This window comes from Miscanthus floridulus, chromosome 7 (genome assembly GCF_019320115.1).
Source record: "Miscanthus floridulus cultivar M001 chromosome 7, ASM1932011v1, whole genome shotgun sequence".
NCBI lineage: Eukaryota > Viridiplantae > Streptophyta > Magnoliopsida > Poales > Poaceae > Miscanthus > Miscanthus floridulus.
In genome coordinates, this window is record NC_089586.1 from 133,747,897 (window position 1) to 133,817,564 (window position 69,668).

Sequence of the window (69,668 nt, forward strand, 5' to 3'; positions counted from 1 at the left end):
AGAATTGGGTAGGTGGCTTGCAACCCCAAGTATAGTGCTAGCGTAAAATACGCTTCGCCATCTTATTGACTAATCATTTGTCTTAGTGTTGTTGTAGAAATTCTTAATAGGCTATTCACCCCCCCTCTAACCATTAGGACCTTTCAGACATGGTCATGCCAACGACGAGGAGGCAACGGTAGAGGTGCGGCTTAGGTGCGCACGACAAGGAGGGGTTCTAGGTGGGGCTAGTGGTGCAGCTAATTCGACTCAAGACATTGAGGAGGGGGCTCGCCACGGTGAGGGAGGTGATGGGTCTTAACGGCGTGGTGGCGGGGCAAAGCTCCAAATTGGAGCTTGACCTTGCACGGTTCAAGTCTAGGTGGGGGCGGGCGGCGAGAGGACATGAGATCGCAAGCGCAGGCACATGGAATTATTTATGGGGGATGGCTTCTCGCATGTAGGCGGGCTGGCGTAGCACGGCGGTGGTGGCAAAGAAGAGGACAGGGGAGGGGCAGGAGACGGTGGGGACGTAGTCAAGGCTTGGCCTGTGCTTGCTTGGCAGGACACGGTTGACGTGACCAGAGCGACCACGACCGGCACTAGCCGACGACACGCGCTCAAGGTTGGCTTGGCCTATGCACCGCAGTGCCATAAATGGCATGGCGATGGCGGTTCGGCCTCGTGCGTGCAGCATCCAGGTGGGCCAGTGGCGTAGCGTAGCGCAGCGATGCGATGGCAGCGGTAGCGGCGTTGTTGTGGCGCAGCACAAAGGGTAGCAGCAACACGTGGCAACGGCAGCAGGCGGGGGCAACGCGACGTGGCAAGTCGGGCAGCCACGGCTCCATGCGGCGGCAGCTCGAGGTGGCCAGTGATGTGGCTAGAGCACTGGCAGCTCGGGCAGGCCAGTGCGCGGCCACACATGTGCTTGTGCGCACCGAGTGCCACGACATCAAGGCCGCTCGGCATGGTGATCACGTCCAGCCAGAAAAACAGCTTGAGAACACGCTGTGCACGGATTTTAAAGCATTCAAAACAACTACACAGTTGATCCAATCTCCAAACCACCTTCACTACTCTAAAAAGGGCACCTTAGGCTATCAACAAGAGCTAAAGAATGACACCACTCCTAAACTCAATTTTTACCGAATAAATTACCAAACATAGCTTTGTCAATCTATTTTCAGACTTAAGAAATTGACTGTCTTGAGTTGGATTTGATTCAAATTCGATTTCCAAGCTATTAGAAATGTTAGCTAGCGTTATTACCTTGTTAAAACAAAAGTTGCACTATCTTCTACAAAATGTGTACTTCAAACTTTATTAAGGTATCACATATATGTTTTATAGTGTTTTTGTTCAATAAAAATTAGTTAACATATCTACTTGCTAACTTTATAAATCATGAATTAACTTTTCGTTTTACGTTTTTACGACTCGTTTAAGTTACAATGCTTTACCTATCCATCACACCACATGCAATATCACATAAATATAATGCTCATGACATATTTTAGCAAGTGATTCACTGTCTAACACCGAGGGTATTACATAGCCACGCTTCTCGGCCACGCCACATGGCCTGCGCATCATCTCACTCGCCGTCTCGCCTGCATGCTACCACCATCGGACCCACTCCATAGCCACAGGACCCACCATAAGCCTAACTCGTGTTCTAAATTTTTGATGTGGGTAGGGTGAGGGGGGAGATATAAGGATAAATGGCAACTTCATATTTTCCCCTTCTTTTCCATGGGTTTTGCTTTTTTTTTTAAATCGTTTAGTCGCTCTCAACCTTGTCATCCAGGAGTTCATGGAAAGTGGTGGGAGCATAGCTCGCCATTCCTACGAATTCGGATGTGAGAGGGGGCGGCGCCAGCTTTCTTCGGAGCCCCGAAGCGCATGCGTCCACGGGGGACGCGATGCTGTAGGGGAACCGGTCGTACGGTGTTTGTGGTGCGGACAATACAGTCCCTTCGGATAATCGGCGGGAGATAGTAAATAAAGAGTAAATAATAGTATGCATATTAATCACAGCGGGGATTGAGCAGAGAGTTTGCTTGGAATGAAGCGCAGGCACCTCGTCGTTGATGTCGTCATGCATCCTGGAGCCGATGGAGGGCGCCCCTCCGACGGGAGCTGGAACAAGTGCCTCCTCGCGGAGGTGTAGTACGCCGAGCCAATCGGCGATGAAGTCCAAACTTCCAAAGAGGAAGGCCTGGAATGGCTCGGAGACTGGTGGAACCCACATCCCAACTGGTGGGAGTGCAGGAAACTCTAGTGAACCAAAGCGAGTCGTATCGCCTGAGTCCGCCATGGCAAAGGTGGTGAAAAAGTGGGTCATCCGATGACCAAAAAGTGTTGAACGTACAGCGTCTTCCCCACGGACAGCGCCAACTGTCGGTGCAGAAAGTGACCAACAAGTAAATATTTGTAGTTTTGCCGTACGTTGTGATCGGAGGTGGCCTAGCACTCAATGATACAGGGTTTATACTGGTTGAGGCAACATGCCCTATGTCCAGTTTGAGTTGGTCGGTGACTTTTTTCCTGAGCCTATATGCTCGAAGTTTGCAGTGGGGTTACAAATGACAAGGAGAAAGATGGGGGTATAAAATGTCTGGTCGGCTCTGGTCGGAAGGGCTAGGAGCAATAGGAGCTCCGCTATGAGCTAAGTGTTTAAGCGTGTGCTTGAGGTCTAAACCTGGCGGTTCTGTGGTTGTGAGCTAGTGAACTTCATCGATCTAATGAATCTGGAAGCGCTTGAATCGACCTGGATTAACTGAGTTTCTTGGGATATAGCGCATCCCCTTTTATAGATGAAGGGGATGGCTTTACAAGTGAGAGGGAGAGAGTACGTATGCTTCTAAACCTTGTTGCCCACACCGGTTAGTATAGGATGATGGTAGGCGCCCACACTACTGTTGGATGTTGGATGCATGTGGGAGGTTGCGTCGTATTGTTCGCGTATGGCATATGTCGGTACCTGCTATACTGTTGATGCCTAGAGGCATGTGAGGAGTTTCACCATGTTCACTCGGTACAGTAAATGCCGGCGCCCATAACACTGTCGATGCCTAGAGGCATGTGGGGGGCCTTACTGTATGGGAGTTAATGGCGCCCACAATACTATAGGGAAAATGTCGGCGCCTACAACACTGTTTGTGTCATGGAGGTTACAGAGTACTATTTCTGTAGGTGTACAGGGTACGGTGCCTGGTATCGTGGTTTGACTTGTGCGCCTTGCCTTGCTTTCCTCATTTGTTCCCTGGTCCTTTCCGAGCGAGCGTCCCAAATCGGTTGGTCCCAGTCGGCTCTGGTTGCGCCAGTTGGAGAAGAGCAGTGAGCAGGGGTTTTTGCATACTCTAGTCGGAGATGTGGGGTCAGTGTTGGAGGTAGTACTTTGGCCAGGCCTTCTGGTCGAAGAGGCCGTCTAGAGGCGGGCTAGTGACCGAAGTAAGCGCTCTGGTCGGAGAGGTGGGCCAGAGTCGAAATACGGGTGCCGCTCCTCCTTGGCCAGACCTTCCGGTTGGTGATTGGAGCGCCCTTCTGGCCTATTGTTCAGATACTTGGGCTGGCCCGCGAGTTGCACGGTGTCTGCTTGGGCAGAGCCTCTGTTGGGAAGCCAGTCCGCAAGGGACCCTAGGTTTATGAACCCGATAGGAGGAAAGCCTTCCAGCCGGCTAGATAGCCAGCTTCTATTGATGCTTTAACTAGGTAGTGAGGTTCTCCTATTTAGGTAGAGAAGATTATTAGAGGTGGGTGCCTTAACTAGCCAGCTTCTATTGATGCTTTAATAGAGGAGGGCATCCTAAACTGCCCACCTCTATTAATCAAGAGTTAACAGAGGTAGCTAGCTCAAGGCATCTATCTCTGTGAAGGCAAGTGTGGGGGTATGCCCCCCGGTATCCTCATGACAAGACATGGGCCGCACCATCATAGGTGGCCAGTCCCACAAGATCAAGGCGTGCACGGCGCTGCTCGGCGTGCACCGCAAGACATTGTATAGTACCAAATAGGATACTTTACTTGTAACCCTGCCCCTCTAGACTATATAAGGAGAGGCAGGGGTCCCCTAGCAGATATGATCCATCAAGATCTATCTACTACATCTCAATACAATACACCAAAGATACAGGACGTAGGGTATTACGTCGATCAGACGGCCCGAACCTATCTAAATCGTTGTCTCTGTGCCTTGTGTCACCATCTGGTTCCTAATTACGCGTACCTCCACCGACAAATCTACCATCGTAGGATACCCCTCGGTGAAATGCCGAGCATATTTTGTCGACAGTTAGCGCACCAGGTAGGGGTGTGCGCTTGATCCATGGCGAGCCAGATGGACCTCAAATCAACAGCACGTTCTCGTCATCAATCTCGTGGAGATCCATGCCGGTCCACGACGATGATTCATCGCTGGCTACGCCAGCCCCCACGACAGTAGATCTGATCTCGGAACCACCTCTGAGGTCGTCTTCACCAACAACTCACCGCCTACTAGCTGCTCGCCATCAATGCCGACCAGATATCGTCATACACCGCCGACCAGACGCTCCATCCAAAGCTAAGTCATGCTTTAATATTTTCCTAAATATTCTCCAATCTCCGTATATCGCCATGATGTTTCTTCGAGCTATTTTCTCCATATTTGCTCTCCAAACGATTTTCCAAACCCCCAAACACTCCTGTTGATGCTCGGATGCCTCCAGAGACGGCCCTGTCTCCGGCTTCTCTCTACACGTGCACGAGCGTCTGCCCTCTATGTTATGGGTGGTCGGCAGCGGCTCCTTGGTCACGCATGTTCCTCCTACACGTGCACAAGCTCTGCGCTCGATGTTATGGACTATGGGCTAGCTAGGGCTGGAGACTCAGCTACACACTAACTGTTCGGGCGGTTTATATTAAACATAAATATATTTTCACGCCAACTGATCGCCGAACTGCATATGTCGTTTCATCACCATTGCTGATTTTTCTCTAGAGTTCATTTATTTTTACATCATGTACTACCCGCTCTACATGTTTGTATTGCAGGATCATCATCCAGGTGATCGGATCACCTGGTGCTCGGGCTTCTCCACTGATCAACTGGTTGGACCACTCGATTCATGGACTCCATCGCCGACCAGTTGATCGGACTGTTCGCCAGTCGCTTCTACTTAATGCTCACTTTGCTGCCCACCAGTTGACCAGACTGTTCGTCGCTCGTGCTTCATCGCTAGCTACGCCGGTTACTCCCCAGCACTCGGATTCTTCGTGCTCGAGGACTAAGTGGGCACACTTCACCGCACGGACGTCGTCAGCTACGTCGGTGCTCGGACCTCGCCACCTATGCCCAGGACTCCTCGGTGCTTGGACCTCGCCGCCTACGCCGAGGACTCCTTGGCGCTCGGACATCGCCAGCTTCGCCGGGGACTCCTCGGTGCTCGGACATCGCCGCCTATGCCGGGGACTTCTCCCTCCTCGGTGCTCGGACATGGCTAGCGATGCTGGGGACTCCTTGCTCCTCAGTGCTCGGTCATCGCCAGCGACGTCGGGGACTCCTTGCTCCTCGGTGCTCGGTCATCGCCAGCGACACCGGGGACTCCTCGCTCCTTGGTGCTCGAACATCACCGCCTACACCGGGGACTCCTCGCTCCTTGGTGCTCAGTCATCACCAGCGACGCCGAGAACTCCTCGTTCCTTGGTGCTCGGTCATCGCCAGCGATGCTGGGGACTCCTCGCTCCTCGGTGCTTGGTCATCGCCAGCGACGCCGGGGACTCCTCACTCCTTGGTTCTTGGATCTCACCGCCTACGCCGAGGACTCCTTGGCGCTCAGACATCGCCAGCTTCATCGGGGACTCCTCGGTGCTCGGACATCGCCGCCTACGCCGGGGACTCCTCCCTCCTTGGTGCTCGGACATCGCTAGCGACGCTGGGGACTCCTCGCTCTTTGGTGCTCGGTCATCGCCAGGGACGCCGAGGACTCCTCACTCCTCGGTGCTCGGACATCGCCGCCTACACTGGGGACTCCTCGCTCCTTGGTGCTCGGTCATCGCCAGCGACGCCGGGGACTCCTCGCTCCTCGGTGCTCGGTCATCGCCAGCGACACCGAGGACTCCTCGCTCCTCGGTGCTCGGACATCGCCGCCTACGCCGAGGACTCCTCGCTCCTCGATGCTCGGTCATCGCCAGCGACGCCAGGGACTCCTTATTCCTCGGTGCTCGGACATCGCCAGCGACGCCGAGGACTCCTCGCTCCTTGGTGCTCGGACATCACCGCCTACGCCGGGGACTCCTCGCTTCTCGGTGCTCGAACATCGCCAGCGACGCCGGGGACTCCTCGCTCCTCGGTGCTCGGTCATCGCCAGTGACGCCGGGGACTCCTCGGTGCTCCCTTGGTGGCCGGATCTTGCTATGTCTCGTCGATGTGCTATCAAGCTGCTCCATGCTGTTCGGATCAGGGTGCTGATTTTGGGCAGCACGTCTGGGGTCTTGATACGCGCATGTCAGACAACGTCGGCAAGCTTTCAGACTTCTTTGACCCTGCTACAAGATTCATTCTTCATCTTCCAGCAGGCTCGGGGACTAAGTGGGCACACTTCACCTTGTGGTGAATGTGCTTGTTCTCATCTCGAGGCTACGCCCGGGGACTGGTTGTCTGCTCGGCTGGTCTTCTACTTTCTGACCCTGGCACCATGCGACTACGTCACCTACTGTCAGGCTCGGGGACTAGCTGTGGGGGTATGCCCCCCGGTATCCTCATGACAAGACATGGGCCACACCATCGTAGGTGGCCCAGCCCACAAGATCAAGGCGTGCACGGCGCTGCTCGGCGTGCACCGCAAGACATTGTATAGTACCAAATATGATACTTTACTTGTAACCCTGCCCCTCCAGACTATATAAGGAGAGGTAGGGGTCCCCTAGCGGATACGATCCATCAAGATCTATCTACTACATCTTAATACAATACACCAAAGACGTAGGACATAGGGTATTACGTCGATCAGACGGCCCGAACCTGTCTAAATCGCTGTCTCTGCGCCTTGTGTCACCATCTGGTTCCTGATTACGCGCACCTCCACCGACAAATCTACCATCGCGGGATACCCCTCGGTGGACTGCCGAGCATATTTTGTCGACAGCAAGCCTTTCCTGTAGGCGCTCCTCTCATTAATAGAGACAATGTCTATTTGTGTTCGCCTCTGTTATAATCCAAAGTCTTATCTCCTAAAATAAAATTTGTAGTAGTGTCCTCTAGCCGTGGTGCCTCCTCCCGCATGCTGGCCAAGTGGCCAGTCCTTGGCCACACTCGGACACCCCTCATCCAGGCGATGCCCAATGGCGGACACAACCATTAGCGGCCAAGACTAGTTGTGGCCTACCAGAAGGGGATAGGAGCGGTTAGGTGGTGGCAAGGACAGCAGGTGGAGGCGGGCGGCGAGGCGTCTACATGGCGGGGAGGCGGCACTGAGGACAACTAGGAGAGGGGACATGGCTGGCACGGGGAGGTGGCGCTGAGGTGGGCGGGGAGGCAGGCGAGCGGTGATGCGCGAAAGAGAAAAGATGAGAGAGAAGGAGAAACAGAGAGAGAAAGAACGCCGAGTGTGCCAGCTTGTTAGACCTCGGTGCCAAGACCCACGGTGCCGAGATCTACAACCCGAGCTCGGCGCCAAGATCTACCATACCAATCTCGGCGCTAAGATCTACAACGCCGAGCTCGGCGCCAAGATCCGTGTCGACGCCACACAGGCAGCCACGCCTACAGGGGCCTCGATCCTCAGCGCCATGGCCCACGGCGAAGAGACGTGTTACCTCGGCGCCGTGGGTCACGGTGCCGACTCCCTGGGTCCAAAAACGCCACGGCGCCGACTCCTTGGGTCCAAAAACGGAAATAAGACGCCCAAGGGTCTAAATATGAAAAGTTTGCAAAAAAAAAGGCTAAGATAAAAAAAATAGCACATTTTTCTTACTGCTCTAGTTTGTTCCATGTCATTTACCACCGCTTTGGTGGTCTATAATATGCATTATGAGGATTCTCTTACAGTGGTGTCGTGTAATTCTCTTTTTCTCTTGAGGAAACACTTGCTACGGTATGTTCTGATAATAAAATTTCGGGTCCGCTGGCGTTATCATTGCCAAACCGGTAGTGACATTATCATTATTGGTCGGTGACATATTCAGCAGTTGTACATTGAAGCCACGAACCAGCAGGGGTCGATTCCAAATCAACTGGCAGCGTTGCTTGTTTTGTAGTATATATATAGGCTACTCAAAAAGAAAATCTGAATCCACTAAGAAATAGTAAAACATTTAAAACTTCATTGAGAAATAACTTTTACATTAATTACACGACACCACTATAAGAGAATCCTCATAATGCATATTATAGACCACCAAAGCGGTGGTAAATGACATGAAACAAACTAGAGCAGTAAGAAAAATGTGCTATTTTTTTTTTATCTTAGCCTTTTTTTTTTTGCAAACTTTTCATATTTAGACTCCTGGGCGTCTTATTTCCGTTTTTGGACCCAAGGCGAGTTAATGTTTATTTAGCACATATATCGCCAAAGACCAGAGAGTCTCGTCTCGCGTACAAAGTACAGTACTAGACAGAATTAAAGCTCACTGAAAAACAAAGGAAGCACGCGATGAAATCGAAAGAATAAAGAAAACAAAAACAGAGCAGATTCCATGGAGCTGAGTTCACATGTCCTGCTCCTGCTGGGTGAGAGTGAGAGTGAGACCCAGATACTCCGCCGTGAGAGGCTTGAAGATGCCGTCGGACTCCAGCGCCGCCGCCAGCTGTGGCCATATGTAGGCGCTGACGAGCCAGGAGCCGTCGCCTCCGGGCCGCGCCATGACAGATAGGAAAGACGCGCAAAACCTCACGGAATCTGCGGAGACGACGGGCATCGCCATCGTAGCCTGGCCGAAGCCGAAATCGGCGTCGTGCGGGAACGTGGTCATCACCGATTGGTTCAGCGTCGGGGCGCCGACGCCGATGAGGGTCGCCTCCATCAGTCCTTCTGCCTTGTGCACCTCCACCAAGTCCACCATCTCCTGTACCAACTCGTCGTAGTCCACAGACGTGATGGCGTCCCGCACCATGGCCGCCACCTCCGCCAGCGGCTTCCGCGTCACCTCCACCGCGGGCGCGTCGCCCAGGGTATAGGTCGTTACGTTCCCCAGGTAGTTGGGCATCACCGCGGCGAGCTTAGGTGCCGTGAGCCGCCGCCGCGCGCTCACCCACCACCCCATGCGGCAATGCTCCTTGGGCGCGCTGCGGGGCGACGCGGCCACGACATCGGCCAGCGCCTTCCACAGGTACGCGGACAGCGCCTCGACGCGAGTCGGCCGCCGCTTGGCCCCCGTGGTGCTCGCCGCCTTGTCGCGCAGCGCGGCGATGTCACTCGCCTCAACGTAGTAGAGGCGGTCCACCAAGCTAGCATCTGCCGTCAGGGCGTTGGGCAGGCGCCGCTCGTCGTACGTCGTGAAGATGGCCGCGACGGAGTCGCGGTACCACGGCGGGCTGCGGGGCCGGAACACCCAGCGGTCATGGTTGAGTGGCCCCCCGTCGATCTCTCCGGTTCGCACGAGCCGGGACCACGTATTGACGATCGTGGCGCCCACGTGGCCGTCGCCGACGAGGTGGTTTATCCACCACATGACAGAGAAGCCCCCGCATGCAAAGGACAGCACCTGCACCGACAGGAGGACGTCCTTGGGGAACGGGAGCACCATCTTCTTCAGGGAGTCCTTGGCTGAGCCGTAGTTCAGGCTCCCCAGGGCGACGCCGACCTCACCGACCACAAGCTCTGCGCCTTGGTTGTGGCAGTGGAGCTCGGGGAGGCCCGAGCTTGGGTTGGTGACGAGGCGCCCGGCGAATGGGTACAGGTAGTTGAGCAAGGACGGCAAGAGGGCCTCGAACAAGGTGGGGATGCGGGGGCTGAAGCCGCCGCCGCCGCCGGCGTTGGGGTAGACGCACAGCGTGCCGATTTGTGAGTCGCTGACGTAGAGGTCGAGATTGGAGAGGGACAAAACATGCGGCTGGATGGAAGCGTCCGAGGCCTTCACCAGCCGGCGGCTAACCACGCGGATGCTCATCGGGTCCTTAGCTGCCGTGGTAGCCATAGTTATGCCGCTACGACGACCTAGCTACAAGAAACAAGTGCATTGCGTTGGCCATCTCCAGCAACGTATATTTATAGGGCGTCTCTCCTCCTTGTTCAGACGGCTCTATCAATAATTTTTTTTTTTAAATGGTATTCACCAACCACCCGTCTCTAAAATTATATTTTTAGAGACTGTTATTGTTTTTAGCCGCCTTTAAAATTGTCTTTTTATTTTTAGAGACAGCTGGGAACAGAACCGCCTCTAGAAAGATAGTTTGTGGAGGTAATTAGCTAGGCTTTTCAACCGTCTCTAGAAACAGAGGCATTTCTAGAGGCGGCGAGCATCCCATCGTCACTACAAATCGATTTCTAGAGACAGTCATAAATATGACCCACCTCTAAGAAAAGATGTAGCAAAAAAATCATAACTTTTTCGTATTAAGTCGGACAAAGACAAACCTTATATAAAAGTAGTACAGCTCAAAGAGATTTAACAACTTTGTTGCTAAAGACTTTTCATTTAAAATTGTTTAGGGACCCAAATTTTGATTTAAGTTCTTATATTTTTATTTAAAAAATCAAATGACATTGGATGGAGAGACATCCTAAACCAATGTTGTGGTGCTCGACTAGATCTAAACTTTGCAGTTCAAACACCTTTTATTTAAAATTGTTTAAGGCCGAAATAATGCATCCAGAATTCGTAAAAAGCAAATACTATAGGATTGCATCCTATATTTAGTCACAACTGACTATGTTATACGGTCGGGACTGCAACTCCGGAGGTGGGTCACGGGTGTTTGGATCCCCTGGACTAAACTTTAATCCCTGTTACATCAGATGTTTGGATACTAATTAGGAGTATTAAATATAGACTAATTGCATAAGCCGTGGCTAATTCGTGAGACGAATCTATTAAGCCTAACTAATACATGAATAGTGAATGTGATGCTACAGTAAATATATGTTAGTCATGGATTAATTAGACTTAATAAATTCGTCTCATGAATTAGTCACGGCTTATGCAATTAGTTTTATAATTATCTCATGTTTAGTCCTCCTAATTGATATCCAAACATTCGATGTGATAGGGACTAATTTTTAGTCCCTGGATCAAACACCCCTCGGAGGAAGAATGTGCTACACGAGTTCGGCTTCTTCTTAAGTCTATTCTTGGGGCCATCCTTCCCTGGTGAGCTCTGTGTAAGGCAACCCGAGGCAACAGATGAGTCTCTGTGCAAGCACGGGTACTCAGGCCAGTGTAGCCGGATACAATGTCAAAACGGCTCTACAAAACCATCTAGGTCATTTAAACAATATTAGATGCTCTAATAACTATAATATTAGATTTTATAGTTGATGCGTTATATAGTCAACCCTTGATATGTTAAGGGGGACTTTTTTCTACTGTTTGCTGACTCACTGCCATGTCAACACTCATATAATATGCCATGTCAATGAAACCGCTTTCAAAAACACCTTCAAAACCGCCTCAGGAGTTATGTAGATGGTTTCTAGTAGTTTAAGAGGTGTTATTTAGATGGTTTTTTTCCATAGGTGAGAAGGTGAAATAGACAACTATCAATACTTATAAGGGTCAAATATACTTTTTTTATCTAGATATGTGTATTATGAATGTAGTTTTACACATATCTTCGTAAAAGGCACAATAGTGTAAAGAAAACCAAAAACGGACTACATGAACAATATCACATTTTTTTATAAAAAAAGTGGTGCTCCAACACATTTTTTTTAAAATCATACGGTACAACGCAGACGCTCATAACACGCACGCACACTCACCCCTATAAACATGTACGCAAACCCTAGCCGATATTGGCTATTTGGGCATTTCCTTTCTTTCTGGGCCTAATTTAGGGTGTGTTTGGTTGAGCTGTGGCTGTGGGAAAAAGCTGCTGTGGGCTATGAGCTGTAGAAAAGCTGAAAGTTGTTTGGTTAAACAAGTATAAAATATACCTTCTATCTTTATCTCTCTTGAAACAACTATGAAAAAACTTTTTATGCCACCAATTTCGAAAAGCAGAAAGCCAAAAGCCAAAAGCAGGGTCAAACCAGCTTTCAAAAATGTACTACGGAAAAGCAGCTGCTTCTGAAAAAGCAGCCTGAAAAAACAGCCCCTTTGATTGAGCTTTTAACTTTTTGAGCTAAAAGCCAAAGCTAAAAGCTCAATCAAACGCACCCTTAGTACTGGTAAGTAGTTCCATAGAAGTTAGCCCACGAAAAAGAGAGGCCCAATTAACAACAACCCAGCGGGGTGGGTTGCTACCACCAGCCAACTCCTCCCCGTTCGGCCATTCCATTCCCCATATTCCGCCGCATCACAATCTCACGTGTCCGTCGCCGGCGATGGACCGGCAGCCGCCCACCGCCTTGCTCTCGCCGCTGGAGTGGGAGCAGCTCTTCGACGATTTCGCTTCCTCCTCGAACCCCTCTCGCCGCGACCGATGGCTCCACCTCCCGCTCCTGGACCTCGCTGTCTCCTCGCTGCTCCGCCGCGACCTCCCCTCCCACCTCAAGCCCCTCCTCCTCTCCCTAGTCGACGACCACCTGCTCCCGTCCTCCCCGAGCAGCCTCCCCGCCCTCCTCGCCTCCCTCCTCTCCTTCCCGCCGGACCACCCGCTCCGTGACCACCTCCTCGTCACCGTCGTCTCCGCCTTCGCCTCCGCCCTCTCCGCGCCCGTCTCCAGGGACCACGAGGCCCCGCACCTCGCCGCCCTCGTCGACGCACTCCTCGCCGCCGCCAACCGCCCCAACCACGCGCCCGACCGCGCCGCCCGCGCGCTCGCCTGCGACGCTCTGCGAGCCCTCGACGCCGCGCTACCGGGTCTCCTCGCCGAGGCCCTCGGGCACCTCTACGCGCTCGCCGCCGCGGAACGCTCCCCAGCCGCGCAGTCCTACCTCCTCCTGCTCGCCTCCGCCGCGCGCCACTCCGTGCGCCTCGGGAGGCTCGCCTCCGGCGCCTCCATCCTGGCGGTAGCCGGCCCGCCCACCCCCTTCGCCGTGCCCGCTCACCTGCTCTCGCCTCTCGCCGCCCCTGGCGGGTCCGTGGCGCCGCCCTCGGACGTGAACGTCAGGGACATACGGAAGGTGCTCGCTCTGCTCATGGACCGGCCGCAGGTGCTCACGCCCGCAGCGGCCATGGAGATGATGGCCATCCTAGCCGAGGTCGCGTCGGCTGTGCTCCAGTGGGCGCCAGCGATTGCAGCGCACATCAAGGTGCAGTTCGGGGGGATGGTGCATTCGTCCAGCCCCATGCTGCTACACTCGCTGCTCACGCTCTTCGTCCAGTTCCCAGATGCCTTTGGGGCTGAGGATGAGCGCACAATGGCGCACCGCCTGGCTTTGGCTGCCCGTGAGGTGCACCGTCCACTTGCAGTGCGATTGCTGGCTTTGCATTGGCTACTCGGCTCTGGCAGGTTCAGAAATCTGGTGCCTGGTCTCGCCCGATGGTTTTACCCTGCCGTGTTCGATCCCCTCGCGCTCAAGGCCAAGAAACTGGATTGTCTAGCTTATGTTGCTGCTGGTGTTGATGGGGAGAAGGTTGCAGCAGCAGACAGAGCGAGTGACCAAGCAACTGGGCTACTTGACGATGGCTTGGTTTGCGTCTCCGCCTTCAGGTGGCTCCTAGCATGGAGTACTGAAACTGGTGTGGCATTCCGAGCGCTGCACAGTGTCTTGGTTGGTGCTGCTCCTCACAGCACTGACGGCACACGCTGCTCCGGGGCTGGTGAGCTCCTGAATTCTACTTTCTTCCACCATTTACAGGTAGAAATTTGTTGAGATAGATAACAATAGGCACGTCCATCAGACATGCAAGACAACAAGTTCAATTATGGTTCAAACCAATTTAGCAAGTCTTTCTGTTGTCACTATGTATGCAGGCTATCTTGGTTGATATGGCATCAGAGCATCAGGGTTTAGTCCCAGTGATTGCTGATTTCACCAACCGTCTGCTAGCATGCAACTCACATCGGTGGGCTGGGGAGCGATTGCTCCAGACACTTGACGAGCGTCTGCTTCCAAGGCTTGAGCCAGGCTACCAGCTTGCGTCATACTACCCTATTTTTTAGAAGATTGCACAGAATGAGACGGTGCCTCAGCACCGCCTAATAGAATTGCTCACCAAGCAGATGGTTTCTCTCACCAAGAAGCATGGACCAGACACAGAGCTGAAGTCATGGTCTCAGGGAAGCAAAGTTGTGGGCATTTGTCGTGTCATGTTGAAGCACCATCACAGCTCTCATATTTTCCTCCCCTTTTCGCACCTTCTTGTGCTTACTATCGAGTCCTTCCCAGATCTGGAGGTCCGGGACCATGCCAGGTAGAGTTTAAGTTATCACCTGATTTGTGTTATCTGTTATTGGATTGTCTTCTCATCACTTTAAATGATCCATCCAGGATTTGCTTGCGGATGTTATCTTGTGTTCCTGGGAAGAAACTGAGGCATATCATGGGAGTTGGAGAACAACCTTCAGGTATCACACCTTCTCATCCTGGTTCCTTGTATGACATCCCATCACCGCGTGCTGCTCAAGATCTTAAGAGCATGCCTGATCTGGCATCTTACATTCATCTTGAAAGGGTTGTGCCTCTAATTGTGAAGCAATCGTGGGCCCTCACATTGCCTAATTTCAGTGTCCAGAACAGACCATCTGGTTCCATTCTAAGTATACAGGACGTCAGCTCTGCTCCCTCAGAGCAAGAAAATCCAACAGGACCTACAATTGAGAGAATTGGCTATAGACAAGAAACCTTACGTGTGATGGACTCTAAAGGCGCTGCAACAATGCAGATTCTCAGAAGGTATTTCGCGTGCATTCCAGACTACCTACACTCATCTGGTTTCAAGATACGAATACAGTGCACTTTTAGATTTGACTCAGAGCCATTTAATGATGCATGGGGGTTAGATTTGCCAGTTTCAGGTTCTGATGGGCCTGATGAGCTGCCTGCCCTTTATGCAGTGACGATTACATTTTCATCAAGTGCACATTTTGGGAAAATTCCATCAGGCCATATTCCTTTCATTCTAGGGGAACCTCCAGGTTCTGGTATGGACATCGTCCCCATTGATAATCAGAACAGGGAAGAATCCAGTTACTGTGCTTCAGTGATGATAGAACTGGAACCTCAAGAGCCTTCACCTGGCCTTATTGATGTTTCAGTTGAAGCAAACACTGAGAACTGCCAAGTTTTATCAGGGTCCCTTAAACCCATTACAGTTGGTATTGAGGACATGTTTCTAAAGGCCAGCGTACCACCTGATACTCCAAGAGAGGGTGTGGCTATGTACTACCAGGATCTGTTTCATGCTTTATGGGAGGCCTGTGATAGCTCTACTAACACAGGTCGAGAAACTTTCCCTTTGAGTGGAGGGAAAGGGTCAGCTGCCATTAACGGAACTCGGTCTGTTAAACTTTTGGAGGTAACTCCAAAGGTTTTGATTGGAGCTGTTGAAAGATATCTGGCTTCCTTTGTTGTCAGTGTTTCTGGAGGTTCACTTGTAACCATTCTGAGAGGAAACGGAGTCATTAAGAATGTCATGTGGGAAGAAAATGTCCCAGATGCCAGTGTAGGTGCTGATGCACTGGTTCCGTACTCACCGGACAACAATCTCCAGCTTCAGCTCATAGATGACGACGAGATTGGGGTTGGTGCTGAGAGGTATGGCCATGAAAGCAAGAGAGATATGGGAATCATGCGGGTCATGATATTCCTACCACCCAGGTATCACCTCCTGTTTCTGATGGAGGTAGGCCGTGCCTCAACATTGGTCAGGATAAGGACCGATCATTGGCCATGCCTTGCATACGTCGACGAATACTTGGAAGCATTGATTTCTTAGAGGATTTATGTGGGCAATGGTGTGCAGTTTTGTACCAATGTTGTTCAGTTTTGTACCTTATGTAACACTACAGAGTGAACATTGAGAGTTTGGGGGCTTATGCTTTTTGAGGCCTTTTTTCTCTTTACCATTGAGGTTGGAGCGGCATTCTTTTTTCTTTGGATTCTGAGTTGGGAGCTGTAAGCCTGTAACTTCCGGGAGAGAGCAGTTTTGTTCACTGGTATCATCAAGAATACATATTTATATACGCAGAAATTAAGTCCTCATTGCATGTTTTGACTGCAATTTGTTCCTTTTTTTCCCTAGCTGTACTGCTGAGGTGATGTGAAGTAGGGGGCTTTCATTGTGCTGTATTTGTCGAATATATCATCTTATAACAAATTTCTGGAAAAAGCTAAGAAAAACATTCAGTGGCCGGAGTCACGTATGCTTGATTCATTTGCTTGGTGTGCCGCAGAAGGTACAGTCTGCAACTGTATTATAATTTATAAGCATACGAAAGCATTGCATTCTCTGCCTCTCTGGTAACAAATGCACATTCAAGAAATGAGCATCATGCACACTATTATCTGGAAACATGGCATCAACATTCAGCCTCCTGGAATCCTTATTTGATTACTGACTGAAGTAAGATGCTCCAAGGCTCCTAGCTTGTGTAGTTTGCTAGGAGGGACTCCATGGCTGCATTCTTGGCCTGCACATCTTTGTACTTGATTCGATAGCCATGCCCTGTGAACAAGTCAATTCCAGTACACAATTTAATAAAAAAAAGCAAATGGATAAACAACATAGAATAGATAAAAGTATAATGAAGTAGAAATGGGTTACAAATCCAATTGAAATTTGCTAACTTATATTCCATCTCAGGGATATATTTGGAGGAGTGCGTACCAGGTAAAAGCCACTCGAACTCTACCTCCAATAGTTTCCTGATGCTTTCCAGCTGAAGGCTCACTGCAAGTTTATTGTACAACACACAGACATAATATTAATAATCAGATTTCCAAGCTAATGGTATAACACATTCATCGGTATCACTGGTTAGATATGAAAACTAGCAGGAAGGGATCAACACTTCTACCTGACTGCTTGCTGTACATCAGAAAGAGATTCAGGTCGTCTGATTCTTCTGAGTTTGCAACATGGTCTCCAGTGAACAGCACCTTTAGCGGTTTGCAATACAAGCAGACCGAACCCTAGAAAAATGTTTGACTTGATTATCAAACTAGATGCAATCGAGGTAATGAGCAAGGTGCTAAATCTGTGTCGCTAAAAATGGATTGTTACTGATTGCGTTTAGATTCAAGTCTATTAAGTTGAATTTCTTACTGGGGTATGGCCTGGTGTATGGATAAGTTCAAAATCTGTTCCTATGTTCCATGGCCCATTTCCTTCAAGTTTCCACTCAACATCTGCAGTAGTCTTCTCCACCTGCATCAGAATGGTTACTGCGGTGGACATGTTTGAAAGAGCAGAGTTCACTGGGAGGCAGGAATAAATGGAACCTACATTATCAATGCGATGAATGCTTGCTAACTATTCCAATGTTGTAACTTTGTTTCTTTTGGAAATTTCCTCCATTTGAAGCACTATGGATTATCTAGACCACTAATCAGTTCTTCAATAAGATATATGAATATCGAATGCTTTAATAGTGCCCAAACTGCAATGCTTATCATGTATTAATTAAAGTAGAAGCAGATGTATTGAAGTAGAAGCATAATACGTAGGCAGCGTGTGCTTTTGTCACTCTTCAGGATGAGGCCTTGCTAATCAATATATATGAGAGCAGAGTCCCAAAATGGATACGAATAACGTACATGGGGTTTGCAATTAAAATTTATCAGGAATTTTGCTATTCTATCATGTCAAATAGAAGGATATAGCGAGAGATGCAGTTCTTACATCTCCTGAATGAATTATTCTTTTACATTTTAGCTGCTCAGTCCACTTCCTGTGATCCGCCACATCATCACTGTACAGTGGTAATTAGTGAGATCCCTTGAGTTTCCAATAGAAGATGACAACTACATGAAGAAAGAACACAATTGTGTATGGTTGAGGTCCAAGCATACATGTGGGTCAAAAACATGTAGCGCGCTCCACCAAGCTTTTCAATATTGTTGGCCAGCTTTGGAGTATACCTTGGGCTAAAAGAAAAATAAAAGATATATATTAAAGCATCTGTATGACTGTATCACAGAATTCTGCTTCTGAAGTACATCATCAAGGGAAATTAAAAGCATAAAACTTTGTGCCCAAGGTGAACTCTGCCAGGAACATAGCCCTTTTTGAGTCTAATAAAAGACTTGTGCAACTTTCTTCTTTTCTTTATTGTCTACTCAGATCATCACAGCGGTCTTTTAGGCAATGGCATGGTATACAAGGTGAACCTTTGATTACCAATTTGTACAAAAACGTATTATTTCAAATAGAAAGAGTTATATATTATTATGAAATTACTTTTACTGATGGATATAGTAGCATCAACCTTACATTGGGAAACTATTTGATTTGGATTCCTAGCTACTGGCTGGAGACCCATCTATTACCTGTCAATCAGTATGTTTCCTTGTGGATGAATTACCAGGTACGATGTTGCCCCATATGAGTCTTCAGAATTGTACCCACAGAGATAAACGCCCTGAACATTAAATGTTGGTGATGTGATTGCATAGTATACCAGAATGAAGATTTCATAAATATTGGCAGAACTGTAACTACATCTTAGATTCTTATATAATACATATATAGACAAAAAGGAACAAGATTTCAACCATAGCTATACATATACACGGACTGAGAAAGGCCATAAGGAAAAGGAGACAGTGAAAGAATGCATACTGGGAGTAGTTTGTCGTCGATTGGAAGAGGAAACATGTTTTGCACTTTAAGCATGTCTTTTGGAGTTTTTTCAGTGTGAATTGAGGATGTTGGACAGGAGAGCAGCGCCTGGAAATGACACAAAAAATTTAACTCTGTGAAAGATAGTGGTGTTGCAGCTGCTATCACAAAGCATTCAGAGTTTAATAACAACAACAAAAGAAGAAGAAGAACGCATTCAGAGTTGGCCCAGCTGCAGCAGTACACAAGCTACATAAAGGCAGCTAGGATATATGGGGGGAGCAGAGAGACACACAAACACAGGCACACATGCAGGGCCTTGGTCCTCTCCTCCTCGGAGTTAGGCTGCGCAGCTACGGCGGCCTTGCCATCCACCCTCTTGAACACCTCCTGCATGCCGGCACACGATGGTAGTGTTAGCCATAGCCAAGCGACTGAAGCTGAAGGATGTGATACAAGGATGGGATGGGAGGAAGCAGCTTACCGGCGCCATCCATCGGCAGGTCTGGCAGTCGATGCAACGGTGGTCTGCGCGGCGCCGCCGAGGGGATGAAACCGTGAAAAGGCAAACACCGCGCAGCAGTCAGGCAAAGCTCTTGTTGTTGGAGGAAAAGAAGAGAAGCTGTATCTTGCTCTGCTCACCGACGAAGAAATCGCCGGCCACGTTCTGCGGCCGTCGCCGGCGGTCCAGCGCCGCAGGGGAGGCGGCAGCGCGAAACGGCAGGATACATCTTCGGGGACGCGGCCGCGCGGTGGGCGTGGAGAAGTAGGAGTACACGGCGGCGCCAAGGCTCATCAACGCCATGTGTGTGTCAGTGTGTGCGTGTGTGTGTGTGTGAGAGAGAGAGAGAGAGAGACGGTGTCCGAATTGAAGTGACGAAGTCGGAGTTCTCTTGCTGTGGACTGTGGTCAAAACTGCACAGGACAGGACGGGGAGACACAGAGTGCGTATCTGACCTTTTTTTTTTACCTCAGTCCACGTGTATCCGTGTGGATTAAATAAAGTTAAAAAAAGCTAATTTTTACTCCAACCCACTTGAACATACGTAGATTAATTTGAGTGCAAGCGCATCCAAATAAGTCCTCCGGGGTTTCTAGTAGTCACTGTATACACAAGCGAGACTTGGTGCAGAAGCACCAAGACAGAGAAAAACACCACACAGCGTCATCATCCTGCCGTAACTGGCTGAAACTGGAATCTTGGCTGGTCTGAAACTTGACTGAAACTGGCTGAAAAATACTGTTCTGGTTGAATTGTTGTGAGAGAAAAACACTGTTCCGGCTGAAAAAAGAAGCCGAACAAGCCGAATATGGGGTAAGCCGAACAGGGCTACATCCACAATCATGCACGAACATGCACCGTTGATCTTAAGATCTTAAGAGCATGCCTGATCTGGCATCTTATTGCATTCATCTTGAAAGGGTTGTACCTCTGACTGTGAAGCAATCGTGGGCCCTCGCAATGCCTAATTAATTTCAGCGTCCAGAGCAGACTATCTGGTTCCATTCTAAGTATATTCATACAGGACGTCAGCTCTGCTCCCCTCGGAGCAAGAAAATCCAACAGGACCTACAATTGAGGGAATTGGCTATACACAAGAAAAGCTATCGTGTGATGGATTCTAAAAGGCATTGCAAATTCTCATAAGGTACTTGGCGTGCATTCCAGACTACCTACACTCATCTGGTCGGGCATTTTTAGATTTGACTCAGAGCCATTTAACGATGCGTGGGGGTTAGTTACATTTGCCAGTTTCAGGTTCTGATAGGGATGATGAATTGCTTGCCCTTTACGCAGTGACAATTACATTTTCATCAAGTGCAACTGTTTGGGAAAATTCCATCATGCCAGGGGAACCTCCAGGTTTTGGTATGACATCGTCCCCATAGATAGATAATGAGAACAGGGAAGAATCCAGTTACTGTGCTTCAGCGATGATAGAACTGGAATCTCAAGAGCCTTCACCTGGCCCTATTGATGATTCAGTTGCAGCAACCACAGAGAACTGCCAAGTCTTATCAGGGTCCCACAAACCCACCACAGTTGGCATTGAGGACATGTTTCTGAAGGCCAGCGTACCACCACCTGATACTCCAAGAGAGGATTTCTGTGGCCAATGGTGTCCAGTTTTGTACCTTAACTGAGAGTTTTGGGGATTATGTTGTTTGAGGACTTTTGTTTCTCATTACTATTGAGGTTGGATTCTGTGTTGAGAGCCATAAGCCTGTAACTTGACGGAGAGAGTAGTTTTCTTCACTGGTATCATCAAGAATACACAATTATACGCAGAAATTAAGTCCCCATTGCAGGTTTTGTCTGCAATTTGTTCTCTCTTTTTTTCTAGCTCTACTGATGAGGTGATGTGAAGTAGGGGCGTTCATTTTTGTTGTATTTGTAAAACACATCATCTTGGTAAACACACATCAACTTATAGCATATGCTTGGTGTGCAAAATTTCTTATAACAAATCCTAGGATCTTGCAAATTTTCTGGAATAAGCTGAGAAACGTTCAGTGGGCCAAGTTACATATGCTTGGTGTGCAGCACTAGGTACAATCTGCAGCTGTATTATAAACATACGAAAGCATTGCATTCTCTGCTAACAAATGCTCATTCAAGACCTGAGCATCATGAACACTATTCTCTGGAAATAGTAGCATCAACATTCAGCCTCCTGGAATCCTTATTTGTCAGCACTGACTGAAGTAAGATGCTCCTAGGCTCCTAGGTATATCTCTTTAATTTCTAACAGAAGGTGAGAAGTACATGAAGAAGTAACTCAATCGTGAAGTCCAAACATACATGTGGGTCAAAAACATGTAGCGCGCTCCACCAAGCTTTTCAATATTGTTCGCCAGTTTTTGAGTATACCTTGGGCTAAAAGAAAATAAAAGATATATATTAAAGAATCTGAATCACATAATTATGTTTCCGAATTGCATAATCACCAATCCGAAATTGAAAGGGCTATACATTATGGAATTACTTTCACGATTGAGAATCTAGTACATAATTTGGATTCCTAGCTATTGGCTGGAGACCCATGTAGTACCTGTCAATCAGTATGTTTCCTTGTGGGTGAATTACCAGGTACGATGCTGCCCCAAATGAGTCTTGAGAATTGTATCGTCCATCCCAAAGCACTTCAGGCGCAACTTCGACTCGTTGGTGCTGCTTGTTTCCTGGATCTGGATGGTCTGGAAGGAGCGGAATCGACGTACTTTTGAGAGTATCACGAAGACGCCGTCTCAGCTGGTCGCGCTCATTCTGGAGGAAGCTGACGCCTGGATCGCTGCGGGCTTCCGCTGCCTTGCGTCGCTGACTGCTCTTGCTACTTAGTGGTCGCGGCTTCCCCTTCTCTTGTCGTGCAATTAGTTTCCTCAGTTAGTACACCTCTTAGCACCACCGTTGAAGCCGGTGATTTGTGTAAGTGTTCCTCCGGTCCGCTAACTATGGCACATCGCCGTGGGTAGCACTGGCTGTACTTTGTTCCCACTCCTCTTAATGAAGCACGTTCCATTGCACGCTTTCGAAAAAAAAAAAGAATTGTATCCGCAGAGATAAGCGCCCTAAACATTACATGTTGGCGACGTGATTGCATAGTATACCAGACTGAAGATTTCATAAACATTGGCAAATAGCTGTACTCTAACTACATCTTATATTCTTAATACTTGTATTAGACAAAAAGATGAGGATTTGCACCATGCAATAAGAAAAAGGAAACTGTGAAAAACATGCATACTGGGAGTAGTTTGTCGTCGATTGGTAGAGGAAACATGTTTTGCACTTGGAGGATGTCTTTTGGAGGTTTCTCTGTGTGAATTGAGGATGTTGGACAGGAGAGCAGTGCCTGGACATCACCAAAAAAAAATGAAAAATAGTGGTGTTGCAGCTGCAATCCATATATATAACATATAAGTGTGTGTTATAACCAACACCAAGCCTTGAGAGTTGGATGGGAAGAGCAGAGAACGAGAGAGAGACACACACACACACCTGCAGGGCCTTGGTCCTCTCCTCCTCGGTACTGGGCTGTGTCGCTACGGCGGCCTTGCCATCCACCCTCTTGAACACCTCCTGCATACATGCCGGCACGCCTCACGCCATGAATGATGGTTAGCCAAGCGAGCGATTGAAGGTGAAGGATGGGAGAAAGCTGCCTGCGTACCGGCGCCATCCATCGGCAGGTCTGGCAGTCGATGCAGCGCTGGTCTGCGAAAACGCAAGGCAAAGAGCGCGAGTCAGTCAGGCAAAGGCAAAGCTCTTGTGTTGTTGTTGGAGGGGAGCAGCTACATAGAGAGCTCTGCTCACCGACGACGAAGTCGCCGGCCACGTTCTGCGGCCGGCGCCGGCGGTCAAGCACTGCACCTGCACCAGCACCAGCACCAGAGGACGCGGTGGCGCGAAACGTTAGGACACGTCTTCCTCTTCGGGGGCGCGGCAGCACGGTTGGCGTGGCCAAGGAGTACGCGGCGGCACCAAGGGAGGCTCATCAGTGGTGCCATGTGTGTGTGTGTGTGTGTGTCAAGTGTGATGAAACTCGGACTTCTCTTGCTGTGCTTAAAACTGCACGGGAGAGGGAGACACTGTGTATTATTATTTACTAATCAGGGTAGTCGATTTATAAGCAGCTTCAACCAAGACTTGGGGAACAGGCACAAAGACACGGTCATAAAACACGACACCATCAGCTTCCTACAGCCACAATCGTGGATGGCCATGGTCAGACTTGGTTGCAAATTTGAATGGAAATTTGTACAAGATCACTCTGCATCCTTTTCCTTTCCAACGCACAGGACACAAGAGATTAGAGAATAGTACTCCCCTAATGGGCATCCTTTTCCTTTCCATCGCACAGCAGGACACAAGAGAATAGTACTCCGTCCCCTAATGTGCTAGACAAGACAATAAGAGAGAAGGGGGGCAAAAGCCACGAAAATCCCATGTATGCACAAGCAACGCTGCTGCAAAATCATCAGCCGCGCCGGGCCGGCTCCTTCATTGTCTACTCTGCAGGAGTGCTTGCACCTTTAGCTCCCCCGCTTTCCTCAGCGACCTGTACTGCAGCCGTATGCTTTCTCCGCTATCAACTGCCTTCACAAGGTACCTGCAGGTCCCCGGACGGCTTCTGCCACTAAGCAAAACTTCTAACCCAAGCCAAAAAAAAAAACAAACAAACAATGCTGAACGAGTGAACCAGCAGCGAACGCTTACCAGCCATTCAGGCACTGTGATGTCACCACCGCCTCCTTCCCAACGAATTTATCAGGCGTCCTTTTATTTCCCTGCACGCACAGTAAAAGAGGAAGAGAGTCCACCTCTCAGAAAATTGTTCTCCACTACCCCCATTTCTTGATAGTAACTGTCGCCAAAGAATGCATTTCCACGTACCATGATCACGACTCTCTCACCCACCACAAACGGGTACTGCACCCCCTTGAACGCTCTAGGGCTTTCAGCATCTAACCCCAGCTCAATACTGTCCTGTTAGATGCTCAAAGACAAAAATTATCTCAAAACCATACAACAATATTACTTATACAACGGAGGCATGCTCCAAGAATTATGCACCTTGCTACTTCCACTTCGCCTTTGGGCGTCCATATGCTCAGTCACTTCTTTCCGGCGCTTTCGAAGAGCAGCATTATGAAAGAGCCTCCTATCGTCTTCCATCTTCACCACTGTAGCTACCGCTCTTAGAGCTGTACAACATTCAATACTGACAACTGTAAGTGAGCAAACGGAATGATACTGATACCACATTCATGTTACAAAATAAGCATGGAGACATACCAAGGTTAGGAAATAAGGAGGCCTCATCAACTTCTCCGTTGCAAATGCTGCACCTTGCCTGATTAGATAAAAAGTTAAAAAAATGGTATGCAGTCTCAGTTGCATGTTAGCTCCTACCAAAAATACTTCCTGGATTACTAACTCATTATCAATTTCTTATGAAAAATGTGGCTTCTGAATTCTGATCGTAATGACTCAGTTGTACTGTATTCCAGAACATTTTTTTGGTGCTTATAAGGGATTGACCTACTAACTACTAAGTTGCAGATACAGCAGACTGGGCTATATAAAACCATAATCAGACAAATCAAAGATTTGGGGTAACGGTTAATTTCAATGGTACCTAAAAGAACAACACCTAAAGTAAAGCATAGAACTTTATTCTTGATGTCATACACAGATTTACAAACAAACCGAATTTTGAGAAATGGTAAAAATGGAATACAAAGTCTCAGAATATACCATTTCAAGAACTTTCTTCAGCATGAGGCCACCAAACGAGTGCCCACATGAGAGAACCATAGCATCTTCAAGAAAAGCCCCACTGAAAATAAAAATATTATTCCGTCACTAGATGGCTATATTCATCATTTGTAAGCTAAGTGATTAAATGATGTGTCACAATCTGGATTTTGCAGCTGTATGCTTTCAGCAAGTTTCTTTTGATCCAGCATGTCTAAAGGTATATCTCTTCTTTACTTGTTATGTTAAGATAAGAAACATATAACAGCAGACATAAAAGGATCCATGCAGAAAAGCAGAAACTATATGCATGGCATTGATCTTGGGATGAAGTGTTACATTCAACAAGGAAGAGCTTACGACAAAGGGTCTGATAGTACACTTCTGAGCGATGGTTCATTAACAAAGTTTCCCTGTGATTCCTGCATCCCAAGTTAGCAAAGTATAAGCAACTTCAGAGTTTCAAGGCTTCTGATGAAATAAGCTCTGAAATACACACAACACCCATCTAGTTTTCAATAAAGCACTTTACTACTCTTATTAAAGAGAGTCAAGAGGTGTACTGGCTCTCATCATCTCATGCATTACTGTAACTGAATGTACAATAAGATCACATGCATGTGATGAAATTTATGCAACTTTAGATGTATACTCACAGGTGGTGCTTCCAAGTGATGGTAAACATTCTCTTCAGCACGCAAATCATCCATAAACTGGTTTGCAGATATGGGCCGGTGGATCTGCGGTATGCAATGCCCAGCAGCTGAAATTGGAGAGCAGTCCAATATAGCATTGGCACGAGGCATCAGCCTAAACATGAGTGATGCCCTGGAAGATAACAGAGAAAGAAAATAAATGATATGCCAGCGGAAAACTTTAATCCTTCTAGCAGCCCACAACTCTCACCTGTTTCCATTATTAGTGATCCTGTACTGAGAATTTAGCTGTAGACCAGCAGTAACATGACTCAAGGCTCTTCCAGTCAAAAGCAATAGGACATCAGGGCTTGAGCCTGCATCTGCTGGGTACCAATGACCATTTGGGTTGCAAACCTGCAAAACAAGATAAACAGTAGGAATTAAAAGATGAAAACGCACTAGTGACAAGGCATAGTGACAAAGTCAGTCAAATACAAACCAGGGAAGAAAACACTAACTGACTAAACAGGAGGAGGATACAGAACAGTTGTGCATTTCACCAAAAGTAATACTAGAACCAGGCACAAAATTTGTTATTTGCGCCATTCGGGATAAAGATTACAAAAGAGTTACATGATGAGCAACTTCACACCTCAATTCCTGGATGGTCAGAAGCAACCAGTGTAACAAAACCTCTATCAACTTCAGCCATTGATGACCTGAGGCCCACCATAGGTGCTTGGCTGCTTTGGGGGTGTCCATGAGAAAATGACACCATCAATTCTGAAGCTGAAACCTCATCAAGAGGCAATGGGTTGTCATCGAGCAAATGGCTGAAAGCACTGGAAATCAAAGAAGAACGATTAGCTGGTAGAAAAAAAGAAATGTGAACAAGAAGGCGTTACCGAAACAAAATAAACTAAAAAGAAAGGGCAAGTGCATTACTCTGAACGTAAACGAAGGTTCCGTGCTATTGCACAGAGAGCAGCACGGGCAGCCTTACCCAAACATCTGAAAGCATCAGCCATGCAAGCAGGTGACAACTCTCCATCATCCAGAGCCCTGTTATAGAGTAGATTAAAGCAAAGGTATTGCAGACAGGATAAATGCAAACCAAAAAATGATGAAGATGGCATTGATAAGGGCATATGGTGAATCAATAAGTGAACATATTTTGTTTGGAAAACAAAAAACTATGTTACACATAAAACTGAGATTTTGTTGAGAGATATAGCTATCTCATAACAAGTGCACAGAAGGTACTATGCAGTAAGCAATAGTTGGGTACAACTGGGATGCCTTGTGTAATTATATACAGGAAGCTGGTTGGATATGAAGCACACACAACAACATGTGAACACATTTCAGATAGTGACATTGCCGAAATTCTTTACGGATGATTCACAAGCATGTGCTTCTAGCAGTAATATATAGGGTACAGCACACAGTTCCAACAGACATCTCACATCTCAGTGTGCTATCAGCATACTAACTCCATTCAAGTTAAAGGCACCGGAGCATTCCCACATTGCGCAGTGTGATACTACTTATTACAGCATCTAGAAGTCCTGCTGCTACTACTACTACTAGAATTTTATAGTAAAATCGCAAAGTAATAGGTGCAACGGGAAAGCAGCTGCTCTCCATCCAGTGAAGTGAGGTGACAGAACAGAATGAGCAGAATCGTATTGAGATTGGCTGCGCGTACCTCCCGGCGCGGTAGACATAGAGGCCGGGGCGGACGCGGAAGAAGCCACGGGCGGACTCGAGGGCGCAGCGGACGACAGCGGCGTCCGCTGCAGGGAGCTCGACGGCGGCGGCGCCGTGGCGCGTGAGGGAAGCGGCGACGGCGTGGACTGCGCGCGCGTAGGCCGGAGTGGAGGCGCCGTCGAACGGGGCCAGGTCGTCGAGGCGCACCCTGGTGAGGGGGCTCCTAGCGGCGGTGGGGGGTGGGTGAGGGAAGGTCGACATGGGTCATGGTGAGGCGCCAGTGAGGGTGGGAGGGAGTGAGGGAGGCAGGGCAGACAGCGCTAGCTAGGAGGAGGAGGAGGAGTAGGATTCGGAGGGGAGGGCGCTCGCCGGAACGGCGCCACCGCCGCCGACGCCGACGCCCTGGGGGACAGCACAAACAAACATCACTGTCGCTGGACTGGGCTGGGGCTGCGGTGCTGATAATGCCCAACCACAGAGGGTATGGGCCGTGCTATGAATGTAGGCTATCTTTCCATGCCCAATTTTCCACGGAGGTCTATGACTCTTGTTTCTAAAAAAATAAAAATAAAAATGCACTGTAACTCTTTTCTTCTAAAAAAAGTATTCTAACTCTTTGAGTTAACACGGGTGCTTATTTATAATTATTATGCACACATAAGGTCGGTTCATTTCGTGTGCTGCTCCTACGACATGTGCGGCTCAATTACTGTCCCATGGCCAACTCATGAGGATGATTTCTCAACAAAGTCTACAAGTACTCTAACTCCTTGACTTAACACGAGTGTTTATTTATAATTATATTTTTGGTGGATTATTTTCAAGTAGTAGAGGATACGTTAGTCAATGACAAGGCGGCATGTGGTGATTTCTCCGAGATCTGCTGGCCTAATCTCTTAGAAATAGTGTTATGCGTGTTTCAAAGAAAATCGCTAAAGTGTATACGTCGCGCATCAAATGTTCTGATCGTGTTTCAAAGAAAATCTGCTGGTCATAATATATATATTTCTGTCAAAATGAATTGATTTCTATGAAATTCTTGTACAATTCCTGCATTTCGAAGTGGTCCTATAGCATGGAACCAGATCAAATACAAATTAGATAGTCTATTTCACATCAACATTCATATTTTACGGTGAATAATAAAATATGGATTGAACATTCTCAAATACAAATATGAATATGAATAGGCAGTGATCAAAATCAATACATATAGATTATGACCACTCGTGTAACATAAATATACTTCACTAGTTGTATTATAATAAATTAATAAAGATAATACTATCTGGTAAGATTCCAATACAATCAGGTCGCCAAACATCAATCACCACTAGATAATCGTCTTGTTCGTTTGGCTTATAAGCCGTACTTTTCAACCGACGAACAATATTTTTCTCTCACAACAAATCAGTCAACAGTACTTTCAGCCATGGCTTATCAGCCAAACGAACAGAACAAATAACAACTAACTTAGTAGCTTTAAATATACTCCAGAAGTTGTTCAGCATCATGCATGCTAGTTTAACTAGCTACAATGACGGGCAAATGCTAGCAAAGGCTTTGACACCTCCGAGTTCCCAAAGGCAAAGCTCTAATCCTCTAGCTCAGCTTCATCAACAACAAAAGGCTGGAAACATAAACAAAAAGGGGTGAATTGGATTCTTGCCCTTACAATTTTCAGAAGTTAGAGATTTGCCCTTACAATTCGAGGAATTGAAGATTTGCCCTTCATATTCTTGCCCTCCCTGAGCTTTGCCCTTTTTTACGTATGAAGCCTTCTTGGACCCACTTGCAGCACTTGTATTTTTGTATTGGACCAAAATGCCCCCTGGACAAGAGAAAAAGGGAGAGGCAAACAGGCTGAAGCCGCATCCATCCATCTCCCGTGCTTTTCCCTTCTCCCTCCCATGTTCTCTCTCCCTCCCGTCTCTCTCCCTCCTGTGTTCTTCCCCTTTCTCCCTCAACAAACCCTAGAACTGGAGAGTGGAGACAGCGGGCGATTGGAAGCCGATGCGCGACGATAGGATCTACGGCTGCGACGAACCCTAACCACCCGTGCATGTCCAGTGGTGGCGATGGAGGCGCCCTGATGGAGGGGCTGGAGTCGGGCGCGCCGATTTGCCGCACTAGTGCGGCAACGATGGAGAACACTGCTCCTAGGTAATCTTTCCTCCTCCTTTCCCTTGTTTAATTGTGGTGACCACAGTTCCCTTGATTTGGTGGAATCGATTAGCTATGCATGTATACACTTTGATTTGGAGTTTGATTTACTGCATGGTAGGGATGGGATGTTTGTGCTAGAGGTTAAAGTCTAAGGTTTTGCTTCCAAAGATTCTGCTAGTAGGAAATGTTACACAAAAGGCCATGCGTTTAAGTGGGTTGTGGAGTATGGGTTAATGTCACTAGACTTACTGTTGAAAAATCTGGCAACTGAATTGAATCTGAGCAGTAACCAGACACCCACTGTTTGGTTCTTTGACAAAAGATTGAATGAGGATGCCAGAATAGTTGGTAAGATTCAAATGCTAGATTTGTTTGAAATGTATAAGGAGGAGATGAGCTGTGAGGTTGTGGTAGGTGTATTCGATAGGTCAATTTATGTGGAAGCTGAATTTGATGCCATGGAGCCTATATGTGTGGTTCCTTATGATGATGCAAATGTTCAATTAGAGGCAGAGGCAGCTGCCAACATGTCTAAAGAACCCACTAATGCTGCTCCTGATAATCTAGAGGCAGCCGTTGATGTCGAGCCAGATAGAGAACCCGATATATTCGATAGGTCAATTTGTGTGGAAGCTGAATTTGATGCCATGGAGCCTATATGTGTGGTTCCTCACGATGATGCAAATGTTCAATTAGAGGCAGAGGCAGCTGCCAACATGTCTAAAGAACCCACTAATTCTGCTCCTGATAATCCAGAGGCAGCTGTTGATGTCGAGCCAGATAGAGAACCCGATATATTTGATAATGCTGAGGAATATGTGGGTGTTGATGATGAGGCCATGTATGGGATTGTGCCGGTTGCTCCTCAATTTACAAAGCCAACTGACAATTCTAACACTAATGTTAGGGCTGAGCTAACTTATGCTGAGCCATCTGATCCATTCTTCCATGTTGAGGCAGAGGCAGAGGTGGATGATGCTGACCCTCTCGAGGTCCAAGTACTGCATGATCCAAACAACCCAAAAATAGAGGTGGGGGCGTTGTTTCCTGATATAGTTGCATTCAGAAAAGCAATAAGGCACTATGCTGTGAACAAGGGGTTTGAGCTTGCTGCTAGGTACAAATCAGATAAGTCAAGATTCACAGCTAGGTGTGCTGTTGAGGGATGCCCTTGGAGAATACATGCTTCCACCATTTTTGATAAGAAAACTATACATGTACATTCTTTGTAGTTGTTTTGTATTTGATAAATGTTCTTGTTTATATTTGCAAAAGCATTACCATGTCTATCTGCCTTTCTGTAGATCAAAAAGCTTCCTTCAGATCACGATTGGCCTACCACCAAGCTTAGAGTAGGGAGAATGGCTTCTCAGGGCTGGTGTGTAGATAGGCTTGGAAATTGGGTAAAGAAGAATCCAACAAAGAGAGCAAAGGAAGCAAAAGAGAAATTGGAGGGTGACTTTGGAATTAAACTAAAGTACTCAAAAGCTTGGTCTGGATTGAAGGTCGCCTTGGATAAAGTTCATGGTACGTATGAAGAGAGCTTCCAACTTCTTTTCAATTGGGCTGCTCAACTAAAACAAAGTTCACCTGGAAGTCATGTAGACATAGAGTTAGAGAATATTGGTAAAAAATATAGGTTCAAGAGGGTTTTTGTTGCTTTGAAGCCATGCATTGATGGATTCCTAGCTGGTTGTAGACCTTTCATTGGTGTAGATGCATCTTTTTTGCATGGAAAGTACACTGGACAGTTGGCTGCAGCAACAGGTGTTGATGGGCACAACTGGCTGTATCATATAGCATATGCTATTTTTGACTTAGAGACTGAGGATAACTGGACCTGGTTCCTAAAAAATCTGCACAAAGTCATAGGAGACCCACCAGGACTAGTTTTGTATTCAGATGCTTGTAAAGGACTAGAGAAAGCTATGGGGCTATTTTTCCACAAGCTGAAACAGGGAGTGCATGAGGCACATGTACAACAACTTCATGAAACACTTCTCAGGGGATGTTTTCACTAGCCATCTCTACCCTGCAGCTAAGAGCTATACTGACTATATGTTTAAGTGGCATATGAACAAAATTTTTGAGTATGCTCTAGCTGCACTTAAGTACCTTGACCAGCATCCTGATAGAATTTGGTACAGAAGTGTCTTTTCTGAAGAGAGCAAATGTGATTATTTGACTAACAATGTTTCTGAGAGTTTCAATTCTCAGATCAAGCACTTGAAAGGTCTTCTCATCCATGAGTTAGTAGGCAGGTTAAGGGAGCTGATAATGGAGAAAAGGTATATTAGAAGGAAGATTGGACAACAGCTGCAAGATGGGATCCTACTAGGTATTTTGAAGGAACTGAATCTTATAAGCACCAATTTGAAGGTTGCCAAGGTGAAAGTTAGTGATGATGACTTTGCTGAGGTGACACTACTTGATGATTGGAACAACCAGAGAAGACATACTATGGATCTAAAAAATCAGAATTGTTCATGTAGAGAATGGCAGGTAACTGGCAAGCCATGCAAGCATGCCTTGGCATGGATACTGTCTAATAGAGGAATGCAGATAGCTGACTTCGTGCATGAGTGTTACTCAGTTGCTAAGTTTAGAGCTGCCTATGAAGGAAGGGTTGAACCAATGACAGACAGGTCCCAGTGGCCAGAAGTTGATCTTGGGTTCAAGGTTCACCCACCGTTGTTGGGAAGACCAGCAGGTCGGCCAAAGGTGCAAAGGGTTAGGAGTTATCTAGAGAACAATCCCAACAAGAAGAAAGTGAGATGCAAACGGTGTGGAGGTTTTGGACACTTCGAGAAGACCTGCAAGCTTGACATGGTTGGAGAGGATGGTAAAGTTGCTAGACCCAACAAAAGGCAAGATTTTATTTGAATTATTTACTGTTATATGTATTTTACTAGTACTGTGGTTTAATGAAAAGTGCATTTACAGGAAGAGAATAGATGATGATGCTGGACCATCCAAAGATGATGATGCTGGACCATCCAAAGGGAATAAAAAGAAGGCTTCAAAGAAAAAGACAACTTCTAAGAAGAAAAAAACATCGTTGAAGAAGAAGCAGAAGAAGGATGCTGCTGCACCTCCAGCAAAGGTTGTGAGAAGCCTGATGGACATGTTCTGTGGAGGACACTGAGACTGATGGTGCATTTCTAGATATTTTGTGACCTTTGTTTTGTAATATAATGTTAGTGAATTGTCAACTACATGCCTTTGATGGCAGCAAACTGTGAACTGTGTGCGATCTGTGATGGAAGTAAACAAGTAATATAATGTTAGTGAATTGTCAACTACATGCCTTTGATGGTAGCAAACTGTGAACTGTGTGCAATCTGTGATGAAAGTGAATAAGTTGAAATGCTTATGTGAATCATGCTGAATTTTATTTGATGACAAGAGCATTGCTCAATTAGATGATAGAATGACAAGAGCAAAGCTCAATTATATGACAGCATACACCACCAGATTGCTTGTTATGGTCGACAAGACCTATGCTAGGAGAAGTGCCAAGACCTATCAGACCTAAGCATTGGCAAGACCTAAGAATTGGCTACAGACTCAGGAGCCTAAGCTCTAACATTGCTCAAATAGATAACAGAATGGCAGCAAGGCTGTAAATTCCAAACTCAATTATTAGCAAATAGCAATTGTCATACACCTGATAGGCAAAAGCCACACACACGGCTACATCACTTCCAAATTGTACTCAGAATACAACCAATGACTACACCTACACACACGGCTGCAATAATGACATAGTCCTTCTTTAGAATCTCTACTTGCACCTTCAACTTCGAGACATCATTCATAGCATTGTCAAGTTTTTCCTTTATTTTATCGAAATCTTCCTTGAACTCTAGAATAGGGTCGACAGACCCATGTCCACCATCTGCACAACTGGGAAGGATCGCCTTCTTCCACCAAATTGGATGATGCTCTGGATTGCGTAGGACATCTTCATACTGCTTCTCGGACATGATGATGCCACATGTAGTTGGGTCATCCTGCAACCGATGAAACCATACCATCATGACCACCATCCAAAAGCACAAAATTGAATAAAAAAATTTGACTTACTTTGATGTTGTTCGGACACTTGACGAAGGTCTGGCCAAAAGTGGCCTGCTGCTTGCTTCGGATCCGTACTAATTTCACCTTGCAGTGTGGGCAGTCCACGAGTGGGGCGAAAGCCGAGCTCTGGATGCCCCCCGAGCTGGAGCCAGCAGCACCTCCTCCCATATACTGACTGCCACTCATCTGGGCAACAACAGGCACCATATGCACATGACAAAGACAGGCGGGCGTCAACGGCGATAAGAAGCAGATGCGCCAAAGGTCGGGCCACGACGACAATGGGGTGTACCAGGGAAAAAAGGAGAAGAATGGGGCACCTCCAATCGCTGTTGCCTTCAATCGTCGGCGTCGCCTTCAATCCACGCAGCCACCGCCTCTCGCCGCGCGGCCGCCTCCAATCGCCACGCGCCGGCCTCAAGGAGCCGCGCGCCCAGCTCCAGTCGCCGCGCGCGCCCGCCGCCTGTCGCCCGCGCGCGCGCCTCCAGTCGCCCGCGCGCGCGCCCGCCTCGACCAGCCACCTCTAGTCACCCGAGCGCTGGCCTCCAATCGATGGCTAGGGTTCTTCGATTGAGGTAACGAGGAAGAACATGGGAGAGAGAAACCGGTGAGGGAGATAGAGAGAAGACCGTGGGTTCAATACCCGTTCGGTTGAGTTAAAGATTGATGGGACCCAGGGGCATTTTGGTCCAATACAGAAATACAAGTGCTGCAAGTGGGTCTAAGAAGGCTTCATACATAGAAAAGGGCAAAGCTCAGGGAGGGCAATAATATGAAGGGCAAATCTCCAATTCCTCGAATTGTAAGGGCAAATCTCCAACTTCTTAAAATTGTAAGGGCAAGAATCCAATTCACCCTAAAAAAAATACTTCCTCCGTACTAAAAAATGAAGTCGTTTTGGACAAGGCTTGGGTCAAACATTAGGAATATAAATCATGAATAACTTTTAAGTTGTTGAGTATGGAAATGTGAAAACCATATGTATAGATTTGTCTTGAAAAATACTTTCACAAAAAATTACATATATCACTTTTTGATAAATATTTTTATAAAAATAAGTAGTCAAAGTTATGCTTTGTAGACCATGTCGTTGTCCAAAACGACTTCATTTTTTAGTATGGAGGGAGTATATAGCACAGTTTCAAGAAGCAAAGTTAAAAACATCAAAATAAACAGAATGAATATCCAGCACAAGGGGAACGAGCGAATCAGGCACCCCGAGTAGCATATTTAGAGTACTGTAGAAGCGAAATAAGCTCATCCTTCATGTAACTGCGTATTATGAATTGTCAATGCCTACTTATTTCAGGATCCTGGCATGATGATTGATTCAACAAAAGATGAAAAGATTCTACTGAATATATTATCCACAAAGGCTATCCTGAGCAACAGTTATAAGTTTCGCTTGGTATTCACCCAGAAAACATGGCAATGCATGGCTAGCCTGACGCTATACGGAAAGTAAACAAACTCACAAAACAGTCCTCGAAAGTAATACAGAGTATTTTGCAGCACAAATGTTTGACAATTCACACAGCTAACACAAACACAAACCGAATAGGCTGCAGCCAGTTCATTCAGCTCATCAAGGTAACATAATACAATATCACAGCCAAGTGATGTGAAACAGGTTACATCAAATTACATAATATATTTCGCAAAAAAAATTACATAATATATAGCATTTCAAAACTGGCAGAAAAAACTACACATCACATCGGAAACAAGGGAAACCAACTGCAACAGTGACGCATGGCACAAACCTAACATAGCATCGCTAAACATGAATATACACCAAAAACGCACCCAGGGGAGTTCATCCTGAAATGAGTGTTTTCTTTCAGAGCGACATCTTAAAATGATGAAAATTGATATACCTACAATTTGGAATAACATTTCACAAAACAAAATGCCAGCAGATCTATGTTGCGAAATGTAACCACACAACAACATCTGGTCAGGCATACAACAGGAAGGATTAACCATAAGAAGTAGCTTATTTTCTCTTTGCAAAATGTCAAGGAAATAGTTGCCCCTTGCCCTCATCTTGATAACATGTGACTACCAAAGATAGACGACATGCATTCTGAGTTCATGGAACTTAGAATATAAAATGAATTGGAAAAAAAACACGAATCTGCATGCCTGGATGAGAAGCATTTTGTGTCATAACTAAGCATACATGACTGGATGGTAAACCAACGGCCATAAACAGTCACCCATCCCATTAATTTATAATGCAAGTCTCATCTAAAACAAACCATTTTGAGCAATAACAGATGCCAGCTGTAAAATGGTGATCTGTCGGGCCAGGTCCATCTATTGCATACATGGTTCCTGGTGGTTAGACTTTCTTGTCAGCGAGCAACATCGGGAACTGAGCCTCAACCTTGATCCACTCCTGTTTGGCGTCACCCTTGACAGCCTTTCTCATGGCCATGAGAACCTCCCTTGCGTGCTTGGCCTTCCTGCTCTTGAGCAAACCCTGAACCAAACCTTTGATAGCTTGGAACGGCGGCGCCCACTTGTTGTGCAGGCACTCCTTGCAGACCTCCAGGGCAGGATCAAACAAACTCTTGTTGACAAGGGCCTCGAGCAGCATGATGTAGGTCTCAAAGTTGGGGGAGACCCCTTTGCTGTTCTGCCTGGGCACCTCCGGCATCCTCTTGAAGAGAGCCATGGCAGCACCCACCTCCCCTTCGTTGCAGAGCCCCTTGATGACAGTGTTGAAGCTCGAGCGGTTGGGCGGGACGCCGTTTGCCCCCATGGCATCCAGCAGCTCTTCAGCTTCAAAGCTCCTGCCTTTGGAGCACAGCAGGGCCATCCGGAGGTTGTAGGTCCCGACATTGGGCTTGAGCCGCCTCTTGGGACCAGTGATCTCCTTAACTAGCTGATCGAAGGCGGCATCGTCGCCGGCGTTGAGGTAGCCCTTGAGGATCTCGTTGCAGGAGACGATGTCCGGCTGGACGCCAGCCGTGTCAGGCATTTCGTGGAACGCGGTGCGGGCGGCTGCGACGTCCCCGCTGGCGACGAGGGCCTTGAGGAGGACGTTGTGGGAGACGAGTCCCGGCTTGATGCCGAGGTCGGCGGGGAGGGTGTTGAAGGCCCGGACGGCGCGGTCGTAGAGGCGGTTGTCGTGGTAGGCGGAGAGGAGCGCGGAGAGGGCGCGGTCGGAGGGCGGGTTGACGAGGCGGAAGACGGTGAGGGAGTGGTCGGGCATGCCGGCGGCGGAGTAGAGGGAGATGAGGCGGAGGAGGAAACCCTCGGACGGGTGCGGGCTGGGGAGGGCGGTGAGGGAGGAGGAGAGGACGGAGGCGACGAGGTCGCGGCGGCCCGCGGAGGCGAGGCGGTGCACGGAGAGCGCGAAGAGCGGGCGGTCGGCGAGGAAGGCCGGGTGCGGGAGGCCCGAGAGGAAGAGGGTGGCGAGCGCGTCCGGGCTGGTGGCGGCGTCGCGGATGGAGGACTTGAGGCGGGAGAGGTCCGCCGGGGTGGTGGGCATCGGTGGGGTAACGAGCTGGGTCTGCGTGGAGAGGAGGCGGACGAGGAGGTGGCGGCGGCTCAGCAGGGAGGGGCTCCGGCAGAGGGCGGCGGAGGCCATGGTGGGCGAGCTGAGGCGCGGGGGAGGGGACTGGGAGCCCACTGGACTGGACTGACCTCTCCTCACGGACGGACGGACGGCCCACAAGCTCCGAAGTCCAAAAGAAAGCAACGAAATGCAAAATGCCCCTTTCCGAAGCTCAAATGTTGTCACCCCTGACCCTGATGAAACGGAAGCTTTGCCCTTTTTCCAGGCGACTGACCATGAGTAGCTAGTTGTGTATGGAATTAATGAATTGTCATCAATCTGCTTATACATGCATGTATGACTGACTTGTTGGAGATCAATTTGGTATGGTATGGTGCCAACATTATATTCATTCTACACTTGATGGATTGCTCTGTTCATCTCCGATGGATCGATCCATCTGTCCCTCAGCTTGCATGCATGCCTATGCTTATGCTTATACATGATCGATGGAGTGGAATTAATCTCCAAAAATGGCTGATGCTGATGCTGAAACGGTACGGCTGCGAACGGGACCTATATAATCTCTTTGGCTACTAATTAAGCTACTTGTAGATCCACTCGTTGGAGCGTCCTCCGGTCTGGTCCATGTCGATGAAGATGCTGACGGCCTTGCCGATGCGCGGCCTCTCCTTGAGCTTCTCCAGCGTGTTGCGCACGTGCGCCACGGCCCCCCAGCACTTGAGCGTGTTGGCCACGTCGTCCAGTCGCAGCAGGTACTCCTCCTCGCTCAGCGGGAACGATCTCTGATAGATCATAATAATATATGTATATTAGTATATATTATTTTTTAACGCATAATATATGTATATCGGCTACCTATTGCTAATAATATTAGCAGATATATACAATTATACATATATAATACATGACTGGATTGCATATCATGCATGCATGTCCAAGCGGCTACTCACTTGCTCCCTGTACTTCCACATCACATTCATGGCCAGCAGATTCCTTCCTTCCCATGAACTCCTGCAGGCAGGCGTATAATCATCGTGCATGTGAATAATGCTAGCTAGCTGATGAAGCACAGAAGAGAAATTGAGTCATATATGCATCACGTACGTATATATGTCTGTACCTTCTTTATCAATGTTACATCGTACGACCTGCCGTACTTCTTCCTGATGAGGTTTGCAAGATCCAACCCATTGAACTTGGCATCGTCGTCAGTTCCGACCAGGCGCTCCAGATCGTCCCGGGACAAGCCGCCGCCGCCCGACAACGACCTACCGCCGCTGCCCTCCTTGTCGCTGCTGTAGTTTTGCTTCTCGTCATCGTCCTCTTCTTCCCCGCCACCACTTGACGACGACTCACCTCCTGATGATGCATCGTCACTACTGCCGGTCGCTCTGACCGCAACGAGGGCACGAGGACGCGTCCTGCTGGGATGGGGAACCTGAAGGCCTCTAGCAGCTGGTGAAGACGACGAAGCTGCAGCTGCAGGGCACTGGTGGTGCATCACCATCACCTTGTTGGTGGGCTTGCTGATGAATGATCTCCCTCTCAGGCTCAGATCCTGAACGGGCAGCTGCAGCTGAAGGTTCTGGGAGTTCATCATCGATCACAAGCAAGAAATATATGGTGGCTTCGCCTCTGATCCTTTCTTCACCTCCTCTCTCGTGCTCTGCAAATCGAATAGGAGCTGAGGAATGCAGTGAGCAGCAGCAGCAGCCTTTGTTTTTAAACTCGTTTTATTCCTAGATGAATAAAATATATGTTTCGATGAAGACAGCACAGGGCATTTGGTCTAGTGGTATGATTCTCGCTTAGGGTGCGAGAGGTCCCGAGTTCAATTCTCGGAATGCCCCGATTTTTTTCTCTTTTTAAATTCTTCCTTGTTGTCATCCTTCCCCCAAATTCAAAGAACGTTTTCTTTTTCCCCCTCCTTCCGATTAGCATATTATTATGCCATACATCAGTACTGTAGAATCCAGTGAATGAAGCATACAAGGGAAGGGTGTTATTATGTATATATAAACTAGCTAGTAGAGGGGATGGAGATGGCAACTTACGAAACGACGAAGAGAAGGACGAATCGAATCCGAGCAGTAAGCTATGCTTTGCTAGATCATCCCTCTCCCATGGACAATTGGACATGGAGGAGGAGGAGGATCAGCCCTGTCCGCGTCCGGCTGTGTGGCCACGGGGAGAAGAAGAGAAGAGAAGAGAGGAGGCAGCAACAGCAGAGCAGGCAGGAGTCACCAGTTGTGTGGTGGCAAGGGGATACAACACCAGGGCCACATCTCCCGTGCTTTTCTTCCCTACCCGAACTCCATTTTATCTTTTCGATTCTGCACTCACTACTTGACAAGTATGTTTGCTTTACACCTCACACATATATCACAATAATAAACCGCTGAAAATATGTTTGATTCAAGGACTATAATTAACCTAAATCACATACGCATTTGCTAAGCAATCCAAGAAATTAATTGATATCACCACCCCATTCCTCATCATAAGAAGTCCTCATAAGCGCACATACAAGAAATCAAACCAAGCCAGTCCGCTGAAATTCATTTGATGATCCCATACGATAGCACAGACAGGAATTCGTTGCCTACCGGGTACAAGGAGCCAACAAGCGTCACAAAGTTGGCTCTAAAAGCGCGGGCACAAACGCATGACAACATGTCCAGCAAACACTCTTATCAATTACCTCCACGGAAACTCAAACGTGCAACTTGCCGTCTACTTGTGCAACATTCCAATTGTACAAACAATGATACTAGCGGTAGTGGTGCTTTACGTGCCACTCCAACATCACAGCCGCACACGTTCACGCAACATTCATACCTACATACATACATACACACACCACGATGCAGGCTGTGCACGCGGGTCCTTGGACTTTTCTAGTTGAAGACAGAAGGGTTGGTCGTCGCGCTGCTCACTTGAACTTCAAGCACCTCCAGCTTCCGCTCTAGGATGTCAAGCTTCTCGTTCAAAGTTGCCAGCTTGCTCTTTGTCGTAGCTTCTGCATGCACACAGACTTTGGAAATATTAGTAACTGGTTCATGATCATTTTTCTTTTCTCCTACACCTCATCTCATCCAAGTAGATGGTGAGTTAAACAGCAAACAAACATGCACCGCAGTGAGCGGTCAAAGAAAAATACCCAGACAAACCAGTCTACACCCTAGTCCATACAACCTCGAAAGTCATACTTAACATGTGGAATTTTGGACCGCCAACTCGATGTGATATAGATTCAATTGTGTTACCATAAATGACTTGGCTCAAGTAAGACAAACTTGGCTGCCTATCTTGCTGGAGCCTGGGTGTCTAGGAGAGATGGCTTTAGTGTTGTTTTTGTGCTGTTTGTCTTGCGTATCACAAAAACCATGTAATTTCATTGCTTTCAGTAATGAAATTCGGTTTCGACCATGGTGGAAAAGAAGTAAGAGAAACTTCAAACATGAAGCCATCTTGGGCTACTTTCTAGTTGAAACCACAAATCTTGTTTCGAGAACGTATCTATTGTTCATACGAGTTATCTGACATCAAACGTCACCGGCATATTGATTGTTCCCCAAGGACAAGTTAAAGCACCCAATCAAATGAATTGTTTGAGAAATTAGCTGACATCAAACGCCGCAAGAATTTTACTGTACTTCGTACTAGAGATAAGCTCGGGCAGGGCAGGGCAAATCCCTCCTCTCCCCGGCGTGGCGTGCAATCTGCGACCGGCAAGGACAATTAAGCACCGCGCTGAATGAAATGAGAAGGCAGCGGCAGCAGATCCGAGCAAATCCAGGTGGGAGATGCAGATCGTGAGAGGGTAGCCCGGGGGCGGGGTGGGGGGGGGGGGGGGGGGGGGGGGGGGGGGGAGGGATGGAAGAGGAGCTGACCGAATCTGAGGAGGAAGTCGAAGAGGCGTCGGACGTTGAGGGATATGTTGGAGATGAACTCGCGGTTCTCCCAGTCTGCCTGCACTGCGATGCCCACGTTGACCGGGTTCCCCATCCCGCCGCCGCGACCCATCCCCGCCACCTGATGGCTGCTGCTGCCTGCTGGCCTGCGGCTTCTTCTCCTCCCGACGGGACGCGCACCACCACCAACACGAAGGCACCAACAACTCTGGGTTCTGGCCGTGCCGCTTCGCTTGCCTTGGAAGGCTGGGCTAGATGGTTAGTGTGAGTGGGCCAGGTTGGACCGGCCCTTCTCACAACCTCAGACCATACAAAGCCCAACTAAGCGAGATACCGGTGGGCCTGGAGATGGGCAGCCACTGCCGCCATTTCGGCCAGCTGCAATCGCAATGCAATGGCCGACGGCGGCGCTGCAGCTGCTGCGCCGGCCGTCGCTGAGCGCCGCTCAGCTCCGGCAGGTGGACGCGCACCTGCTCAGCTCTTTCTCGCACCTCCTTGCCGACCGGTTCCTTCCCAACCAGCTCCTCCGCTCGCTGCTCCCGGCGCACCCGCTCGGCGCCCTCCGCCTGTTCCCGCGCCTCCGCCGCATCCTCCCCGACTTCCGGCCGAACAACTACACCTTCTCCTTCCTCCTTAAAGCTGCCGCTGATTCGTCAGCGCCAGCGTCTCTGGGACCGGACTCCCCTTTCGGCGCCCACGCCATCGTCCCCTCTCTCCATGCCCTCGCCGTTGTCCTGGCCTGGGACGCCCACGCCTACGTCGCCAACGGCCTCATCCACGCCTACGCCACTCACGGCGTCCTGCCCTCCGCCCGCCGCCTCTTCGTAGACGCCGTCGCCTCCCGCGCGGCCGACGTGTGCTCCTGGACGTCACTCCTCACTGCCTGCGCGAAGTCCGGGCAGGTGGACGAGGCGCGCGCCCTGTTCGACGGAATGCCCCGCAGGAACGACGTCGCCTGGAGCGCCATGCTGAGCGCCTACGTGGCCGCGGGCAGCTTCACCGACGCCGTGCGGCTGTTCGAGGACATGCTCAGGTCCGGCGTCCGCCCCAACAGGGCGGCGGTGGTCGGGGTGCTGGCCGCCTGCGGGGCGCTCGGGGCGCTGGACCAGGGCAGGTGGGTGCACGCCTTGCTGGTTGGCGCCCACGGTGATGGTCCAGCAGCGATGGACGGCGTCGTGGCGACGGCGCTGGTGGACATGTATGCCAAGTGCGGGAGCCTGGACACGGCGAGACAGGTGTTTGCGGCGGCCCCACGGGGGCAGCGGGACGTGTTCACCCACACGGCCATGATCTCGGGGCTCTCGGACCACGGCCGCTGCGGGGAGGCGATCGAGCTGTTCGGGCAGATGCAGGCGGAAGGGGTGCGCCCCAACGAGGTGACCTTTATCTGCGTGCTCACCGCCTGCGGCCGCGCGGGCCTCGTCGGCCGCGCCAAGGAGGTGTTCCGCAGCATGGCGGCGGTGCACGGCATGGAGCCCGGCGTGGAGCACTACGGGTGCCTGGTGGACGTCCTGGGCCGCGCTGGGCTGCTGGCGGAGGCCATGGAGGCCGTGCGATCGATGCCGATGAGGCCTGACTCGTACGTGTTGGGCGCGCTGCTGAATGCTTGCGCGGCGCACGGCGACGTGGAGGCCGGGGAGCAGGTGGTGCGGTGGCTGGCGGAGCTGGGGCTGGACCACAGCGGGGTGCACGTGCAGCTGTCCAACATGTACGCCGGGTGGAGCAAGTGGGAGGAGGTGCTCAAGGTCCGCCGGAACATGGAGGACAGGAAGGTGGCCAAGGTGCCTGGGTGCAGCATGCTAGAGGTGGATGGCATGGCTTGCGAGTTTGTGGTCGGCGACCGCTCGCATCCGCAGATGCGGGAGGTCATGTCAGCCATTAGAGACCTCCACGGGCAGCTCCGGCAGTTGGACCACGACTGTTGTTACCTCACCATGGAAATGGAGCTCCAGCTTAGCTAACTAGCGGACAGTGAACCGAGGCACTTTGTTTGTGAAAGCTTGCATTGGATTGGATGCCCATGAGTGAGACCGATAGACTCGGGGGGAAGGTACCCAACCTTCCTTGCTGATCGCTTCTTTCTGTCACAGACTCACAGGCTAAAGCATGCCCACTTGTGATTTCAGAGTTGAGACCAAAGGTCATGTATGTACAGTTCTTCCATTTTACTGCACCTCTGTAAGATCGCAAAACTTGGGTACATATATGAGCAGTTTTGTTTGTGTGTTGAGTTTACCTCTGTAAAATCGCAAAACACTAGAACCATAAGCGCGGCGTTGCCGCGCTCCTTTGGATCTGGAGAGGAGTGTTAATGTATTATTGTCAATGTCTGTGAAATTTGGGGTGAAGACGTGAAGTGTGGGCGTCCGGCCCTTCCCGAACCCTAGGTAAGGCGGCGCCTCTGGCGGCTGCCACCCACTCCCCGCCGCCGACGATGGTGGGGCCCGTGCGGATGGGCTCCGAGTGGGCGGTTCCGCTGCCGCCAACGTTGGGGAATCCTCCGCACAGCAGTCGCTGTAGCTGCCACGGCCTGCAACCCCGCTGGTGGTGACGACGAACTCGGCAACCAGCTCGCCGCTGCGGCCTCCTCCGGCGTAGGGGGTCGACGTCTTCCTCGTCCACCCTTCCGCGCCTAGCTCGTCGTCCTCTCTGCCCCCTCGGCTAGATGGGGCGTTCCAAGGCTCGTCGGTGGGCGGATGAGGACCTTGATGACTCCGACGCGGAGAGGTCGCCGATCAACTCCCCAACCTCCTACCTCGACGCAGTCCGACAAGGGTCGCAGCTTCGGACGTCGCCTTTGCTGGAGTGTGCCAAGCCGCGCCTCATCGTCGGAGGCTCTCGCGACATCGCTGCTGCTGAGCGGGGCAAGTGCCCCCTGGCTAAGGGAGCTCGGCCAGCCAACGTCGCCGGAAGCGCGCACAGCGGTGCTACTTGTGCTGGCGTCGTGCACGGGCGGCGCAACCGTAGGACTCGCCGGCCACAGCCGCGCCCCCAGCTGGTGCACGGCCTGCCTGCTTGGCCCGTGGATGGCCGCGTCCCTGCCCGCCAACGTCTCGGACGTCACGGACAGGGCTCCGCTCTCAACCCCGATGGGAGTCTACGCCGTGGTGCCCGCCAGCGCATCTCCGCTCTAGACACCGACGCTCCGCCCCCGCTGCATCGGCGAACCAGGCCCCCCCTACCCGCTATCCGACGGACCTACATGAGAAGTGCTTCAATTGTCTCTCCACCGCGCACAGGGTGGCAACCTACAAGCTGCCTCCACGCTGCCTCCGATGCAAGGGGATCTAACACCTCACGCGAGACTGTAAGCGACGGCGGACGGTGGTTCCTTCTAGCTTCGGCACATCTGGTGCCTCAGAAGGCCGGCAACGACGACCTATGTGGGAGCGTATCTTGGACAACCGTGAATGCCCTAAGTACGCGTGTCGGTGCAGAAAGTGATCAACACGTAAATATTTGTAGTTTTGCCGTACGTTGTGATCGGATGTGGCCTAGCACTCAATGACACAGGGTTTATACTAGTTCAGGCAACGTGCCATACGTCCAGTTTGAGTCGGTCGGTGACTTTATTCCTGAGCCCAGGTGCTCGAAGTTTGTTGTGGGGTTATAAATGGAAGGGAGTAAGATGGGGGTGCAAGAGGTCCGGTCGGACTCTAGACCGAAGGGCCGAGAGCGATGGAAGCTCCTACGTGCGTTAAGTATTCGAGCAAGTGCTCTGTGTTTTGTGAGATTGATCGTGAATGGATCCGTCCAAGAGTCCTTGGAGTTCTCTTGGTGGTTGAATCGTCTATGGATCGTTGTGTGTGTGTCTACCGATTGATCCTTTTCTGTTGGGAGAGAGCGCATCCCCCTTTATAGATGAAGGGGATGGCCTTTACAAGTGTGAGAGAGAGAGTGAGAGTACGTATGCTACTAGGTCTTGTTGCCCACGCCGTCAGGTACAAGATGATGGTAGGCGCCCATAACACTGTTCGTGTCAGACGCATGTGGGAGGTTTTACTGTATTCACCATGTATGACAAATGACGGCGCCCACAACACTGTCGATGCCCAGAGTCATGTGGGGTTTTTTACCGTGTTTGCTTGGTATGGGAATTGTGGGTGCCCACAACACTGCTTGGGTTCTGACATGCCTGGAAGGTTGCAGGGAACCCTTCTAACATGTCCTGCTGGTACTATCCTGCAGGTGTACAGGGTACGATCCTAGGTTTTGCGTTTGACTGAGCGTCCTGCTTTACTTGCTCTACCCGTTTCCTGGTCCTCACCGAGTGGACGTCCCCGGTCGGTTGGTCCCAGTCGGAGAAGAGCTGTAAGCAGAGGTTCGGTGTATCCTCGGTCGGAGACGCAAGTCGGAGTTGGAAGCGTTGTTGGCTAGGCCTTCCGGTCGGAGAGGCGGGCCAGAATTAGAAGCGAGGCCTTCCGGTCAGAGAGGTGGGCTAGAGTCAGAAGCGGGCGTCGTTCCTCCTTGGCTAGGCCTTTCGGTCGGAGATTGGATCGCCCTTCTAGCCTGTCGTTAGGTTTTTGGGCTAGCCCAGGAGTTGCGCATCATTCGCAACGTCGTCTGCTAGGCCGAGCCTTTGCTAGGAAGCAGGTCCATGAGGGACCCCGGGTTTATGAACCCGATAGGAGCCCCTGAGCCCCCGGGCGATTCGGGTAGAATCGTCTGGGGGATCTTTGTCTTGACAGCAGGTGCGCGCGAGCGCACCCGTGGGTGTAGCCCCCGGGTGATTCGGGTAGAATCGTCTAAGGGGGTTTTTTCATGTTTGCCAGTGAGGGAATTTTTTGTTTCATCAGCGGGTGCGCGCGAGCGCACCCGCAGGTGTAGCCCCCGAGCCCTCCGGGCGATTCGGGCAGAATCGCCTGGGGGTGGAGCTCGTAGCCGGTCTGGACCTGCGCCGCGGCCAGGGCCACTAATGCGCCGCGGTGAACGCCGTGAAGGGCAATCTCCTGGACGCACACCGGGATGTCATGCAGGCGGTTGTTGAGGAGAGGGCCCCAGGCGTTGATGGCTACCGTAGCCGCGTTTGCTGCCAGTTGGAGGTTCTCCAACTACACTGTCAGGGCTGGCAATTACAAAAACAAAGGGGCTATCAAGACAAAGACAGTGGAAAATGAAATAAAGGTTTCTTGGAGTTCATCTTACCCGCCATCATGGCGTCGGACTCGGCCAGCCGCGCCCGAGCAGCGCTGGCCTCTTCCTCGGCGGCGAGGAGGGTGGCTTGAGAGGCCCTGAGGCATATCTCAAGCTGACCATTCTCTCGAGTTGCCTCGGAGTAACAGTCCTAGGCCGCCCTCCACTCCCAGAGGAAACACCAGGCGTCGTCACCGTTGTAGGAGTCAGAGGAGTCCGATGACGAGTCCGGTGCGGCAGCAGCAGAAGTGGCGGCAGAAGGCTCGTAGGCCCCGGGAGGAGTAGAAAGTCTATCATTGAGGACGAACCTGCAGATGCATTAATAGATGATTCTTGCTATGGATGGGAGCGTTCAATCTTACCTCATGCGGCGAAGTGGCTGGCCAACCGGGACCTCCTCCTTCGGGACATCTTCTGATGTGTGCTTGCCACCGTGATCCTCTCCTTCCATTGGATGCTGGTTTAGATCATGGAAGAAGAAAGGAACTGCTATAGGGTTTGTGAAGGTAGAGAAGCGCATGGAACAGAAATAGTTGCGAGATGTGTGTGTTTGAGGCCAGGACTCTCGGCTGGTATTTATAGCCACAAAGCAAGGTAATAGATATCTCGGGACGTGCAAAAGGCAACGACAATTAATAGAAGGTGAAGCATCGCCCCACTAATGTCGAAGAGAATACGACATTGATAACTGAGGATAGAAGATTGAGGAGTTTTCTTAGTGGAGGCCATGTTTTCAGACTTAATTGGATTAAAGTCAGAGGTCTAGAATTGGCTATTTTCAAATCGGCTCTTTAGCCGAGATAAGAGGTACAATAGATCAATAGAAAATATGCTTATCATTGGTTCCACACAAAATATATATTATAAATGTTGGTATGCAGATTACAAGTTTAAAACATCCTAGATTACTTTCAATGCTTTTAGTCGGATAGCATCGACTTCTGCGATTTGTTGCTTGTCTTCTTCGGCTGATCCATGGATGTTATCGAGGTTGCTGCTGATGGCTTTACCTTCTTTGACCTTGGTCAGCATTTCATATTTCTTCTGTTTAATGGCATTGGGTATTTGAGTCAGATTGGACTCATGACGATCGATGGTAGCCTTCACGTTCTACGATTCCTTCTTGAGTTTTGCACACTTTGCTTTTAGTTGGTTCAGCTCTAGTTCGATCCTGAGGGAGGAGTTCTTCAAGTTATCTATTAGCTGTGCTAGCCCTTTAGCCTCTTGTTTGTTGGAGTTCTTCTTGGCCAATAAAGCTTCGCGATCAGCTAGGTTTCTCTGAGCCCTTTTCACTCTTGGAGCTTGATCTTCAATGATGGATAAAGGTGTCAAAGCTTCGATGAGATCTTCAATGATTTGATTGACTTGATTGTGCAGTGTAAATGGTCTTCGCTCATAGTTGTTTGGTCTTAGAGGATGGAAGTTGTTGCTTTGCTTGATATAAGTACTGAAGTTGTTCTCTTCTTCAATTCTTTTTCTATAGTCATCATCTGACTTGCAATATTTTTGAATGACTTCGTAAAGCTCAGCAACTGTACTTGGTTTTTCTTGAGCGAGATGAGAAGCACGTTAGCCTACTCGAAGCCCTTTAATTGTAGCTATTATCACCACTTCGTCTAGGATATTTGGAATTTGTGCCTTGATTTGGATGAATCTTTTGAAATATTAACTCAGAGGCTCTTTAATTTGCTGCTTGCAATTAAACAGATCTATGTCTGTGAGGCCAGTTGGTTGAAATCCTTGGAAGTCAACAAGCAAATTTGCTTTGAGTTGATCCCATGAATGTATGGATTTTACTTTTAGAGAAGAGTACCATTGTTGTGCTGGTCCTTTAACTGCCATGACAAGAGATTTTGCTAACGTAGTTTCATCGCCGCCCCTAGAAATTACTGTGGCTTCAAAACTCATCAGAAATTGCCTTGGATCAGATTGGCCATCAAATGTTGGTATCATATTGAATTTGTACTCCAAGGGCCATTGTGCTAGCTGTAAATTTATCAAAAGAGGAGAGCTTATGTCAATTGATATGAATGACTTTTGGGAATTCTTCTCTTGAGAGACTTTGGTTGCTGAGTTTGGGTCTTCTAAATGTTTGACTTTGTGGCTTGCACTTTGAAGTTATTCATTTAGTTCTCAAAGTGTAGTTTTGACTTCTTCTATATTCTTTGTTTGAGAGACTTTTCTCTTGCTCTTGTGCGGCATTCTTCGAGTTCTTTTTGCTTTCTCAAGACTTGCTCTTCTAGTTCTCTGAGTCTTTGTTCTTCGGCTTCGCTTGCCTTTGAAGAGCTTGGGTCTTGGGGTGCATCTTTTTTGAGACTTTGGTCTTCGACTGTTGGTGCGTCATTTTCAGTTACCCTAGTGGTAACTTTCTTGTTAGGCCTGCCCATTAGCTTCGCGTGGTCGTGGGAGTTTTCAAGTACACACAAACGGTGGGTGCCAGATGTTGGGTGAGAAATCACTCAAGTATCAAAGTTTGAACACAAGGCAAAGTTGTATTCATTTCATGATCGTACTATACATGTCAGAGGGGGTATTTATAGGGGTCCTAGTCTTCGTATTTTACATAAAATGACTATTTTACCACTAACTTAAATAGTTACAACCCTTCTCAACTACAAGGGCGAAGTGGTCTTTTTTCCCTTTTGAGTTTTCGTTCTTCAATCTTTGTACATCAATTTTATTGATATCTTCGTCTTCTAGACTTAGTCGATTTCTGTCTTGATTTCCTTCTTCTTCTAGAATGTTAGGCGAAGTCAAATTCTTGTCTTCGCCTAACCTTGCCTTCTTCTTTTCACCAGTGAAAGGATCAAGATGCCCAAGAGGGGGGGGTGAATTGGGCTAATTCTAAATTTCTTGTAATAATCAAATCCTACGGTTAGCCTAATTAACCCCTTGTGCCTAGAAAAATGTTTCTAATAAACTAACGCACAACGAACTAGCAACCTATGTTCCAAACTTACTCTAGCATGGCAATTCTATGAATGTTAAGACAAGTATTGAATTGCTCAAAGTAAATGCTCAAAGTGATGTTTTGCCGAGGTATTGGAGAGTCGCCACTCCCCACTAGTCCTCTTTGGAGCACCCGCGCAAGGGTGTAACTCCCCCTTGATCCGCGCAAGGATCAAGTGCTCTCTACGGGTTGATTCTTCGACACTCCGTCGCGGCGAATCACCCAAAGCCGCTCACAACTTGAGTTGGGTCACCCACAAGCACCGCTGGGTGATCACCAAGCTCCCAATCACCACCAAGCCGTCTAAGTGATGGCGATCACCAAGAGTAACAAGCACGAACTCTCACTTGACCACTCGAAGCCTAATGAGAAGATGGATGCACACTTTACTACTCTTGATTCACTAATGAGGTTTCACGCTTGGATTCTCAAATCACAAACACCTCACTAGGACCTTGCTCTTCTTGGCACTCACAAACGTGTTTCTTAGCTGTTGGAATGAGCAAAAGTGACTCCACACACGAGTGGAGCTTCTATTTATAAGGTAGCCTAAAAAACAAACCGTTATGTGCCTCTATGGGGTGACCGGACGCTCCAGTCATGTTGACCGGACGCTCCGGTCAGTTCAACCCGCATTCTAGTGAAAATGTGTTGACCGGACGCTGGCAGGGTCCGGTCACCACTGACCGGACGCGTTCGGTCGCATTAAACCCTTACTGGAACCTTACTGTACTTGACCGGACGCTGAACCCCTAGGGTCCAGTTAGTACTGACCGGACGCGTTTGGTCACAGATTCTCTTCTCTGGAACCTTACTGGAGTCGACCGGACACTGCCTCTCAGCGTCCGGTCACTTGACCACTCTAGCGTCCGGTCGCACCGAACGTAGTCTCTTGATCAAATGAACTGACCGGACCCTGCAGCCAGCGTCCGGACGCACCGGAGCTAGCGTCCGGTCAGTATTTGACCCTTCATTCACTTCCAACTCTCGAACATATGTGAATGAAGTTTGCTCCAAAGGATCTTAGGCATTCATAAGAGCTACCTAGAGCTAGTTTTAACAAGTGTGCACCACACCTAACTCACTAGACTCACCTAGGTCAAGCTACCCATCCATACCCCCCTTAATAGTACGGCCAAAGGAAAAACAAAGTCCTAAACTACTCTAAGTGTCACTCCAACTCCAATAGACACTTAGAACTAGTCATCCTTAACTTTGTCGTCCATCCTTTGAAAACCGAAATGATTTCCATCGTAGGGCATGACAACCTCGATTGCCCAATTGATCTCCATTACCATGACCTAACTTAATTGCCTCTGCAAAACACACGTTAGTCATAATAATCTTGTATTGTCATTAATCACCGAAACCCAACTAGGGGCCTAGATGCTTTCAATCTCCCCCTTTTTGGTGATTGATGACAATACCACCTCGAGTATGTGAAAGAGTGAGGTTTTTGACGGGCTTGGTTCATATAAGCTTTTGTCAATAAGAACAAAAGGGTTAGGCAAGCTTATATGACCCAAGACAACACAATGTACTCAAAAGATATGAATTAAGCATGAGTACTCATAACAAGGCTCATTTGCATCGGAGTATAAATGCGGAAGCAAAGGCAAATGAGCATTCTACAAGTGATATGACATCAAGGAATACAAAGTAGAGAGCACACATGTCATAAATCACAATCACGTAGATATCACTATCTCATAGATATAATAATATGCATGAAAGTAACACACAAATGCATAATAGTAATAGTGTATCACACATAGAAACTCTAAATGTACATAATAAGCTAATAAAATATAACTAGCTCCCCCTAAATGACGCGCTCCTACATACTCAAACCCTCTCCCCCTTTGGCGTCAAACACCAAAACCTAAGGGTCGGTCGGCGGGGCTGTAGCGGATGAGCTAGGCGCTGAGGTACGAGGGGCAAGCTAGAACTGGGCGCCATCATCATTTGACCCTAAGCTCTGTACTGACTGACCCTCTATGGCAGGAAGTGTCGCTGAAGTGGTCTAGGTCTAAGCTAGGGCAGGTGCTACCTGTGAAGCTGCAAGAATATCTGTCGTAGGATCTGAAGATGCGACAGAAGAAGGAAGCCTCTGAGTAGTCACGACGACAAGAGCTATTGTAGAAGGACCGGCGGCATGCATATGAGGCGGTGTAGGCATGCCGGTCAACTCGCTGAAGGATGCTCTAAGACTCCTGGAGACTAACGTGTCAGGCACAAAGAGCGAAGCTGACTGGTCCAGTGTGAAGCCTGTCTGAAGTGGAGTGAACTGCAGGGCTACCACTGGTGAGGCTAACCACTGGGACACCTGTACTAGAGGTGAAGCAAACTGAGCGGGAGGCTATCCCTGACTCTAAAGCCCACTGGGCTGTACTACTGGAGTCGTCATAGTGGTGGCAGGTTGAGCAAGCTAGGGCAAAAACTGTGGCTGTGGGGCCCCAAGAGCTGTCACTACATGCTACATGAATCCCATGAGCTGCTGCTGCATATGTAACTGCTGCTGATGCATCTGCTACTGCTGCTGCTGGAGGAGCTGCTGCTGGTGCTGGAACTTGTCCCGATGAGCCTAAAACTATGCAAAGTTAGCAGCTGTCTCCTGAGCCTATCGTGCCTGATCCTGCTGCATCCGCTCAAGAATAGCAATCAAGGCGAGGTCCATCTGCGGTGCAGGTGGAACTGAGCTGGAACTGCCAGCCTCTACATCGTGTCTGCGTGGAGGCATCTGAGGGATAGGCAGATAATCATCATCCGAGCTGTCACTAGACTCTGTCGCCTCCTACTGTGCCTCAAGCTGCTCCTCCTCAGTAGCGGCTATGCCTCTGATGATCTCGTCCTGCTGAGCTGCTGACTCTGGAACATCTGGACGACGGCTAGGCTGAGTGGGACCCTATGGTGTGCTATGCCTGATCCTCTGTGCCATGTTATATGCTAGGAACTCTGTAGTGGCACCTCTGTACTCAGCAACCATCTCTAGTGTCCTGACTGACACTGCCTTTAGCATAAGAAATGTAATCCAATGTGCATAGGGAAGCTGCCTGCGACCCTTGAATCCCTCAGCTATAGTATCCTCCATCTCTGATAGAAGGAGGTCCCAAATGTCAAACACGGTCTGCTACATCAGGGCATTAAGGAGCCAGAGCTATAGGCAAGTCAGACCATCTTTGTATCCCAACCTAGGAAGTAGTGTCCTCCTGATGATAGCCTCAAGCACTCAAGCTGTAGGAGTAAGGTCACTGGGGTTCCTCCTCGACCCCTCACCAAAGGGCTCCTTGAAGCAATGTCTCACAAGATCAGTAGGGGGCACTAAACCTCCATGAGGACGCCTAGGAGGCTCCTGCTGTCCATAGCATACCTCATGTAGCCTGATGGGCTGCTCCTGTAGCCTCAGTATCTCCCGGGCCCTGAAACTCATCATCCTATAGTCTCTGCCGTTGAATGCAAAGTGTATGAAGTTATGCTGCGGGTCAACGTAGAGTGAAGCATAAAACTGCCAAACCCAATATGGTACATACAGTCTAGTCCGGCCAATCAGATCTGTTAGCCCTGGCAAATATGATAAGTAGGGGCAGATATGCTCTCCGGCTGCTGCTACAATAGACTCTATACTGCATACCCACTGAGATCTGAACATTGCCCCACTATTGAGATAGGCATTGTAAAAATCCTCCTGCAGTGGCGTGTAGAAGCCCTCTGCTGCTCTCTCATCCCTCCTCAGAGGGAACCACACCTCAAACTCAACAAACCTCAGCTACCGAACCTATCTGGCTATGGCGGCCCTCAAGTCAAGGTGTACCACTGGAGGTGGACCCTGTGGTCTAGGCAGAGGGCGTGAACCCCTGCGCTGTGTTACTGGCCTCGGTGGAACCATAGCACTGGTACGACCAGAGCGGCGTAGCTAGGGTGCCAGCTCGGTCTCCTCGGCCTACTGGCCCTCCTGAGTCTCCTGAGCTGGCTGAGGCTCTACTGGTGGGGGCTGCTGCTGTGGCTCCTGCTGGGACTCCCCCTGAGGCTGAGGCTCCTCAATGGCCAGACGATGTCCTGCCATCATGACAGTCCCAGGTGGACCACCATGACGACGCTCAGCCTCCTCGACTACTGCCCTCTGTGCTGGTGTGAGCTGTGGATCTACAATGACAACACCACTATGAGTGCCGCCTCTCTCGTCATGGTCTGCGACCTCAGCGACTGCTGCTGCTCTCGCTGTCTCTGTGTTGGGGTACTTGTGCTTCTTAGATGTAACCTGCTTCGTTGCCTTGCCTTTTGATCCTGCAAGCTGGCGAGGCAGGGGCCTCCGATCGTCATCTCCTGGACCACCACCAACATTCTTTATGCGAGCCATCTGATCTGATAAGAGGATGAACTACTGCTGACGAAGATCAACTGTCAAACTGACACTCCCGAGGCTTGGCCTCAATCTGTACTCACGAGCTTGGCTCCGAGTTAACTGACAACTGCCACAAGAACCTCAACGGCACCGACTCGCTGCACGATGGAATAGATGGATATACAAATAAATACAATATGTCTAATAGATGCGGAAGACCTAGGAAGCAAGCAATGTAGGTATGAAATTGAGACAACGGGCATGCTACCTAATGAATCGGTGATCCGAGAAAAGAAGAGACGTGTCACACGGGGGAACCTCAGAACCGGCTAGGATAAGGGTTGGCGAAGCACTACGAAGAATCGGCCGGGGATTAGCGACAATGTGGCGGAGTTAGGGTTGCTGCACTAACGCTAGATAATCAGATGAATCGGCAGAAAGGCCTTACCAGCGCGGAGACAGGGCTAGGGCACGGCAGATCGGCGCGGTGGAGCTGCTCGCTGGCTGGAGACGCCGGACGCACTGGCTCGGCTCCAGCGACGCTAGATCACGAGAGGTGCGCGAGAGCAGAGGACGGCGATGTGGTGACGTGCGGTGGCTTGAGCGCGCGAGGAGGCTCGGTGGGAGCAAGAGCAGTGTCGATGGTGGTGGCGCGCGGCTGTAGTGGATGGCGGCGCGTGGAGCTGGACGGCGGCGTTGGCATGGGAGGCGCGCGGTGAGCTGGCGAGGCATGCTGTGGTGGCGTCGGCGGCTAGGGCATTGGACTGGATGGGGTGGTACAGCCAGATTGGATTAAATAGGTCCCCCAACGCAATAGATAAGGAAACAGAAGAAGAGTCCTGATTGCGCACGAGATCCACTGACCGAACGCTCCGGTGGTAGCGACCGGACGCTACCACCCAGCGTCCGGTCAATTTCAGAGAGGTCCAATTCCTCTGAAATCACGACCGGACGCGTCCGGTGGTCCATGACCGGACGCAGGTAGGGTCCAGTCAGGTCAGCCTGTTTCTCCTTCAAACGACCGGACGCTGGATCCCTTCCTGACCGGACGCACAAACGCAGCGTCCGGTCACTCCTTCAGCAGCAGTTCACCTCCTGTGAACTGATCGGACGCTGGTCAGCAGCGTCCGGTGCAGCATCCGGTGGCCCTTTTCTAGCAAATCTTCAAAGTTCCTTCACGCTGCCTGTTCCCAATCAAGTCCCAACTTGAATAAGATCTAAATAAACACCAATTGGGACTGATATGAGTGACCTCTCTCAAACCCTCATATTTTTCAAAATATTTTGCCTTAGGCTATAATTCTTTTTAAAAAAATAGGCAATAAGAGGGCAAATGGAACAAAACGACAAAACAACATCCATGCATATGCAATACTTGTAAGTAAATCTAGTTGCTTGTAAAGTTTGATCCAAGGTTAAGCTTCTTCACACGCTTTCCGGCGGTTATCTTAACCATGTTAGACAAGCCCTATATGCATTGCCAAAAATTAAACATACTGTATATTACAATGAATGCAAGGGACAACACAAGCTCAATTTTTAGTGAAGTTGCTAAAATCAAGCACATTGAGCTCATTCCACAATCTACAAAATGTAGCCTCATCTAGCGGTTTAGTGAAGATATCCGCTAATTGATCTTCAGTTCTTACACCTTCTAATGATATATCATTTTTAGCAACATGATCTCTTAGAAAGTGATGGCGGATATCTATGTGCCTGGTGTGAGAGTGTTGAACCGGATTGTTTGCAAGTTTTACCGCACTTTCATTGTCACACAAAAGAGGTACCTTTTCTAGAACTACACCATAGTCTAGCAAAGTTTGTTTCATGTATAATATTTGTGCACAACAAGCACCCGCGGCAATGTATTCTTCGGCAGTTGACAAAGCCACACTATTTTGTTTCTTGGAGGACCAAGACACAAGTGATCTACCAAGCAAATGGCACCCTCCGGATGTGCTTTTTCTATCAACTTTGCAACTAGCATAATCCAAATCGGAATAGCCAACTAATTCAAATATAGCTCCTTTGGGATACCAAAGGCCAATGCTTGGTGTGTGCTTAAGATACCTAAGGATTCTTTTTACGGCAATTAAATGTGTTTCCTTAGGATTAGCTTGAAATCTAGCACACATACACACACTAAACATGATGTCGGGCCTAGATGCGGTTAAATATAACAAGCTACCAATCATGGAATGGTAGAGAGTTTGATCAACCGATTACCTCCCTCATCTAGGTCGAGATGTCTATTGGTAGGCATTGGTGTCTTGATTGGCTTACATTCATCCATCTTGAATCTCTTGAGAAGATCTTTTGTGTATTTCTCTTGAGAGATGAAGATGCCTTCTTTTATTTGCTTGACTTGAAAACCAAGAAAGAATGTAAGCTCACCAATCATGGACATCTCGAACTCCTTCGACATCAATTCACCAAATTCTTTGCATGAGTCTTCATTTGATGATCCAAAGATGATATCATCAACATATACTTGACAAATGAAGATATGCCCATCGAGCTTCTTGGTGAATAGTGTGGTGTCGACATTCCCAATGGTTAAGCCCTTCTCAATGAGGAAGTCCCGAAGGCGCTCATACCAAGCTCTTGGGGCTTGCTTAAGCCCATATAGTGCCTTGGACAACCTATAAACATGATTAGGATATCTAGGGTCTTCAAACCCGGGAGGTTGATCAACATAGACTAGTTCATTAATAAAGCCATTTAAAAATGCACTTTTCACATCCATTTGATATAGTTTCATTTCATGATGTGATGCATATGCAAGTAGGATACGGATGACTTCTAATCTTGCAACCGGTGCAAAGGTCTCTCCAAAATCTAAACCTTTAACTTGAGAGAACCCCTTTGCCACTAGTCTTGCCTTGTTCCTCACAACAACACCTTGATCATCTTTCTTGTTGCAGAACATCCACTTTGTTCCAATGACTCTTGCACCTTTTGGTCGCTCTTCAAGAGTCCAAACTTCATTGCGAGTGAAGTTGTTCAACTCTTCATGCATGGCATTGATCCAATCTGGATCTTTAAGAGCTTCTTCTACCTTGGTAGGCTCATAGCAAGAGACAAAAGGGTGATGAGCAATAAATGAAGTAAGTTTTTTAGATCGAGTCATTACACCCTTTGATGGACTCCCTATAATGAGATCTTGTGGATGATCTTGTAGGATAGGTGTATTTCTTCTATTGACCACTTGAGGAGAAGGTTGTGGAGCATCAACATCTTGTGCTTGTACCACCATTTGCTCATAGGAGACATGAGTGTCTTTATTTTCTACTCTCCCATCTTTTTCGCCATCTTGTGGTGCATTTGATGAAGATGGTGGATTTATCACTTATACATCATCTTCATCATCTTTAGGCTTGATGTCTCTAATCGGAATATTCTTCATAGCCTCCCTCAATGGTTCATCACCTACATCATCAAGATTCTCATGTGCTCCTTGGGAGCCGTTAGATTCATCAAATTCCACATCATATGTTTCTTCAACCAAGCCGGTGGCATGATTAAATACTCTATTTGCTTTGGACTTTGATGAGTAACCAATAAGAAAACCAATATCACAACATCTTTGGAACTTCCCTAGGTGTTGCCGCTTCTTGTAGATGTAGCATTTGCAACCAAACACCCTAAAGAAGAAGACGTCCAGCTTCTTCCCATTGAGCAACTCATAAGGTGTCTTGCCAAGGAACTTTTGAAGGAATAGGCGGTTGGATTCATAACATGCGGTGTTGATCGCTTCCGCCCATAAAGCTTCGGGGGTGTTGTACTCATCTAGCATTGTCCTTGCAAGAGTGATCAAAGTCCAGTTCTTCCTCTTAACTACACCATTTTGTTGTTGAGTATAAGTTGCGAAGACTTCATGCTTGATCCCAACTTCATCACAATAGGCTTCAATGTTTGTGTTGTCAAATTCTTTGCTATTGTCACTTCTTATCTTCTTGAGCTTCACTTCAAATTCATTTTGAGCTCTCTTGGCAAACTTCTTGAAGCAAGATGCAACTTCGAATTTGTCATGAAGGAAGAATATCCATGTATACCTTGAATAGTCATCAACAATCACAAGACAATAGAGATTCCCTCCCAAACTCTTGTATGTTATTGGTCCAAATAAATCCATGTGTAGGAGTTCTAGCAGTCTTGTGGTTGACATGAAAGCTTTGGTTGGATGAGTATTTGCAACTTGCTTGCCGGCTTGACATGCACTACAAAGCTTGTCCTTTTCAAACTTCACATCCTTCAACCCTCTCACCAAATCATTCTTCATAAGCTTCTTGAGTGAGCTCATCCCAACATGAGCAAGTCTTCTATGCCATAGTCACCCAAGTGTTGTTTTGGTGAATAGACAAGTCTTCAAATTTGCATCTTCGGAGGTGAAGTCCACTAGATATAAGTTGTATCTAAATCTATTGAATATCACTTGATTGTCATCTACCTTGGATACAACAACCTCCTTCTCGGTGAACAAGCATTGGAAGCCAAGATCACACAATTGTCCAACGGATAGCAAGTTAAAGCTCAATGAAGCAACATAAAGCACATTGGAGATGGAATGATCATTTGATATTGCCACTTTGCCCAATCCTTTAACCTTGCCCTTTGAGTTATCTCCAAATGTTATTTTCTCTTGTCCATCTACCTCTTCGTCTAGTGAGGTGAACATACGAGGATCACCGGTCATATGTTGAGTGCAACCACTATTAATAACCCAATGACTTCCACCGGTCTTGTAGTTCACATACACACAAGAGATTCAAGCTTTAGGAATCCAAACTTGTTGAGGGCCCTTCACCTTCTCAACAAGTGACTTAGCCACCCAAATCTTCTTAGGCCTATTCTTGTTAGGAGGTCCTAAGAACATGACTTTCATCTTTCCACTAGAGTCCTTTCTAAGCATGTAGTGAGCATTGAAGGCAAAGGGTCTAGCATGCTTAGGCAAGGGTTGTGGCGGTGGAGTTTGGCACTCATGAGCAAAGTGGCCTTCTTGTCCACACTCAAAACATCTCTTTGGCTTTGGCTTTGGCTTTGATTGTTGTTGTTGAACTTGAGCCTTCTTCTTCTCTATACTTGCCACATATCCAATGCCACTTCTATCCATCTTCATGACGGTGTTCATGAGTAGCTCACTTTGGAGGTGCTTGCCTCTAGCAAACTTGCTCAACCCAATCTTGAGATGCTCTTTCTCCAACTTGAGCTTCTTATTTTCTTCCTTTAGAGCATCATCTTTCTTCTCTTCCTTTAGCTTCTTGTTTTCTTCTTTGAGCTTCTCATTCTCAAGGATCAACTCTTTGTCATGATCAAAAGTTTCTAGCACAATGGTGTTGTGGCTTTTCATTTCTTCAAGATCTTTCATGAGCTTTTCATTTGTGTTCTTGAGCTTGACATATTCATCATAGTCATTGCACTCAACCACTTGCTTGCCTTTCCAACTAGATCCTTGCTCAATGCTCTCATCAATCAAATCATCATATGATGTAGCTATATCAATCTTAACAACATGGTTAGTAGCATCATGTGGCTGATTTGGTAAAAATTCTTGAGCAATAACAAGAGTATCATAATTAATCTTTAGAGTTGTATATTCATCTTTTAGCTTATTGTGGCTAGTGATGAGCTCATTGTGCACCCACTCAAGTTTATCATGTTTATCTTTAAGCTCTTTCTTAGAAGATTTGAGCTCCTTGAGTTTGGATGATATAGCATCATTTGTTTCTTTAAGCTCAACATTAGCCTTCTCCAATGTATCATATTTAGCTAAAAGTGAATCATTCTTAGCATCTAGTTTTTCAATTTTAGCTCCTCTCTTTCTAATGATCTTAGTATATTTTCTTAATATTTTAACAAGATCATCATAAGAAGGTGAGTCATCATCATCACTATCATCATCACTAGCATGCTCATCACCACTACTACCATCATCATTAGATACCTTGCGTTCACCCTTGCCCGTAAGGCATAGGTGTGTAGAGGATGATGGCGGTGGTGGCGGTGAAGATGAAAGATCAATAGCAATGGTGGCCACCTTCTCATTGTCACTATCATCATCGGATGATCCACTAGATGAATCAATGTCTGTGAGCCAATCACCGACAATGTAGGCTTTTCCACTCTTCTTCTTCTTGTGGAAGTCTCTCTTCTTGCCATCTCTCTTCTTGTATGGCTTGTTCTTTTTCTTTTCATCTTCTTCTTCATTGCTTGAGTCATCTTTCTTGCCCTTGAACTTGTTCTTGAACTTGTCTTTCTTGGGCTTCGTGCATTGATGTGCTAGATGACCAAGTTCACCACAATTGAAGCAATCCATTTCGGAGATTGGCTTCCTTCTAGAGCTTGTGAAGAACTTCTTCTTGCCGTCAAACTTGATGCCACTCTTGTTTAGCTTCTTTAGCATCTTAGTGGCTTTCTTCACCATGAGAGCAAGATTTTCATCTTCATCTTTTTCATCACTTGAGCTCTCATACTCAAGTCTTGCTTTGCCCTTATCTTGGCTAGCTTTGAATGCTAAGTCTTTTTCTTTCTTCTTTGTAGAGGATGAACCATCTTGAGGTGTGATGTGCATATACATCTCATGAGCATTGATCTTTCCCATGATTTGTGTCGGTGTAGCGGTGGAAATATCACCTTGGTGTAGCACGGTCACAATATGGCCATATTTGTCAATGGGGAGGACACTCAAGATTTTTCTCACAACGTCGAATGGTGACATTTGAGTTAGTCCAAGCCCATTGACTTCCTCTACAAGAACATTCAAATGTGAATACATCTCATTAGCACATTCTTTAGGAAGCATCTCAAATGAATTTAGCTTTTTCATAACTAGATGATAGCGTTCCTCAAGCTCACTCTTAGTTCCCTCATGGAGCGCACAAACATCCGACCACAGTGCATGGGCGTCTTTGTGGTTCCTTACTCGGTTGAACACATCTTTGCAAAGGCCTCTAAAGATGGTGTTGCGAGCCTTTGCATTCCATTTTTCATAATTTACCTCATCGCCTTGTAGTTGTGCGGGATTCCTAGGTCTTGGGAACCCATGAGAGGCGGCTCTAAGAATTCCAACGTCTAGAGCTTCTAGGTAAGCCTCCATGCGAATTTTCCAATAAGGAAAATCATCCCCCTTGAAGATAGGAGGAGGTCCATCCCCGTGAGACATCTTGCTCTAAGCGATTAAGCTTAAAAACATGAGCACGAGGCTCTGATACCAATTGAAAGGATCAAGATGCCCAAGAGGGGGGTGAATTGGGCTAATTCTAAATTTCTTGCAATAATCAAATCCTACAGTTAGCCCAATTAACCCCTTGTGCCTAGAAAAGTATTTCTAATAAACTAACGCACAACGGACTAGCAACCTATGTTCCAAACTTACTCTAGCATGGCAATTCTATGAATGTTAAGACAAGTATTGAATTGCTCAAAGTAAATGCTCAAAGTAAATGGAGAGAGAAACGCGGCGATGTTTTGCCGAGGTATCGGAGAGTCGCCACTCCCCACTAGTACTCGTTGGAGCACCCGCGCAAGGGTGTAGCTCCCCCTTGATCCGCACAAGGATCAAGTGCTCTCTACGGGTTGATTCTTTGACACTTCGTCGCGGCGAATCACCCAAAGCCGCTCACAACTTGAGTTGGGTCACCCACAAGCACCGCCGGGTGATCACCAAGCTCCCAATCACCACCAAGCCGTCTAGGTGATGGCGATCACCAAGAGTAACAAGCACGAACTCTCACTTGACCACTCGAAGCCTAATGAGAAGATGGATGCACACTTTACTACTCTTGATTCACTAATGAGGTTTCACTCTTGGATTCTCAAATCACAAACACCTCACTAGGACCTTGCTCTTCTTGGCACTCACAAATGTGTTTCTCAGTTGTTGGAATGAGCAAAAGTGACTCTACACACGAGTGGAGCTTCTATTTATAAGGCAGCCTGAAAAATGAACCGTTATATGCCTCTACGGGGTGACCGGACGCTCCGATCATGTTGACCGGACGCTCCGGTCAGTTCAACCCGCATTCCAGTGAAAATGTGTTGACCGGACGCTGGCAGGGTCCGGTCACCACTAACCGGACGTGTCCGGTCGCATTAAACCCTTACTGGAACCTTACTGTACTCGACCGGACGCTGAACCCCCAGGGTCCGGTCAGTACTGACCAGACGTGTCCGGTCGTAGATTCTCTTCTCTAGAACCTTACTGGAGTCGACCAGACACTGCCTCTCAGCGTCCGGTCACTTGACCACTCTAGCGTCTGGTCGCACCGAACACAGTCTCTTGATCAAATGAACTGACCGGACCCTACGGCCAGCGTTTGGTCGCACCGGAGCCAGTGTCTGGTCAGTATTTGACCCTTCATTCGCTTCCAACTCTCGAACATATGTGAATGAAGTTTGCTCCAAAGGATCTTAGGCATTCATAGGAGCTACCTAGAGCTAGTTTTAACAAGTGTGTACCACACCTAACTCACTAGACTCACCTAGGTCAAGCTACCCGTCCATACCCCCCTTAATAGTACGGCCAAAGGAAAAACAAAGTCCTAAACTACTCTAAGTGTCACTCCAACTCTAATCGACACTTAGAACTAGTCATCCTTAACCTTGTCGTCCATCCTTTGAAAACCGAAACGATTTCCATCGTAGGGGCATGACAACCTCGATTGCCCAATCGACCTCCATTACCATGACCTAACTTAATTGCCTCTGCAAAACACATGTTAGTCATAGTAATCTTGTGTTGTCATTAATCACTGAAACCCAACTAGGGGCCTAGATGCTTTCAACCAGCAAAGACGAGATTTCTTTAGCGAAGACGGAATCTTTCTAGCTAAGTCAAATTTCCACCTTCGCTTCACTTCTTTTTCCTGCAAGTAAACTTTGTTATAAAAATCACAATTTCAACTCCAAAGTTCTAGGGGCTGAGTTTTCTTGGTGAAGTTAAATCCCCAACAGCTGTCTCGACAGCTTCATCAACAATATCACGCATAAGAGAGACTCTCTATTGATTTGCGAGCCTCCCAAGCAGCCTCCTGCTAAGCCGATGCTATCGTGGCGGAGCAGGTGGTTGGCGGCTCAGAGCCTCTCCCAAGTGCCAGCTTCCAAACGAGGTGAGGTGTTGATCATGTAGCGTATGGGCTACACCAAGGGTCCATCAGTGCCATCCATGTCGAAGCTGGGGGCCTTTGACAGCAACCTAACTACGTCAAATGCCGAGGCCCTGGATATGCTCTTCCTGGCCGTTGGAAAGGGCCTGTCCAGGCAACCGCGAAGAAGAAAGGCCACCTCCTAGGTCATGAAGCTGCGTCGATATTGGTTGTTTCCTTTTATGTAATATCAAAATAAGAGGTCTTTTGCTAGGATAGTCTAGTTTCGGTTATGTTAGATCGACCTCATTCGGCGTTTGATAGAAGCGTGTTGTTTGTTTGTTTAAATTCTTCTCCTTAATATAATGATACGTAAATCTTTTGTGTATTCGAGAGAAAAAAATGTCTGAAATTTTTAGCTGATGACTCATCACGTAACTTGCTTCCGTCATTGCTTGGAGGAAAGCGTGTGGGGAAATTGCTCATATTGATTGAGTCTGACACTACTAGAGAACAGACTTTAGAACGATGTCCCAATTTAGCATTAGCCTCGGCATTTTTTGTCCCCGGGACTAAAGGACCCTTTAGTCCCGGTTGGTAATACCAACTAGGACTAAAGGTCCCTGCCCAACGGTCATCCGCGGGGCAGGGATCTTTAGTCCCGGCTGGTATTACCAACCGGGACTAAAGGTTTACCTTTAGTCCCGGTTGGTAATATCAACCGGGACTAAAGCTTTTAGTCCTGGTTTGGGTGATGCCCCGGGAATAAAGATTAATCTTTAGTCCCGGTTTGGACCCCTAACCGGGACTAATTATCCCGGCCTATAATTCAGCTCATTTCTTCCTCCCCGAGCCTGAGCCATTCCATTCAAACTCACTGCCTCTGTTTTTCAGCTTGCTGTTGTTCTTGCTCTCTCCCCCTCCATTGGTGTTGCTCTTCGATTTTGGAGGTAACAAACTTAATCCTCTTATGTTTTATCAGTAGCTTATCTCATTTTGCGATGTAGATGCATGTGTAACTTTATATGTTGGACTTTATTATGATTTTATATGTCATTTTTAGCTCAAAATCACATGATGATTTGCATATATGTTTGGATAAACAAAAGTTAAATTAGTTCATCAAAATCACGCCTCGCTCGTCCTCGCTAGAGCACGTGCCATCCTCGTCCCCGATGGCTTACGTGATCTTAGAATTAATTTTTCCATGAAATGAAAAACTTAGAAAATAGTTAGAAAATTGTAGAAAATCCATACTAGTTAAACTTGCGGACCGTGTTCATCTCGGCGAGCATGTTCTCTGCCGAGCGGTAATGGACGTCAAGGAGGAGCTTTGATTCTACGAGGGAGAGCGGCAACGGTCGTGGAAGACCATGTTCCCTTTCTCGTAGAATCGGAGCTCTTCCTTGGCCAAGTACGGTGCCGTCCGGTGGAGAAATGCTCGCCGAGATGATCACGTAAGCAAGGTCAACTAGTACGGATGGTTATTTATTGAAACATGTTTTTTGAGCTATAATTTGATGGATATTTGATAACTTCAGACCTACAAATGTCATCTACAAATGTTACTATCCTCGGCAACCTAAACGTCCGCGAGCTCGCCGATATCGAGCAGGTCACTTAGAATTATTTTTCCATGAAATGAACTACTTAGAAATCATGCCTTTTTTAGAATTAAATTTTCCATGAAATGAAAAACTTAGTAAATAGTTAGAAAATTATAGAAAATCCGTACTAGTTGAACTTGCGGACCGTGTTCAGCTCGGCCAACATGTTCTCTGCCGAGCGGTAACGGACGTCAAGGAGGAACTTTGATTCTACGAGGGAGAGCGGCAACGGTCATGGAAGACCGTGTTCCCTTTCTCGTAGAATCAGAGCTCTTCCTTGGCCAAGTACGGTGCCGTCCGGTGGAGAAATGCTGGCCGTGATGATCACGTAAGCAAGGTCAACTAGTACGGATGGTTATTTATTGAAACATGTGAAATCCATACTAGTTTTGTTTAAATATATCATTTTAGAAAATATGAAATTTACACTAGTTTGCAAAAATAAGTATAGAAAGTAGATGACAACTGGTACCGGATCCTCGGCCTCTCGTTCGGTTGCGAAACGACTAAGGCCAGAACTCCCTCTCATTATCTGCGGCAAGTGTAAGCAGAAGATTGTGATGGAGTATCGAGTCAAGAGACAGGGACCCAACAAGGGTCGTGTTTTCTACAAGTGCCTAGATCGCGATGTGAGTTTCTTACGTATTTTATAATTATGGCTAATTGACCTGCTTTTCTTGAATATTTTTTACTAAATATTTTTTGGCTTTAATTTCAGTGGGAGGGCAATGGATGCGATTGTTGGTATTGGGAGGAAGATTATGCTACATACGTATAGAATTTGGGTGCACTTGAGGTAGTGGCTGCTGCTAATGAGGCAGTGAGCCAGCAGGAGAAGCTTATTGATATTCAACAGAAGAATGATTTGTCTGTTTTAGTTGCGTACGATCATGAAATAATTATGTTACTGAAGTGCATTGTAGTTTCAGTTTGTTTAGTGATAGTTGGGATTGCTTACGTTGTAGCCAGGCTTAGTTAATTAATCAACCGTGTGTGTGTCATTTATGTTGTGTAATAAAATACTTAATTATGTTCAAGGTTTTCATAATTTGTCGTGTAATACAGATTATGTCACGCCATTGGATGTACAATTCCGATCGCCACTCCCAAGACTTTATTGAGGGCTTGCACTATTTCTTAGGTGTGGCCGAGGCAAATAAGCGGGATGGTTTCATGTGCTGTCCATGTGCCCTATGTAAGAATTTAAAGGAATATTCAAGCTCAATGAGTCTTCATTCACATTTGCTTAAGTCAGGTTTCATGTCAAACTATATATGTTGGACTAAGCATGGAGAAAGCGGGGTCATGATGGAAGAAGGTGAAGGAGAAGATTTAGACATTGATGACATTATTGCTCAGTATGGTGCCTTTGATGATACTATAATGGGGGGAGATGAAGAAGAGGTAGCGGTAGAAGATGATCTCGGTGATGCTCTTGGCGATGCCATTCGTGATGCACAACAAGAATGGAAAAGTGAAAAAGAGAAAGTTAAGTTCGAGCGCATGCTTGAGGATCATAGGAAGTTGCTATACCCGACGGCCGAAGAGGGGCAAAAAAAGCTGGGTACAACACTGGAATTGCTACAGTGGAAGGCAAAGAATGGTGTATCCAACAAGGCATTTGGGAATTTATTGAACCTCATAAAGAAGATGCTTCCGAAGCCAAATGAATTGCCCACCACTACGTACGAAGCAAAAAAGATTGTCTGCCCTTTGGGATTAAAAATCCAGAAGATACATGTATGTCCTAATGACTGCATCCTCTACCATGGCAATGAATACGAGAATTTGGATGAATGCCCGGTATGTAAAGCATCGCGGTATAAGATCAGGCGTGATGATCCTGGTGACGTCGAGGGTGAACAACGTCCTAGAAAGAAAATCCCTACCAAGGTTATGTGGTATGCTCCTATAATACCACGCTTAAAACGTTTGTTCAGAAATAAAGACCATGCAAAGTTGTTGCGGTGGTATAAAGAAGACCGTAAGGTAGACAATATGCTGAGACACCCAGCTGATGGGTCCCAGTGGAGAGCGATAGACAGGAAATTTCCAGAGTTTACAAATGAGGCTAGAAACTTAAGGTTCACCTTAAGTACAGATGGTATGAATCCTTTTGGAGAGCAGAGCACTAGTCATAGCACTTGGCCAGTTACTCTATGTATCTACAACCTTCCTCCATGGTTATGCATGAAGCGGAAGTTCATTATGATGCCGATCCTCATCCAAGGTCCGAGGCAACCTGGCAACGATATTGATGTCTATCTGAAGCCATTAGTTGAAGAACTTCTAGTTTTATGGAACAAACTAGGTGTACGTGTCTGGGATGAGTACAAACAAGAACACTTTGACCTACGAGCAATATTGTTCGTAACCATCAATGATTGGCATGCTTTAAGTAATCTTTCAGGTCAGACAAACAAAGGATATAATGTATGCACACATTGTTTTGATGACCTTAACAGTATATATTTGAAAAGATGTTGAAAGGTCATGTACCTTGGTCATCGTCGATTCCTTCCTTTGAATCACCAAGTAAGAAAGAAAGGGAAGCATTTTAAAGGTAAGCCAGACCACCGGAAGAAGCCTCATAACCGAACCGGGGAAGATGTACTCGCAATGGTCAAGGATGTGAAAGTAGTATTTGGAAAGGGACAAGGCAATGAATCTATTCCCAAAGATGCTAAGGGACATGCACCCATATGGAAGAAGAAGTCCATCTTTTGGGAGCTACCCTATTGGCAAGTCCTAGAGGTCCGCAATGCAATTGACGTGATGCACCTGACAAAGAATCTTTGTGTGAACCTATTAGGATTCATGGGTGTGTACAGGAAGCTAAAGGATTCACTTGAAGCACGCCAGGACTTGTAGGGCATGAAAGAACAAGACAACCTTCATCCAGAGAAGACAGATGACGTACGTCATTACTTAAGTCCTGCTAGCTACACGCTTAGCAAAGAAGAGAGGGACAGCATGTTCGAATGTCTAAGCAGCATCAAGGTCCCATCGGGATTCTCCTCCAATATAAAGGGTATAATAAATGTGCCAGATAAGAAATTCCTAAACTTAAAGTCCCACGACTACCACGTGCTTATGACGCAATTGCTTTCAGTTGCTTTAAGAGGAATTCTACCTCCACATGTACGTCTAGCCACCGTGAAGCTATGTGCATTCCTCAATGCAATTTCTCAAAAGGCAATCAATCCAGTGGAACTAGCTACTCTACAGAATGATGTGGTTCAATGTCTTGTCAGCTTTGAGTTGGTGTTCCCTCCATCCTTCTTTAATATCATGACACACATCCTAGTTCATTTGGTGAAGGAGATTAGTATTCTTGGACCTGTGTTCTTACATAACATGTTCCCCTTCGAGAGGTTTATGGGAGTCTTGAAGAAATATGTGAAAGTCCGTTCTAAGCCTAAAGGAAGCATCGCCCAGGGCTATGGAACAGAGGAGGTCATTGAGTTCTATGTTGACTTTATTCCTGACCTTGCCCCGATTGGTGTTCCCGAATCACGACACGAGGGGAGACTTAGTGGTAAAGGAACTTTAGGGAAGAAAACATATATCGACATGGAAGACGATTATTTCAATAAAGCACACTACACAGTTCTTCAGAACTCGTCATTGGTGCATCCGTACATCGAGATACATAAGGAGTTCTTACGATCCAAGTTTCTAGGGAAGACTGAAGCTTGGATTAGGCGTCAGCACATGGAAAGTTTCAGTGGTTGGTTGCGAAAAGAATGTCAAGGCGATGACAATATTGATGAGCAACTGTATTTGTTGACTAGGTAGCCATCGTAGCATATCCTCACATACCAAGGGTACGATATAAATGGGAATACATTTTATACAGTTGCCCAAGATAAAAGGAGCACCAATCAAAATAGTGGTGTTCGCATAAATGGCATAGATCCAAATGGGAATATACAAACATATTATGGCCGCATAGAAGAGATATGGGAACTAGACTACACACCTAATTTTAAAGTCCCTTTGTTCCGGTGCCAATGGGTGAAGCTGACCGGAGGAGGGGTAGCAGTCGACAAAGAGTATGGAATGACAACAGTGGACCTCAACAATATTGGGTACAAAGAGGAACCATTCGTCCTTGCTGCCGATGTGAGTCAGGTGTTCTATATGAAAGACATGTCTACAAAATCAAAGAGAGGAAAAAATGAAGACATCAACTCAATGATCAATGAGCCAAAGCGCCACATAATTCTTTCTGGGAAAATAAATATAGTGGGAATTGAAGACAAGTCAGACATGTCAGAAGATTACGAAAGAAATGTCTGAATTCCACCCTTCATAGTGAAGAAAGATCCAAGCATCATGTTAAATGATGAAGACACTCCATGGTTACGACAAGATCATAACCAAGGGTCATACGTCAAGAAGAAATTCACTGTTGTGCCCGCATGATACAAGTGTGTGACATAGTTTTAGAAAGTCTATATGAGATTCAAGAAGTTGTGACTAGTGTTTGACAAAAATTTCTCAAATAGGAAAATGAGCTATGTAACAATTGTAGATCTTGCTGATATGATCAAACTTGGTATTCAGAGTTTTTTCATCTGAGGTCATTTAGTGTCTCATTTGAGCAAGTTTGACCAAGTCAAATTTGGTCAAATGAAAAAACAACACTTTGACTCTAGTATTATGAACTCTAAATTACTTTTAATTGAAAAGTTTTGAATACCAAGTTTGTTAAACTCAAAAAGATCTACAATTGTTGTTTTGGTCAACTTTCCATTTGAGAAAGTTTGGACGGTTCAAATTTGTGATTTTTAAATTTTGACGCCTACAAACTAGTTTTCGGGACCCTAGATTGTCTCAAATTGAAAAGTTTTGAATACCAAGTTTGTTAAGCTCATCAATATCTACAATCCTTATATAGGCCATTTTTTCATTTGAGAAAGCTTGAACAAAATGTAGTTCAAATTTCACAAGTGTGTGACATAGTTTTAGAAAGTCTATATGAGATTCAAGAAGTTGTGACTAGTGTTTGACAAAAATTTCTCAAATGGGAAAATGAGCTATGTAACAATTGTAGATCTTGCTGAGATGATCAAACTTGGTATTCAAAGTTTTTTGATCTGAGGTCATTTAGTGTCTCATTTGAGCAAGTTTGACCAAGTCAAATTTGGTCAAATAAAAAAACAACACTTTGAGTCTAGTATTATGAACTCTAAATTACTTCTAATTGAAAAGTTTTGAATACCAAGTTTGTTAAACTCAAAAAGATATACAATTGTTGTTTTGGTCAACTTTCCATTTGAGAAAGTTTGGACGGTTCAAATTTGTGATTTTTAAATTTCAACGCCTACAAACTAGTTTTCGAAACCCTAGATTGTCTCAAATTGAAAAGTTTTGAATACCAAGTTTGTTAAGCTCATCAATATATACAATTCTTATATAGGCCATTTTTTCATTTGAAAAAGTTGTAGAACAAAAAATACTAAATT

General features: G+C 47.5%; 7 protein-coding genes, 1 non-coding gene and 3 pseudogenes across 8 annotated transcripts; 4 read left to right on the top strand and 7 right to left on the bottom strand.

The window, feature by feature from the left end:
- Positions 1 to 8,488: 8,488 nt before the first annotated feature.
- LOC136464894 (coniferyl alcohol acyltransferase-like) lies at positions 8,489 to 10,095 on the bottom strand. Its single transcript, XM_066463843.1, has one exon. It carries the CDS (start codon positions 10,093 to 10,095, stop codon positions 8,668 to 8,670), a length of 1,428 nt encoding a protein of 475 aa, XP_066319940.1. The 3' UTR covers positions 8,489 to 8,667.
- Positions 10,096 to 12,259: 2,164 nt separating this feature from the next.
- On the top strand, positions 12,260 to 16,186 carry LOC136468070 (uncharacterized; annotated as a pseudogene).
- A 153-nt stretch (positions 16,187 to 16,339) lies between these two features.
- Positions 16,340 to 19,646, bottom strand: LOC136468073 (uncharacterized). The gene is made up of 11 exons (XM_066466934.1): positions 19,429 to 19,646; positions 19,271 to 19,314; positions 19,096 to 19,176; positions 18,787 to 18,894; positions 18,495 to 18,586; positions 18,018 to 18,092; positions 17,848 to 17,917; positions 17,272 to 17,373; positions 17,024 to 17,138; positions 16,834 to 16,896; positions 16,340 to 16,671 (listed from the first exon to the last, which is right to left on the bottom strand). The coding sequence occupies exons 1-11, from the start codon at positions 19,589 to 19,591 to the stop codon at positions 16,589 to 16,591; spliced, it is 996 nt and encodes a 331-aa protein (XP_066323031.1). The 5' UTR covers positions 19,592 to 19,646; the 3' UTR covers positions 16,340 to 16,588.
- A 1,603-nt stretch (positions 19,647 to 21,249) lies between these two features.
- On the bottom strand, positions 21,250 to 23,279 carry LOC136468074 (uncharacterized; the record flags this gene model as incomplete). Its single annotated transcript, XM_066466935.1, has 6 exons — positions 21,250 to 21,664; positions 21,840 to 22,313; positions 22,533 to 22,640; positions 22,787 to 22,867; positions 22,959 to 23,002; positions 23,102 to 23,279. Coding segments are annotated over 5 exons (606 nt in total), but the record flags the coding sequence as incomplete, so codon positions are not given.
- On the bottom strand, positions 22,914 to 27,861 carry LOC136468072 (uncharacterized). The gene is made up of 12 exons (XM_066466933.1): positions 27,392 to 27,861; positions 26,629 to 26,745; positions 26,336 to 26,525; positions 25,952 to 26,097; positions 25,702 to 25,873; positions 25,406 to 25,467; positions 25,046 to 25,127; positions 24,584 to 24,641; positions 24,362 to 24,492; positions 24,182 to 24,274; positions 24,005 to 24,075; positions 22,914 to 23,897 (listed from the first exon to the last, which is right to left on the bottom strand). Exons 1-12 carry the CDS (start codon positions 27,652 to 27,654, stop codon positions 23,789 to 23,791), a joined length of 1,494 nt encoding a protein of 497 aa, XP_066323030.1. The 5' UTR covers positions 27,655 to 27,861; the 3' UTR covers positions 22,914 to 23,788.
- Positions 27,862 to 30,920: 3,059 nt separating this feature from the next.
- On the top strand, positions 30,921 to 32,704 carry LOC136466329 (uncharacterized; annotated as a pseudogene).
- A 2,524-nt stretch (positions 32,705 to 35,228) lies between these two features.
- On the bottom strand, positions 35,229 to 37,495 carry LOC136468077 (small ribosomal subunit protein mS86 (rPPR1)-like). Its single transcript, XM_066466938.1, has one exon. The coding sequence runs from the start codon at positions 37,493 to 37,495 to the stop codon at positions 35,984 to 35,986; it is 1,512 nt and encodes a 503-aa protein (XP_066323035.1). The 3' UTR covers positions 35,229 to 35,983.
- On the bottom strand, positions 37,446 to 39,469 carry LOC136468078 (uncharacterized; annotated as a pseudogene).
- Positions 38,947 to 39,018, top strand: TRNAP-AGG (transfer RNA proline (anticodon AGG)). Its single transcript has one exon. It is a non-coding gene; the product is annotated as a tRNA-Pro (tRNA).
- A 229-nt stretch (positions 39,470 to 39,698) lies between the features above and the next one.
- Positions 39,699 to 41,299, bottom strand: LOC136468079 (protein BRICK1). Its single transcript, XM_066466939.1, has 2 exons — positions 41,062 to 41,299; positions 39,699 to 40,187 (listed from the first exon to the last, which is right to left on the bottom strand). Exons 1-2 carry the CDS (start codon positions 41,192 to 41,194, stop codon positions 40,066 to 40,068), a joined length of 255 nt encoding a protein of 84 aa, XP_066323036.1. The 5' UTR covers positions 41,195 to 41,299; the 3' UTR covers positions 39,699 to 40,065.
- A 135-nt stretch (positions 41,300 to 41,434) lies between these two features.
- Positions 41,435 to 43,302, top strand: LOC136468076 (pentatricopeptide repeat-containing protein At3g62890-like). The gene has a single exon (XM_066466937.1). The coding sequence runs from the start codon at positions 41,472 to 41,474 to the stop codon at positions 43,041 to 43,043; it is 1,572 nt and encodes a 523-aa protein (XP_066323034.1). The 5' UTR covers positions 41,435 to 41,471; the 3' UTR covers positions 43,044 to 43,302.
- Positions 43,303 to 69,668: the final 26,366 nt, after the last annotated feature.

Excerpts from the sequence above, each read along its gene's own strand:
- LOC136468073 (XM_066466934.1), bottom strand. The coding sequence starts at position 19,591 with ATGGCGTTGATGAGCCTTGGCGCCGCCGTGTACTCCTACTTCTCCACG. Across the intron at positions 18,587-18,786 it reads TCGACGACAAACTACTCCCA|GGCGTTTATCTCTGTGGGTA; the intron begins GTATGCATTCTT and ends TTTAATGTTCAG. Across the intron at positions 18,093-18,494 it reads GGAAACATACTGATTGACAG|CCCAAGGTATACTCCAAAGC; the intron begins GTAATAGATGGG and ends TTTTTCTTTTAG.
- LOC136464894 (XM_066463843.1), bottom strand. The coding sequence starts at position 10,095 with ATGGCTACCACGGCAGCTAAGGACCCGATGAGCATCCGCGTGGTTAGC.
- LOC136468072 (XM_066466933.1), bottom strand. The coding sequence starts at position 27,654 with ATGTCGACCTTCCCTCACCCACCCCCCACCGCCGCTAGGAGCCCCCTC. Across the intron at positions 25,468-25,701 it reads ATCACTTGGAAGCACCACCT|GAATCACAGGGAAACTTTGT; the intron begins GTGAGTATACAT and ends CTTGGGATGCAG. Across the intron at positions 24,493-24,583 it reads CTCCTTATTTCCTAACCTTG|CTCTAAGAGCGGTAGCTACA; the intron begins GTATGTCTCCAT and ends AATGTTGTACAG.
- LOC136468079 (XM_066466939.1), bottom strand. The coding sequence starts at position 41,194 with ATGGGTCGCGGCGGCGGGATGGGGAACCCGGTCAACGTGGGCATCGCA. Across the intron at positions 40,188-41,061 it reads CGACTTCCTCCTCAGATTCG|AAGCTACGACAAAGAGCAAG; the intron begins GTCAGCTCCTCT and ends GTGTGCATGCAG.
- LOC136468076 (XM_066466937.1), top strand. The coding sequence starts at position 41,472 with ATGCAATGGCCGACGGCGGCGCTGCAGCTGCTGCGCCGGCCGTCGCTG.
- LOC136468077 (XM_066466938.1), bottom strand. The coding sequence starts at position 37,495 with ATGTATAAGCAGATTGATGACAATTCATTAATTCCATACACAACTAGC.